At 36.8% G+C, this 72089-nt stretch overlaps 1 protein-coding gene across 1 annotated transcript; it reads right to left on the reverse strand.

Annotated features, from left to right (window-relative positions):
- Positions 1–27101: 27101 nt before the first annotated feature.
- On the reverse strand, positions 27102–29061 carry LOC112495863 (uncharacterized). Its single transcript, XM_025092694.2, has 2 exons — positions 28889–29061; positions 27102–28484 (listed from the first exon to the last, which is right to left on the reverse strand). The coding sequence occupies exon 2, from the start codon at positions 28473–28475 to the stop codon at positions 27126–27128; it is 1350 nt and encodes a 449-aa protein (XP_024948462.2). The 5' UTR covers positions 28476–28484; positions 28889–29061; the 3' UTR covers positions 27102–27125.
- Positions 29062–72089: the final 43028 nt, after the last annotated feature.

The raw sequence follows: 72089 nt of genomic DNA on the forward strand, positions 1-72089 counted from the left end.
GCCAACTTTGAAAAAAGCAAAAGATGCCAAATTGCATGAATCACGGAGATGAGAGATTCATGTAATCTTCATCTGATGAGCTGTCAGACACATCGTTATCTTTTGAAAATAAAACTTTGAGTGATGGATGTGGAGTTTCTGGTGGATGTTGATGATCTAGTCGACATGGTGGCCAAGGGCAAAATATTTTGCGCCAAGAACAAGAACGGTGTTCCTTGGATCCGATTGGTGTGCTAGAACTGGCTTTATTTGTTGGATCGTCTGGGGCAGGTGCTGGTGGCGTTTGTTGGAGGTTCTGAAGGTGTTGACTTAAGGGTAAAAATGCTTCCCATGGGTCTTGTGCATCTTGGTATAGAAAATCAGTAAAGTCTGGTTTTTCTTCCTTGATGATAATACCCATGGATTGAGGTTTTGAAATTGCTGAAGGAGTGGGAATCATGATGATATCATGTTGTGGACCTAGGGAGGTGTGAGAGATGTCTCAGTGTGGAGCAGGTTGGTGGTTCAGTTCACAAAGGAAGTTATAGAGTTCCTTTTGGACTCTATCGTCTTGTTCAAGAATGGATGGGTGAGGTGTGGTGAACCATTCAAAAACTTGGTCTTGAGTCCAGAAGAAGTTGGTGTCAGGGTGTTGGAAGTATGGTCGATGGATAATGAACACAGACGTCCACATTTTTGCTTCTGATGATGGCATACGTTCCAAATTATGAACTTGAGATAATTGTTGGAGTTTCATTCTCCACCATAGAATTGGAGAAAACCATTCAAGGAGTGTCCAGAAGAGCGAAGTGGATTTGTCGGGATTGAGCAAATGTTCTAAGGTGGTTGTGACTGGAACAATTAGTTTGGTGGCATAGAGGACAGTTAGGCACCAGATGTACCATAATTCGTCTTCGGAAATGTCTCTGGAAGGATCCAGGGTTAAACCTGTAAGAAACAGGTTTTCTGGATGGAAGGTTGAAAATGGAAAGGAGTCTGATAGGAGATAGGCTTTCATGAAAAACCAGAAAACAACTTTCTTTGCAAACTCTTGTATGGCAAAGACTGTGGTGAAAGTTTTGCCAAGGGGGAAGGTTTTTTTGGTAAGGGCTTGTGAGGGGAGTGAAGTGGCCATGAAGATAACAGGAAAATAGTAGTCGGAGGATATGAGGTAGCTTAGCAAGACATAAAAGCATATCGGGAATAAGGTTGTGATCTCCTTTTATATGCTTCACAGAAAAATCATATTTTGAAAACCAGTCTTTTAGTCTGAGCAACATCTTTTCTGGAACATTTTTTCCTTTGAAATTCATGATGTTGGGAAAAGCTGAGTTGTCCATTATGACAAGAAAGTGATAGCCGATAAGATGATACTCGAACTTTTGAATACCATGCTTGACACCTAAAATTTCTCTGAACACACTATGGTAATGGATTTGTGTGTCAGAAAAGTGTCCACTGGCATAGGCAATAAAGTGTTCTTTGCCATCTGGTTCTTTAAGGAGGATGGCCCCCCATGATTCGTTACTTGCATCAGTCTGTAATATTCGCCTGCCATCGGTGATGAGCTTTAATTATGGCGGATTTTGCGCAATTTGCTTTAAAGTTGTGACAACTAGTGTGTGGTTGTTGTTCCATAAAGGTGGATTCTTTTTCAGCAGGGCTGATAGCTAGCGGGTGTGATGATCAACATGAGGAAGAATGATATAATTAATAATACCAAGGAACTATTGGCTGATAGATCGGGAAAGTGGATGAGCTATTGAGCAATGTGCTTTCCTGGCTGATAGTGGCCATTTTTTATAGTCACTCCAAGGAATTCAATGCTATTTGTGGCAATTGTGCTTTTCTTAGCTGATAACATGATTCCATGAGATTGAATAATATCAAAGAATTGATTTAACAAATGGCGATGGTCATCTTGTGTACCTGAGAACAACAAAATATCGTCAATGTAAATCAATGCACTATATAGAATAGGTTGGAAGATTTGGACCATGGTTTTTTGGAAAATAGATGGGGCTGTTTTAAGACCAAAGGGTAAAACTGTCCATTGATAATGGGCATTGGGAATGCAAAAGGCAGTTTTGTAACGTTCTGAATGTTTAATTCCAAGTCGCCAAAATCCGGATTTAAGATTAAATTTTGAAAATAGTTGAGCATTTTTTAGATAGGTGAACATGCTTTGTCTTTTTGGCAAAGGAAATTTGTCATCTTGTAAAAACATGTTTAGAGGTTGATAGTCAATGACTAATCATTTTTTCCCTCTAACAATCTCAGAATGTTTTTCAACATAAAAAGCTTGACAAGCCCATTGAGAACTAGTGGGTTCAATAAGACCTTGGGCCAACAATTGAGAACATTCCTTTTGGGCTAGGATTAAGTTGGAAGGACTCATTCCTGGATGGGTGGCTTTGGTTGGATTGACATCTTCATTCAACTTGAAAGGCAATTGGACAAAGAAATGTGGATTTGTCCACAGAGGATTTGGATGGTGAAAGTCAGCATGAGACTCAGGACAATATTTTAAAAACTGTGTGGAAATGTCTTGGAAAGGCTGGGAGGTTTAAGACAAACCATAAAGTTTAAGAACATTAGTGAATGGTTTAAACATGGACTTGACTCCAATTCCAGTAGGAATGATTTGGAGGTATTTTATCTGGTGAATGATATCAAAACCTAACAAGATGTCCTTATTAGGCAGATGAGAATCGATGACTTTTGTCCAGATAACACAATTGGGAAAGATTTGAATACCGATGGGTTTTTTGGTAATCAACTTAGTGGTGAAGAATTTTCCATTGACGGCTTTGAAATTTCCTTCATAATGTTGCCAAGACTGAAATTTTCCATTGACGGAAAAATTTATGGGTTTAACATACTTCTTTGGGCTCTGGTATCAAGAAGTCCAATGGCGGGAATTAGTCTCTGAAATTTGGAAGGTAAGATTTGTAGTTTTATGGAAGGGATAGGTATGTTAGTGTCTAGAGACAAAAGTTGTTGATGAAAAACAGTTTGAAACTCATCATTTTCAGAATCATCGGATGAGTTTTGCAGTGCGAACACTGTTTCATCAGTAGGCTCCTCTTGTTCTGAGAAGTAGAACTCAATTTCATCTTTGTGAGAAGAATAATCAGTGGTGGCCTGTAAATGTTCAAAAGTCTGATTGCTTTTTCTTTTTTGTTGGGGCAATCCTTAGCATAATGGCCTTTCTTTTTGCAAATGAAGCATCAGCTTGACTTTCTCCTTTTTTGGTGTCTGAAAGAACTAGATTTTGATCTCGGAAATGAATTTGGAGTATTGAACTTTCGGAAATGCTTCTTCTTTTTGGTGTTGCAATCACAATCTTTCTTTTTCTTGCATTTGATCTGTAAGTAAGGCTTTTTGCAAGCACTCCGGAAAGGCTCTTTGTCTTGTAACAATTCTTTAAAGAATTGTTTCTGTTCACATAATTTTTCCAAACATCCTTTGGCGATCTGGAAAATCTTTCCTAAGGAAATGTTGTCAATGGTGAGATTGAGACTCGTAAGCTACCTCTGTATGTCTGGTTGCAATTCTTTAGGTAATGATGCCAGAAATACATGTTTAAAAGTCGGATCATTGAACCCATTGAGCTTATAAAACAGGATTGACATCCGTTTGTAATGGAAATCAAGATCTTTAGAGTTGAGGGAGCAACATTTCATATTGAGGTAGTCTCTTTTTACAGCTTCAAAGACTGCGGCTGATTCGCCAATGAATTGTTCGTGAATGACAGAAAGAGTAGTTGAGAAATTAGGTAGTTGCACAAACTGTAATTGTCTGTACTCTCCTAAAGTATCAAACCAATCTCTTAAAGATCCCGTAAAACGGGTAGCAAGTTCTCTAAGGACTGATGCTGGAGTAGCATTTGCTCTTAACATTTGGAGATCTGTCCAAGCAGCCATTTCGGATAATTTGTCTCTCCATTTAATTGCAGGGATATCATCAAAAGTGAACCATGGACCATTTGAATGTTTATGATCATTTTGGGGTTGAGCAGGCCGATTCGAAGTTGAGGATGTTTCTGGGGGATCTTCCTCAATATCTGAGGGTATTTCAAAGAATGTGTCAGTTCTTGAGGATTGAGCAGGCTCAGTTTCTTCAGGTTGGGCCATAAGGATTCTAGTGGTGTCAGCATAAGATTTTTCAGAATCACTAGATGAAATGGAAGATTATATTTCAGATTCAGATGGATCTTCTGAAACAGCTAGATTTGAATCAGAAGTTTGGTCTGTATCGGATGGATCTGGGATCATTTGGGCACTGTATTATTGCATTGGGGATTTATCTTTGGCCTGAGTTGGTGTTGGTTGAGGAGGAAGTGGTTGCTGTTCTGGGATTGACAAAGGTGGTTGAAACGGTGGGTTTTCTGGTCTTGGTTGAGGATGAGGTTTAGATCTAGTTAGTTTTGGCAGAGGATGATTTCTAAATAAAGTATGTGTCATGCCAAATAATTTGGACGGGTCTTATGGTTTTATGGGAGAAAGCATAGGTGCAAAAGGATGGAAGGCTGGGCTAATGGGAGGTAATAGTGGAGAGGTGGTAAATAATATGGGCCTTTGCCTTTCTGCCTCAATCTGTTCAAGTTCTGCTTTCAATTTTCTGATTTCCTTTTCTCTTTGATCAAATTCTGGGCCATAGTATCTATGACTCAGCATGGTTCGTAATTCTGAATCCAGTTGAGAGATTCTGGATTGAAGATTTTGGTAAATTTACTGTATCTGGGAAGTGATCGAGTCCATCTTAGACTCGATATGATCAGTTCGTAAACTGATATGATTAACCTTTTTATGGATATCAAACAAGGTTTCATTTTGAGCCCTGGCATTTTGGGTTTGCCAGTTGAGAATAGCCTCAAAAGGTTTGGGGTCTTCTAAATGACCTGTAGAAGTTATGGCTGAAGGAATAAAGGGTTTGGTTATGACCTTTCGTTGTGGATCAGTCTGGGTTTCGAGGACATGGAAATTGGAGGAATAATCTTGGGAGGTGGATGAAAACATCATACAAGCCATAGACTGTATGGGTGGGTTGGAATTCTGGATGTGTGGAAGAACTTCAGTCTTGCAATTTTTTGCAATCCATCTGAGTTCTTTTTGGTAGATGGGTAAAGGAGCTGGTGGTGATGGAGGATGATGAGGTGGTTTAGGTTGATTGTGTGACCACAGAGCTTTAGGTTTTTTCTTTTTTGGTTTTCTTCTTCGCTGCAGGTCAACATCATCGTCTTCCCAATCATCCCAACAGGGAGATTAATAGATTAGAAGAGGAGGAATTGATGAACATTAGCCTTTGTAGTTAGAGAAGTCAAGCCAAAATTTATTTGAAATAATAGAAGTTATGTGGAGACAAAAATCTAAGGCACTATGGGCTAAAGAAAGGGGACAACAACACCAGAATATTCCATAGCATTGTAAATGGAAGACAAAGCCAGAATTCTAACTAAAATGCTGGAATCTTGGGAAGGAAACATTATTGAAGATGACGCTGGCATAGAAGCTAAAATAATCAGATACTTTCCGGTTTTATACTCATATGGAGGATTTTCAAGGCCTTTTATTGAAGACTAAATTGGGTTCCTATTAAAGAAGAGCAGACAAGTTGGTTGGAGAGAAGATTTGATGAAGATAAAATTAAGAAGGTAGTGTTTGGATGCTTACCAAGATAAGGCTTTGGGTCCAGATGGTTTTTCATTGGCTTTTTTTTTTAGAGTTGTTGGAACACAACCAAAGGAGATGGGAAGAAAGCTTTAGATGATTTTTGTGACAAAGGGGTTATCAATAAGATCACTAATGCTAGTTTCATCTGCCTTATCTAAAAAAAAAAATTCCATCAAGATCTTTGATTTTCAATCTATCAATCTGGTGACAAGTCTGTATGTACCAAATAATAACTAAAGCTCTTTTTGAGATTGAAAGGAGTGCTATCCGAAACTATATCTTCATCCCAGTCACGTTTGTTAAAGCGCACCAGATTTTTATGTTGTTTTGTTTGCTAGCAAAGTTACAGAAGATTGTAGAAAGAAGAAAAAAGAGGGGATGGTTATCAAAATTGATTTTGAGAAATTTTACGATCACTTAAATAGGAATTTTTTTGATCCTGTTTTTAAGTGCTGGCAATAGATAAAGGGCTACCTACAATCAATTAACTTCTCAGTCTTAAATAAAAGGACTAAAGGAATGTTTGGTGCATCTAAAGGAATTAGACAACAAGATCCTCTCTCCCCATTTCTTTTAACTCTAGCGGTTAATGGTTTGAGCAGAATGGTGACTAAAGCTATTAAAGCCGGGTTATTTAAGGGAATATTGGTTGGCAAAGGCAAGGTTGAGGTCTCTCATCTCCAATTTGTAAATGATGCTCTAAATTTTCAACCTTTTAAAAGTTGTGAGCTTCAGCTTGATTTCTGGACTCAAAGTCAACATGGGCAAAAGTTTAATAGTAGGAATTACTTCAGTTGAGGATAAAGTCAAAATCATAGCTAATAACTTTGGGCTCATAGTGGGAAGTTGATCTTTGAAGCACTTAGGGTTACCTTTGGGTGATAATCCTAGAACTCAAAGTTTTTGGGACCCAATGGTTGAAAGACTTGAAAAGACATGGGCGTTAGAAAAAAGCCAATTTCTCCAAAAGTGGAACTCTAATTCACTCCATACTATATAGCTGATTCGGGACAGAAAAGAAAGAAAAAAGATTATTGAAAAAATCTACGCTTGTTGAAGGTGAAGTTATAGATAATTCCTTCTGTCATCTCTCCCCAATTAATGCATTCTCAGATGCTTCAATTGTCAGTTCTAGTATTGAGAAAAAGCTGGGTTCATTCTGCATCACGAGTAAGCCATTCTTATTTATTTTCTTTCTCTTTTCAAAATTTCATTTGGAATTGCAAAAGAATTGAGAAGATGATGGGAGACTTTTGTGGAAAGGTTACAAAAATGGCAATGGATCTCATCTCATGAAGTGGGTTAAGGTTGTAAGGCCTAAAACTAGAGGTGATTTAGGAATTGGCAATGTGGAAAAGAAAAATAGAACTCTCTTAGTAAAATGGCTTTGGAGGTTTCTCTTGGAGAAGACCTTTCTTTGGCACTCGGTTATTCGTAACAAGCATAGAATTCGTCCAAATGGATGGGATGCAAACATGGTTAGGAATGTAGAGGCCCCTAGAAAGCTAAATCTAAAGAGTACCCAACTTTTCTTAGTTTTGTTGCCTTAGAACTGGGTAATGGGAAGGCTATTTGTTTTTGGGAGGATAAATGGAGGGATGATGGTTTGTTATGTGAGAAATTTCCCTACTTGCATAGATTATTCCTTTCAAGGAATATCTCAATTTTCTTTAACGTGGCTTTCTCCCCACTCACTATGAATTGGAATTGGCAGTTTGATACCATAAATGTACGTGGCATTGTTCTACCCGATCTACGACAGCACAAGTCTGTCATTAGGGCTAGTAGCCCGCAAGTTCTGGTTTCCAGCCGATATACATATAGGTGCAGCAAAACCTAAAACGATTCTTTAGAGGTTATATAACCCAAAACAGACTTTCCTTAGTCTTAAAATAGGGTACCAAACTGTTTAAGAAATCATCATAAGTTTTCTGATGCACAGGATCCTTATTGGAAGGCAAATGCAGAGCATGCTTCCTTAAGTTTTCAAAATGAACAAATTCAATGCTTTGTTCTTTTCTTTCTTTAGATCTTCATTTGCAGAGAGAGAGAAGAGAGTTTAGAAATTCATGGTTTTATGAAAACACACGAGAGTTTATTTCTTGGAAAACTTCTATATCTTACAAGCGAGGGGAGAATCCTTTATATAGGAGAATTCTCGGGGAGATAGGACAGGACCCCTATCTTTTACAAAAGGAAAAGTAAAAGATACATCATGACACAACTTTAATTATTACAAAGTGACAAAGTGTGCTTTAATAATTAAAGCATGACTTTGACAAAAGCAAAAGCTTAAAGTAAAAGCAAACTTTAATAATTATGCAAGACAAAAGCATAAAGTGAATTACAAGACAAACTACTTTATGGAGAGTGGAGATTCATGTAGTCGTCTTCAGATGAGCTGTTGGTTTCATCGGGATCAGTGTCACGAGAGGTTGGTGGAAAAAAGGTTTTGGAGAGCTTTGGATACTTACAGTGGGGACCACGACAATGTGGATAAGGGCAATCTTTTCAGCATCCTGGTTTGGAGGGTGATGACTGGGACTTAGGACTGGCATTTGAGTGGCCTTGTCAACTTTGGAGGGTTGAGATGATGATCCTAGTTCATACATGGTTGGTTGTGGAAACTGTTGGAGATGTTGGCTGAGGGGAAGGAATTCTTCCCATGGGTCTTGGGAGTCTTGGTAAAGGAAGTCGGTGTAGTCTGGTTTTTCTTCTTTAATGATGATGCCTGTGGACTTTGGTTTAGATATGGCAGATGGAGTGGGGATCATGATGAGATCATGTTGTGGACCTAAGGAGGTGTGGAAGATGTCTTTGTGTGGCGGAGTTTGGTGGTTTAATTGACAAAGGTAGTTGTACAGGGTGGATTGAATTTCATTGTCAATGACAGCTGGGTGAGGGGTAGTAAACCATTCATATACCTGGTCTTGAGTCCAAAAGAGATTTTTGTCTGGATGTTGGAAGTATGGCCTGTGAATGATAAATACTGATGTGAACAGTTGTGCTTCAAAGGCAGGCATACGTTCAAGATTGTAAATCTCTGACAGTTGTTGTAGCTTCTTTCTCCACCATGGGATGAGGGAAAACCATTCAAGTAATGTCCAGGTAAGAGAGGTGGCTTTGTCGGGATTAAGAAGATGTTCCAAAGTGGGAGTAATTGGTAGGACTAACTTGGTTGCATAAAGGACAGTTAGGCACTAGATGTACGATAACACATCTTCAGTGATTTCTTTGGATGGATCAAGGGTTAAACCTGTAAGGAACATATTTTCTAGGTGGAAGGTGGAAAAGGGAAAGGAGTTTGTTACAAGGTAGGCTTTCATGAAGAAGCGAAAGAGAGCTTTCCTTGCAAACTCTTGGATGGCAAAGACAGAAGAGAAGTTTTTGGCAAAGGGAAAAGTTTTCTTGGTGAGAGCTTCTGGGGGTAGTGATGTAGCCATGGAGATGATCAGAAAGTGGTATGTAGTGGAAAACAGGGTGAGAGGGTTTTCTGGTTTTGAGAGTCTGGATAGCATATCAGGGATGAGGTTCTGGGATCCCTTTATATGCTTGACCGAAAAATCATATTTGGAAAACCAATCTTTTAATCTGAGTAACATTTTTTCGGGAACAGTTTTACCTTTGAAATTGAGAATATTGGGGAAGGCTGAACTGTCCATTCGGATGAGAAAATGGTGTCCAATCAGATGATACTCAAACTTTTTTATGCCATTCTTTACCGCTAAGATTTCTTTGAACACGCTATGGTAATGCTTCTGTGTGTCAGAAAATTGTCCACTAGCGTAAGCGATAAAGTGTTCTTTGCTATTGATTTCTTCGAGGAGGATGGCACCCCATGATTCATCACTTGCGTCTGTCTGTAGTATGCGCTTTCCATCAGTAATCAATTTTAAAGGAGGCAGATTTTGCGCAATTTGCTTGAGGGTAGTGACAGCAGTTGTGTGGTCAGCATTCCACTATGGGGGCTTCTTTTTCAATAAAGCCGAGAGGTGGCGAGTGTAATGGTCCACATGTGGGATGAAATCACGGATGTAATTGATAATGCCGAGAAACTATTGAACTTGCTTTTTAGAAAGTTGCTGATCTGGAAAGTGAAGCAATTCTTGGGCAATGTGTGTTCCAGGCTGATAATGGCCATCTTTTATGATCATGCCGAGGAATTCAATGTTATCTGTGGCAATGGTGCTTTTCTTGGTAGACAGCATGATTCCATGACTTTGGACAATATCATAGAATTGAGTTAACAGCTGGCGATGTTCATCATGTAATCCTGAAAAAAGCAAGATATCGTCAATGTAAATCAATGCATGATGCAGGATTGGCTGAAGATTTTGACCATGGATTTTTTAAAAATGGATGGGGCAGTTTTGAGGCCGAAGGGAAGGACTGTCCATTGGGGATACAAAAAGCAGTTTTGTAACGCTCAGAGGGTTCAATGCCTAATTGCCAGAAACCTGATTCTAAATCAAATTTTGAAAAGATTTGGGCATTTTTGAGAAAAGTAAACATGCTTTGTCTACAGGGCAAGGGAAACTTGTCATTTTGCAAAAACATGTTTAATGGTTGGTAGTCAATGACTAAGCGTTTCTTTCCTCGAACAATTTCAGAATGCTTTTCAACATAAAAGGCTTGGCAAGCCCATTGAGAATTTGTAGGCTCAATTAGACCTTGGGCTAACAATTAGGAACATTCCTATTGGGCTAGGAGTAAGTCAGACGGACTCATTCCTGGGTGAGTAGCTTTGGTTGGGTTAATGTCTTCATTGAGTTTGAAAGGTAACTTAATGAAGAAAGACTTATTTTTCCACAATGGGTTTGGATGGGTGAACTCAGAATGGGACTCTGGACAGAAACTCAAAAGCTTAGTGGAAATATCCTGGTAGGACTGGGGGGTTTCTGATAGATTGTAGAGTTTCAGAATGTTTGTGAATGGTTTGAACATGGACTTGACCCGAATTCCGGTGGGAATGATTTGGAGGTGTCTGATCTGGTGAAGGATGTCAAAACCTAACAAGAGATCCTTATTAGGAAGGGTTGAACCGATAACCTTGGTCCAAATGACACAATTGGGGAAAAGTTGAATACCAATGAGTTTTTTGGTAATCAGAGAGGTGGTGAATAGTTTGCCATTGACAGCTTTGAAATGTTCTTTATATTCTGTCCAGTATATTCTGGTGGAAGAATATGTGGGTTTAACATGCTGCGTTGGGCGCCAGTGTCGATGAGACCAATTACTAGAACGGGCCTTTGGAATTTTGAGGGCAAGATCTGAAGTTTAATGGATGGTATGGGAACAGTAGTGTTAAGGGACAGTAACTGTTGGTGGAAAATGACTTGGGACTGATCACTGGCAGAGTCATCTGAAGAATTCTGTAGTACGAACATTGTTTCATCATTGGGTTCATCTTGTTCAGAGAAGTAGGATTCCAGTTCATCCTTTTCTGGAGAATAATCGGTAGTGGCTTGAAGATGCTCAACTAACTAAATATATTTTTCTCTCTTGTTGGGACAATCTTTGGCAAAATGACCTTTTCTCTTGCAGATGAAACATATGCTTGATTTTCTCCGTTGAAAGTCTCTAGAAGAAGAGGACTTTTTTCGAAAGAATCGGTAAGGCTTTCTGGATCTGCGAGGTCTAGATGAAAATTCTGGAGTTTTGAATTTTCAAAAATGCCTTTTCTTTTTAGAACTGCAATCACAATCCTTTTTCTTCTGACATTTGATATGCAAATAAGGCTTTTTGCAAGCACTCCGAAATAGTTCTTTATCTTTCAACAGTTCTTTGAAAAACTGTTTCTGCTCGCAAAGTTTGTCGAGACAAGTTTTGGCAAGCTGAAAGATTTTACCAAGAGAGATGTTGTCAAGAACAAGATTGGATGCGGTGAGTTGCCGCTGTATGTCTGGTTGGAGTTCTTTTAGTAGGGAGGCCAGAAAGACATACTTTAATGTCGGCTCATTGAATCCATTAAGCTTATAGAACAGCAGGGACATTCGCTTGTAATGGAAGTCAAGATCCTTAGCATTGAGTGAACAACATTTCATATTGAGATAGTCTCGGCATGCAGCTTCAAAGACTGCAGCGGGGTCTCCAAGTAATTGATCATGGAGAACCGCAAGAGCACTTGAGACTTCTGGTAGATCAACAAACTGTAATTGGCGGTAACGCCCTAAAGAATCAAACCAATCTCTTAGAGCACCCGTAAAACGAGTAGCAAATTCTCTAAGGACTAATTGAGTTGTGGCTCCTGGCCGTAGCATTTAGAGGTGAATCTAGGCGAACATTTCATTAAGTCGGTCACGCCATTTATGAGATGGAAGATCATCAAATGTGAACCATGGACCATTTGCCGATTTCTGACTGGGTGGATTGGTCTGTGCCTGGGTTGGAGGAGGTTGGTTTGTTGCCGAAGATTCAGGCATTTCTTCTTCAACTTCGGAGGGAATATCAACATATGGTTCTGTATGAGAGGTTTGGCCTTGGGCAGGTTGATCAAGTTGGGCCATCAAGATTCTAGTGATATCAGCATAGGACTTTTCAGAGTCACTGGTGGATGCTGAAGATTCTGTGCCAGTTTCGGTATGGCTATTAGAAACAGATAGATTTGAATCAGAAGTTTGGTCATCTAAAGTAGGTGAATGATCAACTGTGTGGGCACTAAATTGGTGCATGGGTTCTATATCCTTGGATTGGGTAGGAGGTTGGGATAAAGGGGCTGATGGAGGAGCTGGCGGTGATGTCGGCGTATAACCAGGAGATGGTTGGCCAGGGATGGAAATGGATGAAGGATGAATTGTGACAGGTCGCGGTTGTGGTCTAGGCTTTGATTTTGGTTTAGGTGGTGGTTGTAATGGATTATCCCGAAAAAGAGTATGAGTCATACCAAATAACTTGGAAGGATCATACTGTTTGAGCGGGGAAAGCATAGAGGCAAATGGGTGATAAGTTGGACCGATGGAAGGGATAAGAGGTGATGTGGTAAAAAGGGTGGATCTTTGTTTTTCAGATTCAATCTGATCAAGTTCAGCTTTTAAGCATCTGATCTCTCTTTCCTTTTGGTCAAATTCTGGACCATAGTAGCGCTGGGCCAGCATAGTTCGTAACTCAGAATCGAGTTGAGCAATTCTGGACTGGAGATTGTGGTGGATCTGTTGCATCTGTGCAGCAATGGAGTCAACTTTTGTCTCAAGTTGTTCTGTTCGCAAATTGATTTTTTCAACTTTGGAATTGATATGCATCAAAGTATCATTCTGTGCTCTGGCATTTTGGGTTTGCCAGTTGAGGACTGATTCAAAAGGTTTGGGAGGTTCAAGGTGGCCTGATGAGGTAATTGGTGAAGGGACAAAGGGTTTGGACACAACATTTTGTTGGGAATCTGTATGAGTGTGTAAAGGAGGAAAAGAAAAAGAATAGTCTGAAGAAGTAGATGAAAACATCATACAAGTCAGTGGTGGTGTTGGAAGTGGGATTGGTGGAGTCTCAGATTTGCAATGCTTTGCAATCCAGTGGAGTTCCTTTTTGTAAAAGGGTAATGGAGCTGGTGGAGGTGGAGGATCTTGTGGTGGTTTGGGGTCACAGTGGTGACATGAGACTGGAGGTTTTTTCTTTTTGCCTTTCCTTTTGCTTGTGGTGGCATAAGCATCGTCTTTTTGCCAACCATCCCAGCAGGGACAATTTGGATCACACATGCCGGAGCCAGGGGCATCCGATAGAAAATAGCCATTTTGCTTGGCTGGATAAACTGGGTAACCTTCAGAATTGAACCTTGTAATAGGCAGATCTTCCTGGGCTATCTGAACAGCTGTGATCACTAAAGAATAGGTAAAGGAGAGCCGAGGAGGCTCTTGTGGAGCACTTGGAGGAGGTTTAAAAGTCATTCGGACTGTTCCATCTTCGTGTCTTTCAAACATGCTTTCAGATGTCTGAATTGGAGTTGTATTGTTATGGAACTGTTCATAGTTGGAGATCCATTCAAGAGGCATAAGCTTGATGAGTTCATGACGGGGAATTTGTCTTGGGATTTGGATTATGGTTGGGATCTGGTTAGATTCGACTAATACCATGAGGGTATCAGAATGGTGTTCTGGAGTGGGGAGATCTAAGGCATGATTTTGAAGCCTATAGACCAATTGGTGGTGTAAGGTGGCAATTTTGGCAGAAGAAGTTTGTTCAGCACCTTGGATCTGAACTTGGACTTTTAAGGTTGTGGGCAAATTGGGGTCTTGGAGAGAAAGGTTAAAGTTTGGATAAAAGGTGAGTAAAACACTGCCTGCATGGAGAGTTGTGAGGACAGTGCCAATAACAGCATCTTGGTACTGTTTAAACCGGGTATCAAGCATGGCAAGGCGAGCTGTAACCGGTAATCCTTTTCTTCCATGAAGGGTAAGGATTAATCGGATGCCTCCAAGATGAAGATGAGTACAACCTTCTTGTTTCCAATTGGAAAGCAGCTCGGAGGGAATTTCCAGAGTGACGTATTACTCAGCAGAGGTGGCTTGGAGAGCACACTGATCCAAGTGAGAAGACTGGATATATTCCTTAGGGTGAGGGCGTCGGGTAGAGATGAGGGTGCGTATACTACGGGTAAAGGAGCTAGGTCATTTATACAACTGATAAGGGCTGAGGAGAGGATAGGATAACTCACTAATTTGGGCAGATTCAGGGATATAGGAATATTCGACAAGGTTTTCGATTTTATTGGTGGTATGGGAAGTGCAAGATCTGGGCAAAGAAAGAGTAGAAGAAAGAGTAACAGGAGTGGAAGATGAAGTGGAAGCCATGAATGAGAAGTTCTCTCTCTGCACCTGAAGACTAAAGATCAAAAGAGAAAAAGACTTGAATCATACCATTTTGATCAAGAAAAGAAGAGATTTTGAAAACAGAAAGGTTGAAGAACTTGCAACGGTAATGTCAAGTATTGAAAATATCATCATTGATGAATTGGAGGAAGACTAGAAAATAGAAGCTGAAAGCCTCTGGACAATATAATTAGAAGTCATATTTTGAGAAGCTGTGCAATGATGATTTTACTGAAGAATTCACCCTAAGATTCAAGTCTTCTTGTAGGCTTTGGCATACGGAAAATTAAATTCTAGAGAAGTGTTGCAAAGAATATTTCTTCATTTTTGTCTCTCTCTTTCTTTGTGTATGATGTGTGAGAGAAGTGCAGATACTGAGCAACAGATGCTCAGAGAGTGTGGACCATGTCGATTATTTGGACCTGTTCTGAGTTAGAGGCAGAATCAGTATCTATCTCTTCGAGTGTTGGATCATTAAACCCATTTAGTTTATAGAACAGGGCCGACATGCGCTTGTAATGATAATCCAAATCTCTTTGTTGGAGCGAACAACACTTCATTTGTTCCTTCACTGTTTTGTGGCTTCAAAATTGTAGCATATGTTGTGTAAAGAAGTTAATTTTTTGTGGGTCTTTTCAAGTTCTTGTGATTCTCTTCTTATAAAGAATTCTTTTGCTTTTGGTAGAGGAACAAAGGCTAAAACTCTTTGGAAATGTGCAGTGGCAGCATTGTTTTAGGTAATATGAGAGGAAAGAAATGTTCGTATTTTCTAGGGGAAAAGTGTAGATAATGCTGTAGAACTATGGGATAGAGTACATTTTCTTACTTCATTTTGGGCTTCAGTTTCGAAGGAGTTTCAAGATTCATCCTTTCTCTTCATACATCTAAACAAGGATGGAGTTTGAGATAGGGAGTTATAACTGATTCTAACCTTGTATAGAGATGATGGGGTATACTTTCATATAAAACAGATAGTGTTTGTTTTCTAAGTGGACAATTAATCTACTATCTGTTTTAACATTTTCTTTATTAATACATTTATCAGTTTCTTAAAAAAAAAATCTTGACTTCCCAAGATTTAGGCTTTTTGGAGGAGTGCATGTTGCACTAGGATGGAATAAAGTAAGTGGCTGGTTAACTAGTAGGAAGAAATTAAATGCCGAGGATTTTTTCCAAGATTATTTTTTTAATTACATAATTTATAAAACTTGAATAATTAATTAATCTGTTCATGAAAGTAAAAATTAACAACACATGGTTTTGAATTTGTGCATTAAATTATTTCTTAGCATTATTACTTATTTGGGGAACAAATGGAAGAATTAATGATAGAACACAACGTGTTAATATAGTGTTTGTAAAGTTGCTAAGAGAAGATTGGCCTATGCTGGGTATATCAAACAATTAAAATGGTACACAGATTTTCCCTACATTAAAGGCAAAACAGTTGAAGAAAATGCCTCAAATATTAGGCACATGAGGTGTGAGTTTGATTTCTTAACTAATATTGAGGAATCAATAGGGAGATATTCAGTTGAAAAAGTGGAGGCAATAGCCTGCCACGGCTGCCAACTTAGTTTCAATCTCCAATAATTAAAAAATAGTCCCGAAACCAACTTGACTGTTGAAGTGTGGTCACCAACCATTGCCCACTCCAACTCTAACCTCCTTTTTTCCTTTTGCAGGATAAAAATAGCCTTTCAAGCCAACTCTCTTCAGATGTAAACTCCATATACCTCCTCACCTCTTCCAAAGTTTCTCAAGCTCCACACAAAGCTAGAAACAATCAACACATCCTAATCACGCGAGGCACCGCTTCACTTTAAAATAAATTCATTGTGTTTAGTTAGGATTTTTGTTCCTTTTTCTTTCACCCCAAAATCTAGTTAAAACATTATTTATTAGGCATCTTTAGCATATAAAAACATTTCTAGTTTTATTTTGAGAATTGGTTATTTAGAGGCTATAGTAGGACTATTTAGAAAAAGGATTTGGTCTAAGACACTTTATTTACAACTTATTAGCATTTTAAAATGGGTTACATATTGTCCTTTAAATGCTTATAACTTTATATCATATAACACTTTTTCCTTTATATTATTTCTATTATTTGTACATTACTTACGAAATACTTCCTATCGAAATCCATCAAAATTACAACACTACCCACATTGTTTTAAGTTGATTCTTCATTGTGTTTATTGCACGACAAGTGAAAATGGTGATACTTAGGATTTTTTGAGGCTCTAGATTTTTGCTTTTACTTTGGAAGCTAATTTCTTAAGCATTATCTTCAATTTGAATTTCTTAAGCTAATTCCTTAATTTCTTAAGCTAAAATAGGTTGCATGACAAGAATTGCTTAGCAAAGCATGCTATCTGTATGATTATAAGCATTAAGGATTCACTTTTTGAAGGGCAAGCTTGCTAACTGTGTATAAGATCTTATGTAAGCACAAAACATGGTCTCCATTTTGCTTTTCGATTTATACGTGCTTGGACTAGTTACATGATACAATATTTCAATTTTAGAATTCGCGTAGTACATTTTCCATTATTAGGAGTTAGTTTGATGTGTGTGTATTTGAGTATTTAGTTTATATGTAAATGATAGTTATGTCAACATGCAATGTAAATTGAAATTTGTAAATGTAGCTTCAATTTTGGATAGCGGATGATAAAAGATTTATTAATTTAACTACAGTGAAAATTTGTAGAATTTAGGAATTTCAAAAAAAATATTATTATTTTTTAAAACTTTCAATAAGTAGTAATAGACAATACCCATCATAAAAATATGTCAATTTCAATTAGGGATGGTAATTTTCTGGTCTGGATCCAGACACCAATTTTCTATACTGGACCCAGATTTAAACTCAGTTTTCTCTAATCCGGGACCAGTTTCGGTTCCCGGATTACAGGGTTTAAACCCGAATTATGAGATTGCTTATTAAGAGTTTCTGGAATGAAGTAAAAAAAACTTATTTATAGTTCAATCCAAATCAAATACAAAATACAAATTATATATAGCTTCTTAAAAAAAATCAAATATAGATACCGAATCCCAAAAAAAAATCAAATACAAAATTAAAATACTTTCGTTGCTCTTTTCAGACTTAGAGACATCCAGACATCCAGATCAATTCTTTTTCATTTTCCAATATGAATTTGTCACCCTACAAAAATTGTCAAAACATAATTAGTTTTATAATTGACAACTAATCTAGCAACTTCTTCCATTTTATATGCTATTTTAATTGTAACAGCTATACGTATTTTTGCATCAACAATAAAAAATAATTCAAAATTAAATACATAATAATAGAATGGAAGCATAACATAGCATAAATATTAAAATCAAAGCACAACAAAGCATAAATCACATAATCATAAAATGGAGGATATCAAATTACAAAGAGGGAAGCTGAAACTCAAGATTTAGTATTCACGACGGTAGCTGATGATGATGAACACAACCATGATCATGATTTATAGAGGTGGTGTTCAACCCGTAGCTTGTTACTGGTCGCGGCAGAGAAGGCTAGTGATGATGATGAGATTAACATAGCCACGCTGCAAAGATGGTGACTGGTGAGGCAATGAAGACGATAATTAATTTTATTTGAAGAAGACAAAAGCCAAAGAGAGATTGAGAGAGGAAATGTTTGGCTTTGAGCCTTTGGTGGCGACTGTGAAATGTGAGCAACTAAGGCATTTTTTTTTCCTCCTCACATTTATATTAAATAATTTTGAAAAAATTAATATTAATCCGGATCCGGGTTCTAGATTTGTGGGTTTACCTAAACCCAAACTCAGATACATCCAGGTTTACTAAATTGCATCCGAATTCCGGTTAAATTTAATCTGGTGCTGGTTGAGCCCAGACCAGATTTTTTGGGTTCATCTGAGTCCAGTCAGGGTCTAAGTTTAATCGCCATCCCTAATAATTCAAATTTTTGTCAAAATCAAAATAATTTAAATTTTCCTACTAAAAATTTAAAAAAAATAAATGTATCAAATTCAGAATTGCTTACTTCCTTAGAAAATATATTGTGATCATAATCATGTGACAGGTATTTTTTTCTCATCTTTTCTTGATGTTGGCTATAATAATGGTAAGGATAACTATCATCTGTCCTCTAAGATGATAGTTTTTAACTATCATAGTACGTCCTTTCTCTTGTAGTAGAAAGTAACAAAAACTAAAATCAAACTCTTATCAGTCTGAGAGTGCTGATATGTGTCTTATGGATGTGGTGACATATACATACATACATACATACAAACAAACAAATGAAAGCTCAATGTGTGAATGAATGAAATGAATACACAAATTTTAACTTCAAATTGTAGAGGAATGCTCAATGATAACAGTAGTTGTCAAACCCTCACTTGAATTTGATTGAACCATTTTATAGTTGGAGTAGAAAACTAGTCGTTATTGACTTTCTGGTGCTAACTGGCTTGCCATTTTATGATATCCTAGCCCAAAAGGAGGTCTCATTGAACCCACTAGTTCTCAATGGGCTTGTCAAGCTTTTTATGTTGAAAAACATTCTGAGATTGTTAGAGGGAAAAAACGATTAGTCATTGACTATCAACCTCTAAACATGTTTTTACAAGATGACAAATTTCCTTTGCCAAAATGACAAAGCATGTTCACCTATCTCAAAAATGCTCAACTCTTTTCAAAATTTGATCTTAAATCCGAATTTTGGCAACTTGGAATTAAACCTTCAGAATGTTACAAAACTGCCTTTTGCATTCCCAATGCCCACTATCAATGGACAGTTTTACCCTTTGGTCTTAAAACAACCCCATCTATTTTCCAAAAAACCATGGTCCAAATCTTCCAACCCATTCTGCATAGTGCATTGATTTACATTGACGATATTTTGTTGTTCTCAGGTACACAAGATGACCATCGCCATTTGTTAAATCAATTCTTCGCTCTTCTGGACACTCTTTGAATGGTTTTCTCCAATTCCATTTTGGAGAATGAAACTCCAATAATTGTCTCAAGTTCATAATTTGGAACGTATGCCATCATCAGAAGAAAAAATGTGGACGTCTGTGTTCATTATCCATCGGCCATACTTCCAACACCTTGACACCAACTTCTTCTGGACTCAAGACCAAGTTTTTGAATGGTTCACCACACCTCATCCATCCATTCTTGAACAAGACGATAGAGTCCAAAAGGAACTCTATAACTTCCTTTGTGAACTGAACCACCAACCTGCTCCACACCGAGACATCTCTCACACCTCCCTAGGTCCACAACATGATATCATCATGATTCCCACTCCTTCAGCAATTTCAAAACCTCAATCCACGAGTATTATCATCAAGGAAGAAAAATCAGAGTTCACTGATTTTCTATACCAAGATGCACAAGACCCATGGGAAGCATTTTTGCCCTTAAGTCAACACCTTCAGAACCTCCAACAAACACCACCAGCACCTGCCCCAGACAATCCAACAAATAAAGCCAGTTCTAGCACACCAATCGGATCCAAGGAACACCCGTCTTGTTCTTGGCGCAAAATATTTTGCCCTTGGCCACCATGTCGACTAGATCATCAACATCCACCAGAAACTCCACGTCCATCACTCAAAGTTTTGTTTTCAAAGGATAACGATGCGTCTGACAGCTCATCAGATGAAGATTACATGAATCTCTCATCTCCGTGATTCATGCAATTTGGCATCTTTTGCTTTTTTCAAAGTTGGTTTGTAATAATTAGAGCATGAGTCATGCTTGTCATGCTTTTCATGCTTTAGTTTGTCTTTATTACTTTTGCTTTTTTAAAGTTGGCTTGTAATAATTAAAGCATGAGTCATGCTTGTCATGCTTTAGTTTGTCTTTATTACTTTGCTTTTAAAACTTGTCGTTTGTAAAGTGATAGGGGCCCTGTCCTATCCTTTTCTATATAAGCTCATCTTCTCCTCGTTAGAAGTAGAGCGCAACATTAATAAAATCTCTAGCCTTCTATACTCATGAATTTCTAATTTCTCTTTTCTCTCTGTCAATGAAGCTCTACAGTATTTAAAATAAGAAGAAAACTTACATCTGTTCATTTTGAAACTTAAGGAAGTATGCTTTGCACTTGCCTCTTACAAGGATCCTGTGCATCAGAAAACTTTTGATAATTTCTTATCTGGTTTGGTACCCTGTTTTAGACTAAAGGAAAGTCTGTTTTGGGTTATATAACCCGAGATAAAAATGTTTTAAAGTTTTTTGATCTCAGAGGTATATCGGCTAAAAACCCGAACTTGCGGACTACTGGTCCAAAGAACAGTCTTAACTGTTATAATTTTGGTGTAACAACGCCACGTATTCTTGCTGTATTTATGGTATTAGAGCGTTTTGCCGCTTCTCATTATTTGGTTCGTTGTTTTTATTTTAGAGAGCTTCTGCCTGATAACTGGTTTGCCGCTTGGATTCCAGAAAGCATCTCCTTGATAACCGGTTTGCCACTTCTGAATGCGGTTAGCTGCTTTGATTCTAGAGAGCATCTCTCTGATAACTGATTCACCGCTTTTGAATCTAGTTAGCCGTTTTGATTCTAAAGAGTTGCTGTCTCTTAACCGTTTTGCCGTTTATTTTATCTGGTTATCCGATTAGTTCCAAAAATACATTTTTGTTTCAAACAAACTCATTTTCTTGTTTTATAAGACCATAACGTGTAATTCCTTGTTTATCCTAAACATGTGGTTTGTTATCATCAAAATCAACATTTTATAGCCATATAGGCTAACAATCTCCCTCATTTTGATGATGACAAAACACATCAAGTATTTTGAATTTTTTTTTAAATCACTTTCAAAAGAATTTTAAAAAATCTTTTTCAGTTTAAAAAAACCCCCTTGCATATATGCATTGTCTCATACGCATATCAATACTTTAAACACATAATATTAACACTTCAAAATATATCCATAGATATCTCCCCCTTCATCATAAAAAAGAAATCAATATGCTCCCCTTACCAATCTCAACATGACCATTGAACCAAAACAATTCATAGACAAAGCATATAAAGAGTCACAAAGTTAAAAAAAGGTTGGAAAATATTCATGTCATCCAAAAACATAAAACAAACATCCCAATATAATGAAATAAAATGTCATAACAGAAATGAATCTTGGTGTGCTAAACATATAAAGGCAGAAGCATAAAGACAACTACTGAGGCAGTGGAGGTGGTGGTGATGGAGCTACAAACGGATATGGAATGCCAAAGTGGTAGAAGAAGAGGCATTGTCCATGAAGGAGCTGCTGATGCTACTGTGAGAGACATTGGTACTCCTCGAGAATATGCTATTGTAAATTGGTCTGCTGCACAGAAAGTGTTCTCATCTCATCCATAAGCTATTGAAGAGTAACATCTACGGAGTCATGAGGCTTTAGAGGTGGTGCAACAGATGCTGATGCATTAGGATCATGTGCAAATACAAGAGGGTCCTGACGTCGACACTGACCCTGGAAAGGAAAAGAAAAATAAAAAAGCTGATTAGCAAGAACCACATAATTTAGAGGATGATCATCACTTAGAGCAATCATAGTGTACTTATTTTTTGTAAACTTTACCCACACTCCATTGCTCCACTCAAATCCTAAGGCACACATGGCTTCATCCTCTATACTCTTAGAGGGTTAACAAGATGGTTCATTGATGGGCACCCTAAAGTATTTAAGGATCTAAGTGATGAAATGATCAAGTTGGGTATGGAAAGCATGGTGAGTATAACAGTGTACCAAGTTTAAATGAGACGATGCCTAAGGAAAGAATCAATCAAAGCAACATCCATGTGGGAATTGGGAAAGCTCATCTAAGTGCCCCGACCTAGGAAGGACAATAGTCTGAATAAGATGAAGTAAAACCCAGGATTGGAGGCATAGACATTGAGTACGAAAATTGATGTTACAGACCTCATCAGAAAGATCAATGCGCCTACATATGTTTCTAATAGCATCAACATGAACAAAGTTATCAATGTCAAGGGCTTTCCTAGCATAAAAGATTTCTAAGCTAGTATCGGAGGTTCCTAGGATAGAATTCAACTTCGTATCATCAAATTCAATCAAAACTCCTTCAACAGTGGTGATTACTCGATTCTCTTTCTCCGTGGAAGCATCCATATTCAAGTAAAATACTCTCACCAAGTCAAGATACACATTCTCTTCAACTATAATGGCATTAATCCAACCAACTTCCTCTAACAATTGTAACAAATTTCTATTGCTAAGACTACGAAGCCAATAAGTTAAAATCTAAAAAGTAGGAAATACCATATGGGTCATGAATTTTTGGCAAAAACATTGGGCTAAACGCTTGTCTGGGAAGTGCCTTGATTCAAAATCTGCAGTGTCCCTTTCTAGGCATGGTTGTTTGGGTAGTGGAACAGGTTCTTTCCCTTTTCCTCTGTTTGGGCTTGAACTTGACATGATGATTTTGGAGCGACTTTAAGAGGAATGAACCGATTAAAACAAAGATAATGGTGTTTAGAAGGGATATATAAGTTCAATTTGGGTAAAAAAATTGACCACAGATTGAAAAAATTAGAAACAGAAAAAATGGGTGAAAACCTAGGTTAGATTTGGGATTTTGTGATTTTGATGGTGAAAATGAGTTTGTAAGATGATTTTGAGCACAAGGAATGATGGGAAAATGATGTTTATGGTTTAATTTGGTGGAAAGACGGATGAAAATGGTGGATTTTAGAGTGAGAACGAGAGAAAGAGAAAATAGTTTTTAGAGAGAGAGAGAAGCGGTAGACAGAATGAAGAAGAAGATGATGAACAGTGTTTAAAAAAGAAGTGAATCTAGCTTACCATTTTTCTGTAACCGGCTTACCGTTTTCACTAAACGATAGACCGGTTAGGTCCAGAGAGTAAGAGTCTAGGAAATGGCTTGCCAATTAGCCATATTTTGCCTTTTACTATATTTTGATTAACCGATTAACTTTATTTTGCACACCAATTTATTTTTGGCTTAAAACTTGATCAATTTTAAATCATTTTGTGATTAAAAACTTTTCAATATGTCATTTAATGCATGAAACATGAATGCATACATGAGCAAACATATCAAATATATCAATCATATCAATCAATAATGCCATACAAAGAAAAATCACAATTTAAGATACAGCATTCATCATTCCAAGCTGATGTCTTAGTTTTATGAATTGCTCTTCACTAAGGGGTTTTGTAAAGATATCTACAAGTTGATTTTCAGTAGAAACAAATTCAATCACAACATCTCCTTTTTCTCATCTCTATGCTTATCCTAGAATGCTGAATGAGATTCTTCGATAGCACTTGTATTGTCACATTTATTAGGAATATGATCCAGTTTAATGCCATAGTCTCTAATGGTTTGTTTCATCCATAATGCTTGTGCACAACTTCCAACTGCAATATATTCTGCCTCAATGGTAGACAGTGTAATCGAATTTTGTTTCTTGCTAAACTAAAAGACTAAATATTGACTTGGAAAATGACATGTTCTACTAGTGCTATTCTTATCAACCTTATAGCCAGCAAAATCGACATCTTAGTAACATGTTAAGTTTATGTGAGTCCCTCTAGGATACCAAAGGCCAAGATCAATGGTGTCAATCAAATACCGACAAATTCGTTTAATAGCAAATAAGTGTGGCTCTTTATGACAAGATTGAAATCTAGCAAACAAGCACACACTAAAAATAATATCAGGTCTCCTAGTAGTCAAATAGAGCAAGGATCCAATCATACCTGAATAGGCTTTGACATCAACCTCTTTACCTTTTTTCATTTTTATCAAGCTTGATTGTTGAGCTCATTGGAGTACTTTTAAAACTTTCCATCTTCAAGTCCAAATCTTTTGAGTAAATCTCTCAGATATTTGGCTTGATTGATGAAGATTTCTTCTTTAGTTTGTTTTATTTGTAGTCCGAGAAAGTACTTTGATTCTCCCATCATGCTCATCTCAAATTCTTTACTCATATAAGATGAAAATTCTTTACACAACAATTCATTTGTAGAACCAAAGATAATATCATCAACATAAATTTGAATAAACCTATACTTGATGAAGAGAGTTGTGTCAGCCTTACCCATTGAAAAATTGTTATCCAGTAAGAAATTTTTAAGCCTATCATACAATGCTCTAGGTGCTTGTTATAAACCATACAATGCTTTTGTTAACTTATAAACATGATTTCGAAATTTTTCATTTTCAAACCAGGAGGTTGTTTCACATAGGGGTGGGCAAAATACCCGACCCGACCCGAAAAATTTTGGGTTTAGATAGAATCAGGTTATAAAGGAAACCTGATCGGATGAAAATGCTGAAACCTGATTGGGTTGTGATCGGATCAGGTTATAAGTTCGGGTTGAGTTCGGATGAATTTTCATCCAATCCGATCAACCCAAAACCCAATTGGCTTGATCCGAACCCGATCCGAACTCGATTTTGCCCACCCCTAGTTTCACATACACTTCTTCTATAATATAACCATTTAAGAAAGCACTTTTGACATCCATTTGATGTAAAATGAAATCCTTATGACATGAAAATGCTAATAACATCCTAATGGACCCTATTCTAGCTACAGTTGAAAATGTCTCATCAAAATCAATTTCTTCTTGGTTGTAACATTGAGCTACTAATCTAACCTTGGTGTTCCGGTTTAGGAATTAATTCCCACACATTGTTTCTCTCAATTTGATTGAACTCCTCTTGAATTGTCATAATCCAAGATTCATTGTTTTTCGCATCCAAAAAGGATATTGGTTCGATTTAAGAAATGAATGCAGCATGCTCACAAGTATTTCTAAATGATAATCTAGTAGTTATTCCTCTAGAAGGATCACCTAAGATCAAATCTTCCGGGTGAGAAGAAACATACCTCTACTCCTTAGGGAGTGTTTGAGAAGTACCTTCATTTTGCTCCGCATTTGTTTCTTCATGTTGCTCCTCTTGATGTGCAGGTGGTGCATCCTCTTATTTGTCATCATCAATAACAACTTTCTCCATAGAGGAAGGGTTAGACTCATCAAACGTAACATGTATAGATTGTTCCACAACTAAGCATTGCTTGAGTTTGAATACCTAAGAAAGATGCCAACATCAAATTTTGGATCAAATTTACCAAAATTATCTTTTGGGTTTTCTATCTTTCCAAAGCTCATAGGGAGTTTTATTGAGAGTAGGTCTTATCAACACACAATTAAAACATAGCATGCGGTGTTGACGGCTTCGGCCCAAATGTATTTTGGTAAAGCATTATCATTTAACATGCCATTTCTTGAATAGACCTATTCTTTCTCTCAACAACCCCATTTTGTTGTAGTGTCCTAGGTGACGAGGATTGATGTTCAATGCCAAACTCATTACAAAAATATTCAAATGCATGATTTTCAATTTCTCCTCCATGATTACTTCTAATGCATGGAATACCATAACCTTTTTCATTTTCATTCTTTTTACAAAACAATTTAAAAGCATCAAAGGGCATCATCCTTATTGGCTAAGAATAATACCCATGTGCACTTAAGCTAGCATATCTAAAAGGTCCAAATAAGTCTATATGAAGTAGTTGAAGTGGTTTTGAAGTGGAAACATGATTTTTATTTATAAAAGAGGTTTTGATTTGTTTACCAAATTGGCATGCTTCACAAATTCTATCTTTTTGAAAACCAATTTTCGGAAGACCTTTAACCAAATCATTTTTGGAAATCTTTGAAATTAAATCCATGCTTGCATGTCCTAGTCTTCTATGTCGTAGCCAATCATCATCATGCAATACGAAAAAGCATTTATCATGGGTAGATGAACACTCTATCTCAATGGTATAAACATTACAACATCTATTTCCAACAAACAAAACTTTGTTGTCACATACATTCTCAATAACACATCTAGTTTTATCAAAAATAACTTTATAACCTTTATCACATAATTGACTAATACTAATCAAGTTGTGTTTTAAATTTTCAACCAAACATACATTTTCAATGAGAGTTGTGGAAAATTTACCGATATTACCAATTTTGAGAATCTTTCCCTTTGAATTGTCTCCAAAGGAAACATCTCTACCATTTTCGATCTTGGTAAAACTTAAGAACCATGTACAATTTCCAATCATATGCCTTAAGCAACCACTGTCAAGTACCATTTATTCTTCTTCTTCTTTAAACCTTGCAAAGGAAATCTCAAGTCTTAAGTACTCAAACCTTTGTGGGTCCTTGAGTGTTAGCAATGGTTCCTTTTGGAACCCAAACACATTTTATTCCATAATATGCATTTTTAACTGGACATCTATACTTTATGTGACCATCTCGGTTGCAATAGTGGCATACAACTTAATTGTTAATGGAGGTACTCTTCACAAAGTAATTTTTATAATATTTTTGTTTCAAATTTGATTTATAGCCAATGCCTCCCTTGTCAAACACACATTTTTGTGAATTAAGCAATTTATCCAACATCTTTTGCCCATTTGTAAACTTTAAGACTCACTAAGTTCAATATTCTTTTTTCTTAAGCATCTCATTTTCCTTTTTCAAATCATCTACATGTGATTCTATATGTTCATATGAAGTGCTAGGTTTCTCATTTGATAATGCAACTCTTGATACGAATCCCACAATGAAACTTTCAATCCTACACTTAATTTGTAGTTTCAACTTCCCAAGAAAGTTCTAAACAGATTTATGGCAAACAAAAACCTTGTGCTAGCTACATTAGTACAACTTCCTCCATCAATTATCATACTACATACCTTATCTTTGATGTGGCATCTAGTATGAAAGATGTTATCACGTTGTACCTCCGCATCCTCTTTAACTTGCATGTTGAGAGCACGCCTAGCAACCATCAACTTACCATCAACTAGATATTCTACACCATCATTAGCATCCTCCAAAGGTGGCATAGGATCATCATCTGATTCACTCTCGGTTTCAACATCACCATCATCCCTCAAGATCATTACTCTTTTATTTGGGCATTGAGATGCAATATGACTTGTCCCCAAACATTTAAAACACTTAATATCTCTATTTCTAGAGTGTTGGGAATCAGATTTACCTTTACTTTGGTTGCCTCCCTCTTTATGATCCTTGATTGGCTCAATCTTAGGCTTTGAAACAACCTTTTCATCTTTGCTCCATTTTGACTTCCGTGAGGAAGATGAACCCAAATTGGTTCTAGTGGAACCTTTCTTTTTCAATTGTCGTTCCACTTTCATGGCCATGTGAACCATGTCTTCCAACTCAACATAGTGCTGCAAGTCAACCACATTAGCAATATCTTGATTTAACCCATGTAAAAATCTTGCCATAGTGGCCTCTCGTTCTTCTTCAATGTTGGCTCGAATCATGATTATTTCCATCTCCTTGAGGTAATCTTCCACACTTCTAGAACCTTGTGTAAGACTTTGAAGCCTTTGGTGCAGCTCCCTATAATAATGACTAGGAACAAATCTCCTCCTCATAATGGCCTTCATCTCCTCCCAAGTGTTTATAGGCCTTTCACGATTTCGTCTCCTACTCAAAACAAGTTGATCCCACCAAATAATAGCATAATCAGTAAATTCAACAGCAGCTAGTTTTACCTTTTTCTCCTCAGAGTAGTTGTGGCAATCAAATACTAGCTCCACCTTTTTTTCCCACTCTAAATAAGCTTCCGGATCATGTTTACCTTGAAAAGAAGGAATTTTCAGTTTTATACTCCCCAAATCACGATCTATACGTCTTGCCCTTCTATTATCTCTTCCACGCATGTCAACGGTGGCCTGGTCATCAAAATCATCTACGTCATCGCCATCTTCTTCTCCCATGACAGCACGCCCTTGATTACCTCTTACATTAGGAGCTATTGGTTGTTGCCCCCTTTGTAGATTGGCTATGGCAGTGTCTTGCCTCTCCAATTTGTCACAGATCTCTCCAAACATCAGATTCATGTGCTCAAATTGTTGTTGCTTGGCTTTGAGCATGATTGATTGGTCTATAGCTTCTTGATCTTTTGACATATTTGTGATCTGAAAAAAAAAATTGTTAGCAAAAAGACCTCACAACACTCCCTCACGTATTTCACTCAATTTTGATGTCACTTAACTCTCGTGTTTAACACACAAATTGCCTTTTACCACACTTAATTCTCTCTTTCAGTTCTTTATTGAACTAAATAAACAAAATCAAGAAAAAAAAAACCCAAGTGGCACACCAAATATGACAATCCAGCACACTAACAAAGAAAAGAAATTAAGAGGACACAAAGAATGAAAAGGAAATTGAAGAAAGGAAAGCAAGCAAGCAAAGCAACACAATTGATATGTGTAAACTATGAAAGTAGAAATACTTGACTCTTTTTTTGTAATCCTTTTTTTTTGTACGTTTTTTTTTCTTTTTTTTTTGAAAATCAAAATAAATAAGACATTCAAACCTGATTAGAAACTAGCTCTGATACCAAATGATACGAATCCCACAATGAAACTTTCAATCCTACACTTAATTTGTAGTTTCAACTTCCCAAGAAAGTTCTAAACAGATTTATGGCAAACAAAAACCTTGACCCAATGCTTAAGAAAACATGAACCAAAGGTATAGAGAAGGGTATTGACGCCACACAAGAAAAAGATGAGAGGGTGAGTGATAAGTCTAAATTTGGAACACCACAAGAATGTAAATTCTTGATAAGTTCACTAGTTCTCAAAAGAACCAAAGAAAGAATAATCTTTCAAATTCAAAATAACATTAATCTCCTTACATACCAAGGTTGCTGAATTTAAATAGGCTAAAAGGAACCCAAGATCCTAAAAATACAAATGGAAACATTGGAACAACCCTCCAAGTAAGTTTGTCAAAAGATGTTTCAAAAGTCTTCACCAACCCACCATGATCAATGCTATCTTTGACAAACTTAATGCTAGCCTACCATAATTAATGCTATCATTGACAAACTTAATGTTAGCCCACCATCATTGATGGTAGACTTACCTTACACATTGACAAGCTTGAAACAAAACAAACAAATAAGTTGAAAAACAAAGGATTCGTTGAAAATCCCAAGTCTGAACAAGCTGTAAAGAATTGGTCATAACTCCTTCTAGAGAACTCCAAATCCAGCTCTGTAAAATTTATTGGAAAGCTAACTTAATTATCTTTCCAACGGTATATAGCTTGCATTTTAATTCTGGCTCAATCAATACATTTTTTATTCCGAATTTGACCTTTCTGCATTTGATACAACTTGTGTATTTGGCTGCCCAATGACTTGAATAATGCCCACAATGCCTTGTCTTCTCTTCAAGCCCAATTCATGATGTCTTGCATCTTGAATTGCATTTTCAATCCATATTTTCTCAATTAATCCATTTAAAGCAGCTTGCATCTTTTTGGCTCTTGCTCTTGTAATTGGGCCTCCATGAATGTGCAAAGGATCACTTGAAGTTTTAATGGTCCCTTGATGGTTCTCATCAACTCTATCATGCAATGTTTTATTCTCTAATTCTAGGCATGTAATCTTTGCACTCAGAGATTCATTTTTATTTGTGAGCTCTACCATTTTCTTTTTAAGACATCCAATCATCATGCAATTCCTTAAAAGCAATCATATAATTCATCATAGGTAGGATCACTTACTTCCTCATGTTCATCAAACGATTCATCTCCAATCGCTATGAGAACTAGATTTAACATCTCTTGTTGCTCTTCATCATCATTTGTTTCTTCATCACTGTCATCCCACGTTACTACCATTGCCTTCTTCTTGAGCTTGTTGAGAAGAGGACACTCCAATTGTATGTGTCCAGGCTTTTTACACTCATAACAAGTGATTGGCTCCTTCTTCTCCTTTTGGTTCTTGTAGTTTCTGAATCTTCTTTGCTGAACCTCCTGGCCATCATAACCATGTCTTCATTATCAAACTCGCTTTCCTCATCACTCTCATGTTTCAATGCTTTTCTTCTTCTTTTCCTCATAAAAAATAAGAGAACTACTCATCAATAGATAAGGTGTTTAAATCCTTAGCTTTCTCTATGGCAGTTCTCTTAGGTCTCCATTCAGTTGGTAAAGACCTAATGATCTTCTTAACCTTTTTGCTATTTGAAAAGGTTTTTCTTAGGGCTCCTAATGTATTTACAATATCCATAAACCTAGTATACATGAATTAAAGACTTTCATTTTGTTCCATTTAGAACAATTCATATTGTCTGGTGTATCTATTAATCTTAGACTCTTTGACCTGGTTTGTGCCCTCATATACAACTTCAAGTTTGTTCCAAATTTCTTGAGCACTTTCACAACTAGACACTCTATGGAACTCTTTCTTATCAAGTGGACAAACAAAGCATTCATAGCCTTGGAGTTTAGAGACAACTTTTTTCTTTTATGTCTCACTCCATTGACTTGATGATTTGGGGATATCTTCCCTTTTTCATTTTTGGTAACAGGCACAAATGGGCAATCATTAAAAATTTCCCAAATTTCGTAATCTAAATTCTGCAAATAAATTCTCATCCTAGTTTTCCAGTAAGGGCAGTCATTTTAATAAAAAAATAAAGGTCTAATGGTTGATTAACCTTCCCTAAATGTGGAATCAAGTCAAGAGGGGGTGAATTAGGATTTAAGCAACTAAAACTTAATGCAATTTAAACAAAACAATCAAATTCAAAATAGACAAATTAATGTACAATGAAAAATAAAGAGATAAGGTAAGAGAGAGCAAACACGCGATTTTTATGTGGTTCGGCCAACCGTGCTAACGTTCATGCCTCCAAGCTCACCGAGCTTGAGAATTTCACTAAGCTAGCCTCCAAGGCTTCAACAACGCTTACAACTAACTTCCACATATGAAACGTGATGTTGTCCAGTGGTATCAGAGCCAAACGAACATTTTCAAGAGGTGGTATCATGGTTTAAGTTCTCAAGTATTATTATTCAACACCTACAAGAAACTCTATCAAAAATGGCATCTTCCTCTTCTTCATCAAAAATAGCTTCAACAAAATCCTCTCCTATTTCTCTCTCTTCTACTCTTTCTTTACCTCGTTCTTGTTCAAAACATGTAGCCTCAAAAATAGAAAATCTTGTTGAATACTCTTATATCCCTGAATCTGCTCAGATTAATGAATCTTAGTTCCCTGTTATGAGTCCATATCATCTTTACAAACAAAAAACTTCCTTCACTCGGAGTATCCAAACCCTGATCTTCACAAAAGACCTCTTCATAAAGAATACATCCAGTCTTCACGACTAGATCAGTGTGCTCTTTAAGCCTCTCAAAGTGAGCAATATGTCACTATGGATATACCAACAGATCTCGTAACCAACTGGAAACGAGAAGGGTATACACACCTCCATTTAGGTGGTGTCAGGCTTATCCTCACCTTACATGGCAGAAAAGGCTTACCCGTCACAGCCAGAATTGCCCTCCTTGACACAAGGTTCAAACAGTATCAACATGCTGTCATTGGCACTGTTTTGACCACACTCCATGCTGGAAGTGTCTTGTTAACCTTCTACCCAAATTTCAACATGTCCCTAGAAGATCCCAACCTTCCAACAACATTGAAAGTCCAAATCCAGCTCCAAGGAGCAGAACAAACATCCACTTCTAAAATAGCCACTATCCATCACCAGATAGTGAATCGATTGCAAAATCATGCGCTAGATCTCCCAACTGTACAAACAACCAGTGATGCACTGATGATTCTTGTAGACATAGATACAATTCCAACCATTATCCAAATCCCCAAACAAATTCAAAAGCAAGAGTTACTCCAACTCATGCCTTTGGAATGGCTTACCAACTATGAACAGTTCCACCAAAATTCAAAACCTATTCAGACGTCCCAGGCTGTTTTTGAAAAAAGACCAGACGGTCAGGTCAAAATGTCTTTTCAGCCTGTAGACAAGCCAAATCTAGATCCTCCACGGCTCTCCTATACTGCTATGATTGCAGCAGTTTCCACTGGACAAGAGTCAAGCCTTCCAATCTATGGGTTTTCCTCAGAAGGCTATCCAGTATACCCTGACAAAGTCAACGGTCATTTCTTATGGGATGTTCCAGAAGCCCATATGTGTAATCCAGATTGTCCCTGTTTGGATGACATAGATGATGATGAAGACGTTGAAATCATGAGATGAAGGCGACAGAGAAAAAAAAGCCTTCTACTCCTAAAACTCCGTGTCGACCCTATTCTTCAAGACCACCAGATGATCCAGAGTCAGATCAACCTTTACCCATCTACAAAAAAGCACTCAGGCAACTCCAATGAGAGTCCTCATCTAAGCCTGTCCCAGTCCAACCAAAAATCAAGTCATGCTTGATGTTTTCATCCTCTAGCTAATCTTACCAAGAACCCTCAAACTAAAGTTGTTTCTCAACCCTATGTCCAATCACCAATCACAACCTCTGGAGCACCAGAAGCACCAAAGCAGTATGAAGTAGTTTTAAATTGGCAAACTCAAAATGCCAGTGCTCAAAACTAAGCTCGTCTCCATCTTGGTAAAAAGATTGACAAAGTGGCATCCCAGGTGTCACAAACAGAAACAAAGGTGGACACAATTACTTCCCGGCTTGAACAGATTTATTCAAATCTACATAACAAAATCTCTGAATTGGATATTGATCTCAGAACGATGATCAACAATCGTATTTGGGGTCCCGAATTTAACAAGAAAGAAGCAGAGATCAGACAGCTGAAAGTGAAACTAGCTAGAATTGATGCTGACAAAACATAACCTTCCCCTTTCACCAAAACCCAGTCCATACCTATACCAGCACCATTATGCACATCATATCAGCCATTTTACACTCCTTCTAAATAGTCAACCTATGATCAGTTCTTTGGTCTTTCCCATCTCCATTCCACCAACCCAAATCTTCCTCCAGTTTCACCACCAAAACCTACTCCACCAAGAAAGCCCAAATCAAAAGTCAAAATATCAAAACCTCCACCAAGGGAAGATCTTCAAATTCCAGAAGACTCTCCTAAAGCAACTCCTGAACCTCCAAAGAAAGATAAAGCCCCAACTTATCAATACCATTATCAGCAGATTAACTCTCAACATACTGACTCAGATGCAACCTCAGAAGAAAGTCTACCCTCCACAGAGACACTCAGTTCTTCTTAACAAACTTCTTCAGATTTCGAGTCTCAATATGCAGATATTTCTGGCCTTCTCATGGCCACAAAAATAGAAGATCCTAGTACATCCAGCCTGTTGTCGACACTCCTATTCCTGAGGCATCTTCTGATGATAATAATGATGACCAAGGCTCACACACAAAACCGGCTTCCTCTGACCCTCCGGTTTCTGCAAAGCCTTCCAAACCATCTTCTTCTCCATGGTTTACATTTGATGACATCCCTCGTCACAAATGGCAAACTCGGCATCAAGAATTTACTGCATGGATTCATGATGTACAAATGACAAGTCCTAATGCACAATCACAAAGTGTTCTCCGAGAGTTTTGTTCCAGATTCACCGGATCTCTATGAGATTGGTTTGAAAGTCTAGGTGAATACCGACAACTCCAATTGATTCAACTGAAGCATCTCGCAAAGAATATCACCAGATGAAATGTTGTTCTCTTAAACGACATCACCTGGAAATGCATTACAAAAGGATGAGCATGCTTTATTACAAACTGAATGGATTCAATGATCCATCTCTACAACATGTCTTTAGTGCATCTTTACCAACAGAGCTTCAGCCAGAGCTTCAAAGGCAACTAACAGCCTCTAATCTTGACATAGCAAATGTCTCCCTAGGAAAAATCTTTCAATTAACCTTGCTATGCCTTGATAAGATCTGTAAGCAAAAATATTTCTTCAAAGACCTGATCAAACACAAAGAACCCTTTGGCTCAGCCTATAAAAAACCCTACCTCAAAATCCAATGCAAAGATGATAAAAAATGCACTTGTTCAACCACCAAGAAGAAGCACTTCCAGAAACATTTCCACAAATCCTCCTGCAAAAAACCAAAGAAGCCTTACAGATTCTTTCGCAAAAAGGATCCTTCTCAGTTCAGAAAGAAGAAACACCATCACTACTTTATTTGCAAGAAGCACGGACATTTTGCCCGCAATTGCCCCAATAAGTCAACAAAAGCTGTTCGTCTCATTCAGCACCTACAGCAATCTTCTATCCTTTCTGACAACGACAAAGTTGAATCCATCTTCTCAGAACAATCCGAGAAAGATGATCAAATAGCCTTCATCCTTGCTGATTCAACAGATTCCGACCCAGATGACATTTCTGTGATCTCCACTATTCAAGAGATAAATCACATTCGTCCCAAACTTCCAAGTCCTTCAGTAAAAATTTTAGTCATCCCTTCTAAATTTCATAAACCTATCTCAGTCATTGGTTTCCTTGATATTGGCGCACAACGCAGTATGCTCCATCCTCGAATCCTTCCTCCAGATTATTGGGAACACCATACTGAATACATCAGAGCCGCCAATGGCAAGATTTTTGAAACTTCTCTCATTACCAAAAAACCCATTGTTATCCAGTTCTTCCCCAACTGTAGTATTTGGCAAAAAATTGTTGGTTCAGAGTTACCAGACAAAGATCTCCTTCTAGGATTTGATATCCTCCAACTGGTAAAAAACCTCTTCATTACACCAACATGCATTAGATTCAAGCAAATGTTTATGCCATATACAGATGTTCTCCATCTGTATACATTGTCAGATACAACTCCTCCTTATACCTCCATTTCCCAAAAGTTCCTTGAACTTTGTCTTGAAAATCACTCTTAATTTACTCATCCATCCCCACTTTGGAAAAATAACCATTTTTTCATTCATCTTCCTTTCAAACTTAATGAAGATGTTAATCCCACCAAAGCTACCCATCCAAGTATGCCTCCTTCTGATCTCTCTCTCGCCAAGCAAGAATGTACTCAATTAATTCGGCAAGGTCTCATAGAACCTACTATTTCAAATTGGGCTTGTCAAGCCTTCTATGTTGAAAAATGATCTGAATTAGTTCGTGGCAAAAAGAGATTAGTCATTGATTACCAGCCACTTAATGATTTCCTTAAAGATGATAAATTTCCTCTTCCAAAGATCCAGTCCCTATTCATTCATCTTCAAGGTGCAAAAGCATTTTCAAAGTTTGATCTCAAAGTTGGTTTTTGGCAACTTGGTATTTCTCTAGAAGACCGTCCCAAAATAGCCTTCTGTATCCCTGATGCTCATTATCAGTAGACAGTTCTACATTTCGATCTGAAAGTTGCTCAATCCTTATTTCAAAAAGCAATGGTTAAGATCTTCTTTCCGATCCTCCATCATGCTTTGATCTACATTGATGACATCCTGTTGTTTTCCCATGACCACCAAACACATCAATAACTCCTTTCAGATTTCCTAGAAATCATGCAGACACATGGCATCATGCTTTCTGAAAAGAAAAGCAGCATAGGAAAGGAATCTATTGACTTTCTTGGCATGGTCTTAAAAGATGGCCACTACCATCCAGGACCACACATTGCAGCAGAATTATTAAAGTTTCCAGACATTGATTTTACTAGAAAGCAAATTCAACAGTTCCTTGGAATTGTTAATTATGTTAGAGACTTTATTCCTAAAGTTGCGGTCCACACTAGTCAGTTATCAGGCATGCTCAAAAAGACGGCTCCACCATGGGGTCCAGATCAGACAGAAGCTATAAAGTAGCTTAAAAAGATAGCCCAGTCACCTCCTCCACTGAAAATTCCCACTACCAGCCAACGTATTCTCTAGACAGATGCTAGTGATGACTTTTGGAGTGCTATCCTCCTAGAAAAGATTGGTGACTCAGAGTTCTATTGCACTCATGCAAGTGGACAGTTCAAAGACTCAGAAAAGAATTACCACGTCATTTACAAGGAAATTCTTGCAGTCAAATATGGAATCAAGAAGTTTGAATTCCGCCTTATCAGCCACAATTTCCTCATCAGAATGGACAACAGTTCTTATCCAAGGATCTTTGACTTCAAGAACAAATTGCTTCCTGAAAAGCAATTGCTCAACTTAAAGACATGGTTTGCAAAGTATGACTACATGGTCCAACACATTAAAGGTAATAAAAATCTTAACCTTGATTTCCTCACCCGACCATCTATAAAAAGCCCTGTTCTCATCTCTTCCATCAAAAGCATCCCAATTATAGCCATGTATCGATCACTCCCCTTCAAAGCTCTTACCCAAAAAGCTTTTCCTTTAAACCTCACTTTAAACATGTTAAGTCTAGAGTTTTACCCCATGGATTGTATAACCCTCTACCCGTACCTAGTAAACCTTGGGTTGATATTTCTATGGACTTTGTTTTGGGTTTACCTAGGTCAAAAAGGGGAAAGGATTCTGTTTTTGTTGTTGTTGATAAGTTTTCAAAGAAGGCACATTTCATTCCATGTTACAAAACTGATGATGCAACAAATATAGCTAATTTATTTTTCAAGGAAATAGTCACTTTTGGAAAACTTTGTGGGGTAAGTTGGGTACTAAACTTTTGTTTTCTACTACTTCTCATCCACAAACTGAGGTTGTAAATAGAACTCTGTCTACTTTGTTGCGTGCCATAATTCAAAAGAACTTGAAAACTTGGGAAGAATGTTTGCCACATGTTGAATTTGCTTACAATAGAACTGTCCATTCAGCTACTAAATTTTTACCATTTGAGATTGTATATGGTTTTAATCCATTAACTCCTTTAGATTTATTACCTTTACCTATTGATGAGCGTGTTAGTATGGATGGTAAAAAGAAAGCTGAATTTGTCAAGCAATTGCATGAGAGAACGCGACAACACATAGAAAAGAGAACTGAACAATATGCTACTCAAGCCAACAAAGGACGTAAGCAAGTGGTTTTTCAGCCTGGAGATTGGGTGTGGGTGCATATGAGAAAGGAGAGGTTCCCAGCACAAAGGTGTTCCAAGTTGCTTCCAAGGGCAGATGGTCCATTTCAAGTGGTTGCACGGATCAATGATAATGCCTACAAATTGGATCTACCTGGTGAGTATAATGTAATTGTTACTTTTAATGTTTCTGATCTTTCTCCTTTCGATGTAGGTGAAGATTCGAGGACGAATCCTTTTGAAGAGAGGGGGAATGATGAGAACCATCAAGGGAATACCATTAAAGCTTCAAGTGATCCTTTGCACATTCATGGAGGCCCAATTACAAGAGCTAAAGCCAAAAAGATGCAAGCTGCATTAAATGGATTAATTGAGAAAATATGGATTGAAAATGCAATTCAAGATGTAAGACATCATGAATTGGGCTTGGAGAGAAGACAAGGCATTGTGGGCATTATTCAAGCTATTGGGCAGCCAAATACACAATTTGGATCAAATACAGAAAGGGAAAAATTCAGAATAAATCTGGTATTGATTGAGCTAGAATTAATGTGCAAGCTATATACCGTTGGAAAGCTAATTAAGTTAGCTTTCCAATGCATTTTATAGAGCTGGACTTGGAGTTCTCTAGAAGGAGTTATGATCAATTTATTACAGCTTGTTCAGGCTTGGGAATTCAAACAACTCCTTTGATTATTCAACTTCATTTATTTTTTTTGTGTCAAGTTTATCGATGTGTTAGGTAAGTCTACCATTGATGATGGTGGGCTAGCATTATGTTTGTCAATGCTAACATTAATAATGGTGGGTTGGTGAAGGCTTTTAAAGCACCCTTTGACAAACCTATACTTGGAGGGTTGTTCCAATTTTTCCATTTGTATTTTTAGGATCTTGGGTTTCTTTTAGCCTATTTAAACTCAGCAACCTTACTATGTATGACAATTAAGAGATTAATGTTATTTGAATTTGAAAGATTATTCTTTCTTTGGTTCTTTTGAGAACTAGTGAACTTATCAAGAATTTGCATTCTTGTGGCGTTCCAAATTTAGACTTATCAGTCACCTTCTCATCTATTTCTTGAGTGTGGCGTCAATATCATTCTCTATACCTTTGGTTCATGCTTTTCTTGAGCATGGGTCAAGGTTTTGTTTGTCATAAATCTGTTTAGAACTTTCTTGGGAAGTTGAAACTACAATTTAAGTGTGAGTCTCAAAGTTTCATTACGGGATTTCGTATCACCCATGATTTTACCAATTTGGACCTTTGAAGATCTTATTAACCACCTGCTAGTAGGTTTCCCACGTAATCTTCAATCCAAAGGGCATCGTTTTATAGCAGTGCAGCCCCCTATTGGTGATAAAAGAGGTTTTTTCTTGCCTACATCATACATATTACTTTAGTTATAGTCTGAAAAGGCATCCATGAAGCTCAACATTTCATGTCAGAAGGTTACTTTAACTAGCTAATCTACCCTAAAGAGAGGGAAATTATCTTTCAAGCCGACTTTGTTTGAATTTGGGAAATCAACACGCATGCACCATTTTCATTGGATTTCTTGACCAGAACAATGTTGGAAACTCAATCTCAATAGGTGGCCTCCCATATAAATTTGGCCCACAATAAAAGCTCTACATATGCCTCAATAGCTTCGTACCTCGCCTCGTTGAAGACTTTTTTCTTTTACTTTACTAGTTTGTTATACGGATCCATATTAAGTTTATGGCAGGATACCTCTATCTCAATGCCTAACACATCTTCAAGTGACAATGCGAATACATCACTTAATTCTTACAAAAAAGTGATAATTTGCTCCTTAATATCCTCTGCCAGATGGGAGCAATCTTGACAACTTTGAAGAGGTCATTCTTTCTTGTTGGAATTAAAAGGTAGTCTATTACTGGCATTCCCCCCTTTTTTTTTTCTTGTAGATCCGTAGATCTAATGGTAGCTCAATCAATTATGTAGTCTCATGGCGATTATCGTTAACCAGAATATGTGAGAGAGTGGTAGAGTTTACCTCTATGTAGGTAACCTCACTTGGAATTGGCTTGAAACTCAATATTATAACCTTTTTTTTGGGCTTCTTTCTGGCATTCATGTTTTGCCTAATTACAACATGCTCGTCATTTTAAAAGCTAGATCGACAGATTCCAGGTGCTTCTTGGAGAGAAAAATGGTGATTTGCTCATTGGATACTATCTGGTAGTTAACCTTTGTTGTTGCGGCGTAATACTGGTAGGCAATCTACTGGTTTCCCTTAATGGTGATCACAAATTTCGAGTTGGTATTTCATAGCAAGGTAACGTATAGAAACAACTGCCTTAGTAGTCACTAAGAATTGTCAATCCAAAATGATGTTCGTGGGTGGTCTATCACCAAGAAATTAACCATATAGGCCACCTTGTGAGGGGTTTTACACAGTGAAATAGGTAGGGTAACTATCCCCTTGGGCACAATAATGTCACTAACATGGACTCAAGTGTGAGATAATTTAGTATGTCCTTAAAGATGATATACACTTAACTTCCCATGTCTACTAAAGTCCAAGCTACTCTATTTGCTCTAATCTTTAAGGTGATCACCAAAGCATCATCATCGGGATAGACAATATCCTCTGTATCTTGCTTAGTAAACACAATGGGTACTAGGTGTTGAGATGCTGAAGGTAAGCTCCAACTAGTGGTGTTAACCTCTTTCACAACAACAATGTTCTTCCCATGAGTTTTGATTGATCGTCTGAGACTCCCAACAAGAGTAGCTCCCTAGATATCTTACCAACATAAGTACAATTTTTTAGCACACAAGGTTCACTTTCATCAGAACTCCTCTCTTGGTGCTTTTTCCCCTTAACTTTATCTATAGATTTTTTATCATCTCTCATCCCAACCATAAAATTTTTCAAATACCCGTTAATAATTAATGCCTTTTTTTTCCGCAACTGAAAACATTCGACAATGTTGTGGCCAAAGGGATTTAACAGACCATTATCGCAAATATGAGAAGGCTTCAACAGACCATTATCGCAAATATGTTAGAAGACTTGCCCCAGGGATTTATTTAATAAGTGATAAGAGTCATACTGCAATTTCTCAAGTAGCTTTTCTCTCCCACAATGCTCCATCCGAGAAGGTAGAGGAATTCTAGGCATATGCTAGTGGTGAACTCCTCGACCTGACCCCTAGGCTGTTGGGTTTAGTGCACAAGAGGTATTTTGTTTGGGTTTAGCTCTGGTCCCTTAGAGCTATCCTTACCCTTACTGCTACTGAGCTTATCCTTTTAGAGCTTAAGTTGACCCTTGTCTTCATACTCAATTTGTTGTGGGGCACTGGTTGGCTTTTAAAAAGACCACCAGAGCTTCTCTCTACAGAGATGTTTTGTAAAATGTGCCGGATTTCTCTTATGACTAAAGGCTCTAGTGAGAAGGACTTCTTAGAGGAAGCAATTGAAAAAAGAGACTAGCGATTCTGTCTTGCTTACTTGATAAAAGCCAACTTAAAAGAGGATTTCTCCTTATGAGAGGCATAACTAAACTCCTAAATGAACATGGAGAGTAACTTGTCGATGCTAGTTATGCTTCTTGATTTGAGAGATCAAACCAAGACTTGGTTCAATCTCGTGAGAGTATGTGTAAACATTTGGCAAATAGCCTGCTCCCCGACTCATTTAATAAGCACTTGATCCCAGTATAACTCAGCATATTTAGTGGGGTCGAAGGGACCTTATATTGTAAATCCTCAAGTATTTTTAGGTCAATAAGACAGAAAGCCTGGAGAATTTCTATGTTGAATGGCGACTGAAGAACGATTGGCATTTGATCTGTGGCAATAGAGCTATCCTTCTGAAGGAGTTTACATACTTGTTCCTTCAAAGAAGACATTTTGTCAAGATTTCTTGATGTATCCTCTTGTTTCCAGAGTATCCTTATGATTAGAAGATCTTTTAGTGTTGAGCTTATCTCGTAAATCTGGAGCTGGCAATTTGCCATGTTTTCAAATTCTACTGTTGCTAGATTGGTTGTTATCAATGGATATTTCATCATCAGAATAAACCAACTACGTCTATGATCTGGTGGTGGCAGGGTTGAACTGCTTGCTTACAACAAGTGCCTTTTGTTGTTGCGCAGCTAGCTTTTCACCTAAGGTCTATATTAGGGCTTGTTTATTGGGGCCATCATCTAGGCTTTGAACTTGCAAACCTATGACATGATAAATCTTGTCGGCAAACTCATCAAAGTGCATTTTAATGATAAACGTATCATCATAGTGGACACCGATCGAGGTTTTTATAAACTTTTCCTTATTTGTTCTCATCATCTTCTTAACAAGTTCAACAATGGGCTCATTGTCGTATCCTTCATTTCGCTCCATGATAGCTTGATTGTTGTCGGAGGAATGATCATCATCCATGTTGCTTCAAACACTAAACAAAATAACTTGGCAACTGTTGTGGAACTTTTTGTCGCACTTGCCACCGAGATAACGCCAATTGTTTGTGTTGTTTTTAGCTTGACCTACCAACCAATAAAAAAAAAGAATAAATGTTGGAGGTTGCCTAGCTATGTTTGAGAGTATAAATAAAGAGGGGGAGCAATCTGAGGAGAAAATAAGGTTCAGTGCCACTAAGTTCGAAACAAAAAACTACTGCAAAATAGAGCTAGAGGCTAAGGACAAAAGGGACCTCAAAGCTATAAACAATGGAGGATAAATTGAGAAAAGGAAAAAGATGACTAGAGTGTGAGGTAATGGAATGTTGTTGTCACCGTTAGAATGAACCTTGATGTTTTATGGAGTGTGCTTAAGGGTAATTTGGTAATTTTGTACATGTGGCACCTAATTAATGGCTACCCTCCCTCAGGTGAGGGCATTTGCATAACTGCATTTGCATAAGGAAACCGCCAAAAAACCCTTTTGTCCCCATGCTTTATACATGTGGCATTCCTTTCAGCTTGTGGTCCTACTCATTGGACCACTGTAGAGGGTAGCTAACATGGCGCTTGTTCATTGGCATAACTATGGAATCTCTGTCACTATTGGTTCCTTGTATTTAGCCAAAGGTGATATATTTTTTATTTTACAAATGACGGCGTGCATTGTTCACGTGTGCTCTTAACAATAGAAATTTCGAGTACCAATTATGCCCTTCGAAATCACGTCTTTGTGGAATTTCACTTTCTGTGAAGAGCTTAACTCATAGCCTTCCTTTGACTATCTTATTACTCTGTTCAAATTGTTGTGGTTTCTGTTGTTTGACTCCCTTTTGCCATGTGTCATCACACATTGGTCCATATTTGCTTCCATAATTCCCCCAAACAATTTCAATTATGTTTAATTAAAAACTAATAGTTTGAATAAGGTGAAACTCTCAGTAGAAAAATATGATTCAATTAAATTCTATTTTTATTTATATGAATTAAATTATTTTCTATTTAATTTATTCATATTTTATACTTTGAAATTTTGATTTGTTAAGAGAGTTTGGTACTATAAATTCTTAATATTTTAGTATAAAGTATGGTAAAATAATATTTTAACTTATTGTAGACAAACTGAATTTTGATACACTAAGCACTTAACCCATAATAAAACTAATGGGCAAATAATGATAATTTATACAATTAATCTTTTGGGCAATAAAAAATAAAAGAATTTATTAAATTATATATACTACTAAGAGTGGATCCATAACTCAAACTAATTTATTTTCATAATTTCACTGAAATTAAATAGTATTTATTTAAATTATATTTTTAGTTTATAGATAACTAAAGGAAATTATCAAATTAAATTTTTTCCCTGTGGAACAACCTCATACTCATCGAGTTATATTATAACAAGACATTTTTATACTTAGAAATTATAAATCACTTTTGAGTCGTATCAATATTTATTAGTATTTAGAAAAATACTAAATATAAAATTTTTAAATTTTAGAAATTTAACATTATATTTTAGTATAAATGTTAAAAAACATCATAATTCTTCGTAAAGATCAAAGCTTATGGCCATAACTTTTCAGCAATACAATATTTATTTTTCAACATTTTTTTAATATATAACATGTGAAATAAAGACCAAATCAAATCATTTAATCAAATAATTTGTGTATCAAATTTCACAGAGAAAACCTCCCATCAGCTTCAGCCACACACTTCTCAAACACAGAAAGTTTTACATCATTTACAACACAATGATTCTTTACATGTAGATAAGGTTCACATCAATGAATTTGTATATGACAAAGATCTAACTACTATACACAACTATTTCAATAGCAAGCAAATCTAAATTAGAGGACCTCGATTAGAAAATTATAACGGTTTCCAAATCATGAGAACCTCCTGAAACATCTCCAGCATCAATTGGGTCTGCTTGCTTGAAAAAGTTATTGATTTCATCTCTAACACCATATATCTTGCCAAAATCGAACAAACACATCAAGCATCCTTTTTTCAACTTGTTCAATTGATATAGGTATATAGCCTTGTAAGGACATTCCCCAAATTGATATTTTTGAAAAGGCTATCCTCCCAAGCATCTTTTAAGTCTGCAATGTTGCATAACAAAAGTAAATCCTTTATTGCATCATTATGAATATTAACACCGAGGATCATTACACAATTGCCACAGCTTGAACCGCATTAAATGCCAACTATCTGCATCATTTAATGTAGATGAAGTAAATATAGAGAAAAAAAAAATCACAATGAACATGAACCTCAATTCCATTTGCCACATGACGAAAAAATTTCTCATTCTCACGTCCATATCTAAAACAACAAGTAAAATGGAAAAAAAATCAATTATTCAAGCATGCATTTTCAAATAAAAGTATTGATTACTTCAATCATTTCATGATACTAAAAAAAAAGAACTTTTTTGTCAAATACTCTCGCATCCAATTTCAGACAGATCCTTATATAGAGATCTCGAGGAGGAAAGAGATAAGGTGGGACCCTTATCTTTTACAAAAGGAGAAACATAATTATGAAAGCAATAAAGCAGAAAAGCACACCACGCCAAACTGAAAAAGCAAAAGCAAACTTTAGACAAGACAGGACCCTTGTCTAATTATTAAAGCAAACTTTAAAAAAGCAAAAGCTAAAGATTCCCACATGTGTCAACAATCATGGAGTGGATGGGTAGCGTGATGGAGACCTATCACCAGTTTCTTTCTCATATTGGCGCTTGGCACGACGAAACTGTCTCTGATCAAGGGATGCTTCAGCTTGCAGATATTTTTCTTCATCTGCATCAATCATTTTTAGTGTGGAAGAAGCCGGAGAGTCTGGATTGGTGATGGTGTACGGGGTATTTTCAGTATGGAGAAGAGACTTAAAATCTTCCCAAGGATCTTGAGCGTCTTGGAATAAGACATTAGTGTAATCAAGACGTTGTTCCATAACAAGGATTCCATGTGGACTTGAGCTCGAACCTGGAGTACATCTTTGTGTCTTTGGAACTATTTCTAAGCTGTGTGGTGGTCCGACAGAGGTGTGGTGGATGTTTGTGGCAGGTGGCTAAACATTGTTGAGTTCCATGAGATAAGCTCGAAGAACAGATGTGACTGATGTATCATGGATGAGAGGATAAGAATGGGGATAAGTTTTCCATTCATAAGCCATGTCTTGAGTCCAGAAGTCTCTTGTTTCTGGGTGTTGGAAATATGGCCGGTGAACAATGAAAGCTGTGGTGAACATGTTTGCTTCGTGTTCTGGCATCCTATTTAATCCGTGAAAAGAACACAAATTTTGGAGCTGTTTACGCCACCATGTGAGGGGTGAATACCATTTTAGGAGTGTCCAGAGAAGGTTCTAGGAAAAGAGGAATTGTCCATGTTGATGAGGAATTTGTGGTTGATTAGATGGAATTCAAACTTTTTGATTCCATACTTTACCGCCAAAATCTCTTTGTAGATCACATGGTTGTTCTTTTCAGAGTCTTTGAATTGTCCACTTGCATGTGCATAGAAGTGGTCCAAACCATCTATTCTTTCGAGGAGAATGGCACTCCAGTAATCATCACTGGCATCTGTTTGTAGAATGTGTTGTCCAGTTGTAGGAATTCTGAGAGGAGGAGGTGACTGGGCTATCACCTTTAGTTGTTGGACGGCTTTTGTCTGTGTTGGTCCCTATGGAGGGCACTATTTTTTTAGCATGCGGGACAGCTGGCTTGTGTGGGTTGCAACCTTAGGGATGAAATTACAGACATAATTAACAATTCTGAGGAATTGTTGGATCTGCTTTTTGTTGAGATGTGTGTCCGGAAACTTTAATAATTCAGTTGCAATGTGTGGACCAGGTTGATAATGGCCATCTTTAATCACCATGCCAAGAAAGTCAATTGATTCTTTCGCTATGCTGCTTTTCTTTTCAGAAAGCATGATTTCGTGTTCCTGCACAATATGAAAGAAATCCAAAAGGAGCTTCTGGTAGCTGTCATGGTCAGAGGAAAATAATAAGATATCATCAATGTAAACCAAAGCATGATGAAGGAAATAATGAAGGAGCAACCTTAAGACCAAAAGGCATAACAGTCCACTGATAATGGGCATCAGGGATGTAGAAGGCAGTTTTGTGACGGTCAACTGGTGAAATACCAAGTTGGACAAACAGGGTTTGGATTTTTGGAAGGGGGAACTTATCATCTATAAGGAAAGAGTTGAGTGGCTGGTAATCAATAACTAACCTCTTTTTACCACGAATTAAGTCAAATCTTTTTTTAACATAGAAGGCTTGACAAGCCCAATCTGAATCAGTAGGTTCAATAAGACCTTGCTGAAGCAACTGAGAACATTCTTGCTTAGCAAGTAAGAGGTTTGAAGGAGACATACCCGGGTGTGATGCTTTTGTGGGGTTTATGTCTTCGTTGAGTTTGAAAGGAAGGTGAATGAAGAATTGTTCATTTTTCCAAAGAGGTGAAGGATGGTGGAACTGTGAATGATTTTCTGAACAAAACTCTAGGAACTTCTGTGAAATATGACTGTATGGAGATGGTGTTTCGGAGAGTGCATACAGACGTAGTGTATCTGTATATGGTAAGAACATTTGTTTGTAGCGAACTCCAGAACTGGTAATGAATAGATTTTTAACTAAATGAAGAATGTCAAAACCTATAAGTAAATCTTTATCTGGGAGTTTGGAAGCTACAATCTTTTTCCAAATAATGCAGTTTGGAAAGAACTGAATACCAATGGGTTTTTTGGTAATCAAAGTGGTTTCAAATGTTTCGCCATTAACTACTCTGAATAGTTTGGAATGGTTTTCCTAACAATCTAAGGGAAGGACAGAAGGATCAATCATACTGGTATCTGCACCAGTGTCAATAAACCCGATAACAGAAACAGGTTTATAAAACTTTGAGGGAAGGATCGACATTTTGAGAGAAGGTCTAGGAATGGCTAAAACATGGTTGACAGTTTGAACTGTATAAATGACTAAAATATCATCAGAATCAGAAGATTCTGCGATAATGAAAGCAGTCTGATCATTTTGTTTTGACTATTCTGAGAAGTTGGATTCAACATCTTCATTTTCAAATAACAATGAAGAATGTTGGAGATGTTGGATGAGCCGAATAGCTTTGGCAGTTTTATGAGGACAATGTCGAGCAAAGTGACCGCATTTCTTGCAAATGAAACAACAGTTATGCTTCTTTTTTTTGTACTGAGAAACATCTTTTTGCTTGAAATACCGGAAGGGCTTTTTGGAGGATGATTTTTTGTGGAAGTGTTTTGAAAGTGCTTTTTCTTCTTGGTTGGACAAAAACATTTATTTTCATCTTTGCACTCAATTTGGAGATAAGGTTTTTTGCAAGCTTCAAAAAAAGGGTTTCTTATCTGCCATGAGATCTTTGAAGAACTCTTTCTGTTCACAGATTTTTTCAAGGCATAACATTGCTGTTTGAAAAATCTTTCTAAGAGAAATGTCAGCTATGCTGAGATTAGTGGCAGTGAGTTGTCTTTGAAGATCAGGTTGAAGTTCTGAAGGAAATGAAGCTATGAAGACATGCTTGAGGGACGGTTCATTAAAACCATTCAACTTGTAAAATAGAATACTCATTCTTTTGTAATGAGATTCTAAAAGATGTCTTTTGAGAGAACAACATCTCATCTGGTGGTATTCTTTTCGGTCTGCTTCTTTGGAAGCTGTACGTTCACCTATGAACTGTTCATGGATGATGTTGAGTGCTGTGCCAATTGAGGATTGCATGAACTGGAGCTGTCTGTATTCTCCCAAGCTCTCTAACCAATCTCATAAAAAACCCGTTGAGCGGGCCATAAATTCACGAAGAACACTTTCTGGATGTGCATTTGGTTTAGTTCCTTGGAGATCAATCCATGCAGCAAATTCCTGAAGGCGAGCAGGCCATTTGTGACGGGGAATGTCATCAAATGTAAACCAGGATGCCGAAGATGGTTTGGTTGAGTGATTAGGAACTGGTGGAGCTGGTGGAGGCATTGATGGCTTTGGTTTTGTTGGAGATGCTTGATTTTCAGCATCAGAAGAACTGTCTTCAACAATAGGTGTGGCAGTTGAAGTGCTTGGATTTTCAGTTTTGGTAGCCATTAATATGCTTGTAATGTCAGCATATTCGGATTCAGAGTCAGTGGAAGTACCAACTGAACTTGTGGATGAGGAAGAGGAAGATGGGTTGGACTCTGATGGGTTTGACTCGTACACTGTTTCTGGCTCAGAGGAGTCAGAAGATGTGTTTTGGACAGTATGATAATGATACTGATCCATTGGGCCTTTGTCTTTTTTGGGAGGTTCAGGAGTGGCTTTTGGGGAATCTTCTGGTGGTACCAAAGGAACAGATGAAGATGAAGCGGCCTTTGACTTTGATTCTGAGATTTTGACTTTGGACTTTGATTTTTTGGGTGAAGATGGCTTTGGTTGAGGAGTTGGTTGAAGGTGTAAGAATCCAAAGAACTGGTTGTAAACATGTTGTTGAGGTCTGGATGGTGTGTAGAAAGGTGCATAAGTTTCAAACACTGGATGAGGTACTGGTGTGGTTTGTGTTTGAGTAAAAAGTGATGGTCGAGCCTTTTCAGTATCAATTTTGGCCAATTCAGCTTTGAGCTTTCTGATTTTGGCTTCTTTTTTATTAAACTCGGGACCCCAGATGTGGTTGTTGATCATTCGTCTAAGATCGGTGTCTAGCTCAGAGATACGATCTTGTAGATGGATATACATCTGATCAAGACGATTGCTGATTGGATCAACTTTAGTTTCAATCTGAGAGACTTGACTAGCAACTTGATCAATTTTCTTTCCGAGTTGTTGAAGAGTTTGATTTTGAGCATTGGCATTTTTGGTTTGCCAATTTAAAACAGCTTCATACTGTTTTGGTTCTTCAGGTTGCCCAGAGGCCGTAACTGGGGATTGAACAAAAGGTTTTGCATTCGGTAGTTGTGCATGGCATTGTTACACCAGATCTATAACAGAACAAAGTCTATCCTTAGGGCCAATAGCCCGCAAGTTATGGTTTCCAGCCGATATACACTTATCCGTCAAATGCCAAATCCGAAAATCATATTTGAAAACAGTTTTTCACGATACCACCTGAAAACACGGCACTCTTGGCCTTTAAAGAGGGTGAACGTTGTGAGAAAATAGTTTCATTTTACAAAAATCAGTTTTAGAGGATAAAACAGGACCTTTCTGATGCACATGATCCTTAGGCTTAAGGCAAGTGCAGAGTATACTCAGTTTAGAAAATTAGAGGTGAGCGTATCATTATTAACCCAAATAATTTCCTTGATTCGTAGAAGAAAGAAGAAGTTTAGAGAAACATGATGTAAAGAAAACTTGATTTTATTTTTGATTTTTTCTTCTCTGCCTTTACAAAGGGGAAGAGAGATCCTTATATAGAGATCTCGAAGAGGAAAGAGATAAGGTGGGACCCTTATCTTTTACAAAAAGAGAAACATAATTACGAAAGCAATAAAGCAGAAAAGCACACCACGCCAAATTGAAAAAGCAAAAGTAAACTTTAGACAAGACAGGACCCTTGTCTAATTATTAAAGCAAACTTTAAAAAGCAAAAGCTAAAGATTCCCACGTGTGTCGACAATCATGGAGTGGATGGGTAGCGTGATGGAGACATATCACCAGTTTCTTTCTCATATTGGCGCTTGGCACGACAAAGCTGTCTCTAATCAAGGGATGCTTCAGCTTGCAGATATTTTTCTTCATCTGCATCAGTCACTTTTGGTGTGGAAGAAGCCGGAGAGTCTAGATTAGTGATGGTGTACGGGGTATTTTCAGTATGGAGAAGAGACTTAAAATCTTCCCAAGGATCCTGAGCGTCTTGGAATAAGACATTAGTGTAATCAGGACGTTGTTCCATGACAAGGATTCCATGTGGACTTGAGCTCGAACCTGGAGTACAGCTTTGTGCTTTCTGAAAAGAAAAGCAGCATCGCAAAGGAATCAATTGACTTTCTGGTCTTTGAAGAGCTTTGAAAGCTGAATTTGCCAGAATTGACTCAGAAAGGGTCCAGCCTACCCTGTTTACAAGTTCTGCTCCATTACTAGTAATTAATCCTACCTATCATCCCTTCTTGCCATCTTTTTCCTCCCGAACATATGAACCTTCTAAACGTTTTGGTATGACCCATACTTTGTTTCCTCCACATCCACGACCTCAACCAAAACCAGCTCCAGTTCAAAAACCCATTCCTCAGCAAAATCCTCAGACATCTAGATTTGAACCATCACCCTCTCCATCACCAACTTCTTTACGTGAATCTACTCAACCACCACTAATCCAACTACTGTTTCTCTAGAAAAATAGCCCATGTACCAGTATTATGCTCAACAACTTTCCCATTCACCATCTCTAGATTCCTCTACTGAAAATTCCCCTTCACAATCGGCTTCATCATCCATTGAATCATTTGATTTTTCTGACTCAGACACTTTTGATTCACATCTAGCTGATATTTCCAAACTTCTCATGGCAGAACCTACTGAACAGTCTGGTGCCACTAACCTTGGCCCAAGAACTGAACCTGTTGACAATGATGAAGAAAATCATGAAACTGGTGAATCTTCTCAGTTAATTCCACCTCAGCCAAAAGTTTCCAAACCTTTCAATGGTCCATGGTTTACTTTTGATGATATCCCTCCAACAAAATGGAGAGAAAGACTACAAGAGTTGCTGCTTGGATTGATCTCCAGATGTTAGCTCCAGATGCAACAACCCAATCTGTTATAAGAGAATTCAGTACTCGGTTTACAGGTTCTCTTCGAGATTGGTTTGACAGTCTTGGACAGTATAGACAACTTCAGTTCATCCAGATTTCTAATGTCTCTCAGGCTTTAGCCGTTCTCCATGATCAATTTATTGGAGAACCAAGTGCTACTTTTGAAGCAGCAAGACATGATTATCTCAACATGAAATGTTGTTCTCTCAACACAAAAGATCTTCATTATCACTACAAGCGAATGTCTTTTCTCTATTATAAGCTGAATGGATTCAATGATCCCACACTTAGGCATGTATTTCTGGCATCTCTTCCAGAAGAATTACAACCAAAAATTCAGCGTCAGTTAGCTACTCACAGGCTCAACATTGACACATTATCATTGGGAAAATTATTCCAAATTGCTCTGGGATGTCTTGACAAATTGTGTGAACAAAAGAAGTTCTTCTAGGAACTCATCAAAGACAAAGAACCTTTCAGATCTACTTGCAAAAAGCCTTACTTCAAGAAATCCAGATTCACATTTCCATCCAGGAAACAGCGTACCAAACAGTTTTGATTTTTCAGAAAAAGGCAATCCCATTCCAAACGATTTCCTACTACAGAATTTTCCCCAACCACAGACCAAGTTGAACACTTGTTTTCTGAACAAGAAGAACCAAATGATGATACAGTTTTTGCCTTACCAACAGAATCCAGTGATTCAGACAGTTCTGATTTTGAACCCATTTACACAGTCCAACCTTCCTCTATTCTTATTCATGACCGTTCAATACCCATACCTTCTGTCAAAATCCAACTATCCCTTCCAAATATCACAAACCTATCACAACCATTGGTTTTATCGACACTGGTGATCATCGAAGTATGCTTGATCCTGCTATTCTTCCTATTGAGTATTGGAAAACTCAAGAGGAACATTTCAAAGCAGCAGACGGAAAGATCTTTACAACTAAATTAGTTACTAAACATCCAATAGGAATCCAGTTATTTCCTAATTGTGTTGTTTGGATCAAACTAATTGGTTCATCTTTGCCAAACAAAGATCTCCTTCTAGGGTTTGATATCCTACAACAAGCAAAAAATGTCCAGATCACTTCCTCTGGTCTCCGTTACAAATCCATGATTAAACCCTTCACCAGCACTCTAAAGATTTATTCTTTAGCCAATTCACCACCCTCATACCAGGCCATTACAGATCAAATTCTCAAAATTTGCCCTGAAAACCATAGCCTTTTTACCCAACCAAACCCATTGTGGAAAAACCCAAAGTTCTTCATATCCTTACCTTTCAAACTAAATGAAGACAGCAACCCAACCAAAGCTACCCATACAGGAATGACCCCACAAGACCTTATTTTGCCCCAACAAGAATGTGCCCAATTGCTAAAACGAGGCCTCATTGAGCCCACAAATTCTCAATGGGCTTGTCAAGACTTTTATGTTGAAAAAAGGTCTAAAATTCTTCGTGGCAAAAAATGATTGGTCATAGACTATCAGCCACTCAATAATTTTCTCCAAGATAAAAAATTTCCACTACCCAACAAACACACCCTTTTTGTCCACTTGAAAAATGCTCGAATCTTTTCAAAATTCGACTTGAAGTTCGGTTTTTGGCAACTTGGCATTCACCCCTCAGAACGATACAAAACTGGTTTTTGTATTCCAAATGCCCATTACCAATGGACAGTCCTTCCTTTTGGCCTCAAAACTACCCCTTCCATTTTTCAAAAGACCAATCTTCCAACCAATCCTCCACCATACCCTTGTTTACATTGATGATTTGCTTCTTTTTTCAGGTACTCATGATGAGCATCACAAGTTACTTCAACAGTTTTTCCAGATCATTCAAGAACATGGAATCATGATCTCTGACAAGAAGAGCACGATGGTGACAACCTCTGTTGATTTTCTTGGCATGAAAATCCAAGATGGCCATTATCGGCCTGGACCCCACAAGAGTTACTCCACTTTCCTGAAAGTAACTTTACCAAAAAGCAAGTTCAACAATTCCTTGGAATCATCAATTACATCCGTGATTTCTTGCCACATGTCAATCACCACACAATCAAGTTGTCTGCCCTTCTAAAAAAGAATCCACCATCCTGGTCAGAAATCCACTCAGATGTTGTAAAGCAATTAAAGCAGATTGTCCAGAATCCTCCACCTTTAAAGCTGATTACAGACGGCAAACGAATCCTGCAAACAGACGCCAGTGATGAATCATGGGGGGCCATCCTCCTTGAAGAAAGCAATGGAAAAGAACACTTTATTGCTTCTGCAAGTGGACAATTTCCTGATGCACAAAAGCATTATTACACAGTCTACAAAGAAATCTTCGCCGTGAAAAATGGTATCAAAAAATTTGAATTCCATTTGATTGGTCATAGATTCTTGATCAGACTAGATAATTCAGGTTTTCCCAATATCTTGAACTTTAAGCAGAAAGCTGTCCCAGAAAAAACCCTACTTCGACTTAAAAAATGGTTTTCAAGATATGATCACCATGTCCAGCATATAAAAGGAGATCATAACCTCATTCCAGACTTACTATACAGACCTCCAAAATCAAGACCTCCAAAATCAAAACCTCCCTAGTTTTTCTGTCTCACTTCTCAGATTTCCTTCCCGATCATTGCCATGGCTAGTTCACTCCCTAAAACAGCTCTCACCCAGAAGTCTTTCCTACTCAACATGACTTTTCAGCCACCTCATGCAATTCAAGACTTTGCTAGAAAATTCCTCTTTAGGTTTTTTATGAACATCTATCAGATGAGTAAATAACCTCTGTTCCTTCCCAGTTTTCATCCTGATCATCTTTTTCTCATAGGATTAGTAATTACACCTCTGTTCTGTATGCCACAAAAATGGTTTTCCCTGTTTTACCCCTTCTCAACAGACTCAATAATCCAGAGTTATCTACCTCCCTTACCTGGACTCTTTTTGAATGGTTTTCACCATTACCATGGTGGTGCAGGAAGCTGCAACAGATTGCTGAGACACACCACCTTCTCGACCTTCCAGAGCAAGAAGGACAACAGTTCACTTTTGTTTTTATCATTCACCATCCATATATTTCCAACATCCTCATACCAGAGATTTTTGTTGGACCCAAAATCAGAGTTATGAATGGATGACAGTCCCTCACATTGCCTGTCTCGAACAAGATTTTTAGATCAAGACTTCCTTGAAGAACTTCCTTATAGAACTCAACCATATTCCTCCAGACCAGCCAGAAATCCTCCACACATCTCTTGGACCAAAACATGAAATATTTATGATCCCTACTCCATCCTTACATTCCCAACCTCCGAACTGTAGAATCATCATAAAAGAAGAAAAGCCAGATTACACTGACTTTTTATTCCAGTTTCCCAGGATCCTTATGAAGATTTTACCCCGGTACCTTCACCATCACCATATGATTTCCCTAATTTCCCTGGATTATCCTCCTCTCAATATCCGTCGTTTTCCTCTCAACCTAAGTCTTTTCCTCCTCAGCTAGCCCCTCTATCACCAAGAGCTTGGCCATGTGTTCTAGGATGTTCTCATCCAGAAAAAATCTTCAAAAAAGACAAAGACCCTGATCGTGACCCTGACGAGACAAATTCCTTCTCATCTGAAGACGCGTCAATATCTCCTTAAGAGATTTGTCACTTTGTAATAATGTAAAATAAAGTACTTTATGCTTTAGCTTTTTAAAGTTGTTTGTCCTTATGTAATCATGCCCTTTACTTTTGTCGGCCACTACTGTACCAGTGAGCCCTACCTACTTTTATAAACTAAGTGTACTTGTATGCCAGCTGGAATGATCTTGATCTAGCTTTTGTCTTATCTCATATAAAGAAAAGGAGAAGAAGCACTTCGCACACACAAACACGTTGCAATTAAAGATAAAATTGAAATGGATTTGCAACAACAACAACCACCACCACAGGAGAGGCCATTTAAGGACTACTTTAGTCCCTTAGCTAACTTGAGCACATCATGCATAAGATACCCAAATGTAGCTGTTAGGAGTTTTGAACTAAAACCTGGTGCGCTAAATTGTCTCCCAACATTCTATGGCCTAGAAAATGAGGACCCATATAATCATTTGAATGACTTTCATGCTGTTTGTCAAACATTTAAGTATGAGAATTTTTTAGATGATGATGTTAAACTTAGACTATTCCCATTTTCTTTAAAGGATAGAGCTCGTTTATGGCTCAATACATTGCCCGCTAATAGCATTACATCATAGGAATAAATGGTAACAAATGTTTTTAATAAATACTTCCCAGTGCATAAAACCAATGCTATTCGCAGGAAAATTTCAAAGTTTACCTAGAGAGAAGACGAGCAGTTTTTCGAAACATGGGAGCGATTCAATGGGCTACTCTTGAAGTGTCCACATCATGGGTACGAGAAATGGCACAAATGTCAATACTTTTTGGAGGGATTATTGCCGCATGTGCAAGAATTAAAGGAGATAATTTGGGAATTCTTCCAACGACAAGTAGATAATTCCCAACAATGGAGTCGATCACTCAGGAATACTAAAAGAATTAAAGGAGTAAATGAGGTTCACATTGGTAAGTCAAGTTCAGGAATTAAAGAAGTCAAAGAAATGGTTGAAGGTCTTTCTCGACAAATAGCATCGTTAACGATTGCTAAATCAACATAACCACATGACCATGACTCATACTCAAATCAAGCCAATGCCATAGGTGTAATGAGAAAATCATCTAATTACAACCCATACTCCAACACATATAACCCTGGATGGAGAGACCACCCCAATTTTTCATGGTCTCAAGGATTCCAACATAATGGACCAACAGCTCTAGCTCCACCAATGCAACCAATTCCTCAAGTTCCTCAAGCCTCTCAGCCACTATTTAGACCATACAATCAGAACCAAAACTACTCTCAACCCAGACCATGGGAGGATGCATTCTAGAATTTCAAGAATGTTACTCACTCCACGATCGAGCAATAGAACCGCAGCATTGATGAACTCACAAGCCCAATCAGTTTCAAGTCTTGAGAAGATGGTGGGACAGCTTGCTTCTTCAGTTCAAACTTTGGCAATGACTGTTGAGAAAGGTAAATTTCCAAGTCAACCAGTGTCTAATCCTAAAGGGTGCATGAAGCAAGTACCAGTTCACCACAGCAGCATGGAGAGCTCAAAGCAGTCATGACATTTCGAAAAGGAAAAGAAGTTGACAACAAAGTGGAGATGCCGGTGACAAAAGAAAATCAAATTGTACCTGTGAATGTTGATGACTCACCATCGGAAGAGAAAGAAGAAACCAACCCACGAGAATATGTTCCCAAAGCCCCATTTCCTCAGAGGTTAGCTAAAGGAAAGAAGGAAAAATCCACAGGTGAGATTCATGAAATCTTCAAACAGGTAAGTGTTAACATTCCTTTGCTTGATGCTATAAAACAAGTGTCATCTTATGCCAAGTTTCTTAAAGATCTTTGTACTAAAAAGAGAAACATTCACGTTCAAAAGAAGACATTTTTAACAGAAAATGTTAGTTCTATACTCCAACATAAAATTCCTCTAAAATGCAAAGACCCAGATTCCCCCACTATCTCATGTAGTATAGGGAACCACACAATTGAGAATGCTTTGTTGGATTTAGGAGCTAATGTAAATATGTTGCCTTATTCAGTTTTCGTGAAACTTGGATTGGGAGAATTACACCCAACTCCAGTGGTGTTACAGCTTGCAGATCGATCCACGAAAATATCTCGTGGTATTGTGGAGGACGTGCTTATCCAGGTAGACAAGTTTTATTTTCCTGTTGATTTCATTGTAATTGACACCCAACCAATCCAGGATTCAAGGAGGCACATCCCCATTATCCTAGGCTGACCTTTCTTGGCAACCGCTGATGCTCATATTCAATGCAGAACTAGAAATATGCAGTTGTCCTTTGGCAACATGACTATGGAGCTAAACATTTTCAACATTGCCAAACAACCTCACAATGCAGATGATGGAATTGTTGATGTGGATTTAATAGAAACAATAGTTGATAATACTTTTCTTTCAAACCTTAGTGATGATCCTTTACAAAAATGTTTAACTCACTTTGGTTTCGATTTTGATATTAACATATCAGTCGATGAGGTCAACGCTCTACTTGACTCAGTACCATCCATGGACACTAATAAATGGAAGTCAAGAGTTGAACAACTAGCACCATCAGAGAAGAAACTCATCCCATCATCAGAATCACCACCGAAACTCGAGCTCAAACCATTACCCAACACTTTGGAATATGCATTTTTTAGAGAAGAAAGTACTGTGCCAGTAATCATCTCATCATCCCTAAATGACGAATAAAAAGGTAAGTTGTTAGATGTTTTAAAAGAGCATAAAGGAGCATTAGGATGGACTATAGCAGACATAAAAGGAATAAACCCAGCAGACTGCATGCATTACATTCACCTTGATGAAAATGCTAAACCTACTAGGGAAATGCAACGTCAGTTAAATCCTAACATGAAAGAAGTTGTTAGAACTGAAGTCCTTAAGCTAGTAGACTCAGGTATCATTTACCTAATTTCTAATAGTTCATGGGTCAGTCCTGTACAAGTTGTCCCCAAAAAGTCAGGAGTCACAGTAGTTACCAATGCTGATAATGAATTGATACCCACTAGAGTGACTACAGGATGGCGTGTATGCATTGATTATAGAAAGTTGAATTCTGCCACACGTAAAGACCATTTTCCTTTACCATTTATCGATCAAATGTTTGATAGATTAGCAGGCCATGAATTTTATTGCTTTCTAGATGGCTACTCAGGATATAATCAGATTCCCATAGCACCAAAAGATCAAGAGAAAACCACTTTCACTTGCCCTTTTGGCACTTTTGCATATAAGAGGATGCCATTTGGATTATGTAATGCACCTGCTACATTTCAACGATACATGTTGAGCATTTTTTCTAATATAGTTGAACGATTCCTTGAAGTCTTTGTGGATGACTTTTCTGTCTTGGTGATTCATTTGATCAATGTTTACATCATCTAACACTAGTTCTGCAGAGATGTATCGAGAAGAACTTAATCTTAAATTGGGAGAAGTGTCATTTTATGGTAAAACAAGGTATTGTTCTCGGTCACATAATTTCAAGCAAAGGTATTGAGGTTTATAAAGCCAAGGTGGATCTCATTTCTAATCTTCCTCTACCTAAAACAGTTAGAGAAGTAAGATCTTTCCTTGGGCATGCTGGTTTTTACAGACGTTTCATTAAAGATTTTAGCAAAGTTTCTAGACCCTTATGCAATATACTTGCTAAGGATGTATCTTTTGTCTTTAATGATTCATGTCTTGTGGCATTTGAAAAACTAAAGCAATTGTTGATAGCATCACCCATCATTCAGCCCTCAAACTGGAGCTTATCATTTGAGCTCATGTGTGATGCATCTAATTATGCAGTAGGAGCAGTAATAGGACAACGAGTTGATCGAATTCCCTATGTTATTTACTATGCTAGTATGACATTGAATGATGCACAGTTGAACTATTCAACCACTAAAAAAGAAATGCTAGCAGTAGTGTTTGCATTAGAAAATTTTCGATCTTATCTCATTGGTTGTAAAATAATTGTATTCACAGATCATGCTACTCTTAAATATCTTCTCACAAAGAAAGATGCAAAAGCTAGACTAATTCGTTGGGTGTTACTTTTGTAGGAATTTGACTTGGAATTCAAAGATAAGAAAGGCACGGAAAATGTTGTGGGTGACCATGTTGACACAATTACAGAACCATTAACATTGAATGAGTCATTTCCAGATGAACAATTAATGAGTGTAGAAGTATTACTGTAGTATGCTGATATCGTTAATTATCTTGTTACATGTCAACTTCTAGAGCATTGGACCAAGCAAGACAAGGCCAAATTTTTTGCAGAAATAAAGAATTTCTTTTGGGATGACCCTTATCTTTTCAAGTATTGTGATGATCAAATTGTTAGACGATGTGTCCCAAAAAGTGAAATTCATAATATCCTTTCAATCTGCCATGAACAAGCTTGTGGAGGCCATTTCAGCACTAAGAAAATAGCTACTAAAGTTTTACAAGGTGGTTTCTATTGGCCAACTATATTTCGAGATGCTTACACTTTCTGTTCTTCATGTGATAGGTGTCAATGAATGGGGAGCATTACACGAAGGAATATGATGCCACTAAATCCAATCTTAGTGGTTGAAAATTTTTTATGTATGGGGTATTGATTTCATGGGACCCTTTCCCCCTTCTTTTGGCCATCAATACATATTGGTTGCTGTTGACTACGTATCGAAATGGGTAGAAGCAATTCCATGTAGAACCAATGATCACAAGGTGGTGATAGGATTTTTGAAAAGTAACATTGTTTCACGCTTTGGATTCCCTCGAGCAATAATCAGTGATGGTGTTGCTCACTTTTGTAACAAAGCGTTCAAAGCTCTTTTGACAAAGTATTCCATCACTCACAAAGTGGGACCCCATATCATCCGCAAACCAGTGGCCAAGTTGAGATCTCCAATCGAGAAATAAAGCACATATTAGAAAAGACGGTGAGGCCAGACAGAAAATATTGGTCATTAAGACTCGATGATGCATTATGGGCATATAGAACGGCTTTTAAGACCCCAATTGGAATGTCACCCTATAGGCTAGTGTATGGAAAAGCTTGCCACCTACCTGTGGAACTCAAGCATCGTGCATACTGGGCCATCAAGAAATTCAACTTTGACATGCAGCAAGCAAACTTAGAAAGAAGATTACAGCTGGCAAAACTTGAAGAAATTTGCAATGCATACGAAAATGCCAAGATATACAAGCAGCGAATGAAAGTCTTCCATGACAAGCAAATTATGAGAAAATCTTTCACTCCAGGTTAGAAAGTGCTTTTATTTAATTCTCACTTGCCCCTATTCCCAGGTAAGTTACGCTCTCGATGGTCTGGCCCTTTTATTATTCACACTGTTTTTCCACATGGGGCAATTGAAATTAAGGACCCAAAGAACGATGTCACGTTTAAAGTTAATGGTCAAAGATTAAAGCCATATCTAGAGTACCAACCACATGGAGAGGACACCGAAATAAATTTGAGTGACCCACCAGATTTGAATGTTTCTTTCTTTTCGGTGATTTGATTTTTTTTCTTTCTTTTTACTATTCTTTTGCTAATTGAAATTATTTTTGCATAAGTGTGTTTGTTTAACCATTAAGTTTTCTCTTATCATTGTTAATCATGAGTGCCATAGCTAAACAGTTCCTCCTAGACATTCTTAGACCACTTCAACGTGTAAAATCTCATCTCAAAAGGCAGATTCAATTTTGTAAAACACATCATATTTGGGCTCTGCAACCACCAGAGTTAGTATCCCATGTTGAGGAGAGGTGTCTACAAATTCAATAAAAGGACGATTGTAATTTTCTTTATGTGTTTTAGTTTGTTTTTCTTTGTTTGTGTGCTTTAGTTTGTTACCCCGGTGAAGTGGTGGATAACGGTACTCCGTGACAATCAAGTCGGTTACTTCAGTTTTCCATAATAACTGATATTCTGAGGCGAAGGTATGGACATAACTGAGATTTTAGCGAAGCTTCACAATCGATTCCCTTCAATTCCTCAGAATGCCCTCCTTATAATCTATAAAGCTCAGTCCAAACGCATGCGATTGCTCATGAGGAATAACATACCTGCTAACATCCGCTGGTTAATTAAGGCCAAAGTGCGTAAAATTTATTGCATACATGCCTGGTTGTGGTAAAGGAAATTATGCAAGGAAATGCCGAGCTCGAAGACTTTATGTTGCTTGTCATAAGTGTGCCAGAATGAGATGCAATAAAAAAACCATGTTCTTTAGGAATGGTGTCTAATAACAGGGAAGATAAGATTCAATTCATTAGGGATGGCTTGAATAAGGAGTCATTGGATGATATCTTTTTGTCTCTTGAAACGCATCCTAGTGGATATGTACAAGGAGCGATTCTCCAGTTATGGCCATTATTCCATAAAGAGCATGCACGATATAGTCTCGGGAATCTGACTATAAACGACCATGTTTGCCACTTTATAAGAAAACTGGATGGGAAGCCCATCCTCGACCCATAGAGGGCGTTTAAGCCGTTTCTGGACGTAAAACCAGAGGAAGATGTGAGCCACAGTCGCAACTACTTGTAAATATCCTGACTTCACTGTTGTTTTATTTCACTGTTGTTTTATCATTTGCATTATTGTCTTTAATAATTTTATTTTATCACTATTTACTATTTCCTTTTTGACTCTCGAGCCATGTGCTTTACGCATTAATTGGCACTGACATGCTACCTCATACACAGCTGTGACCCACTGTCACTAAGATTCTTAAATATGACTTTTTTGTTCAGCACTTACAAATTGTTTTTGAGAAATATCTCATTGGCAGCTACTCCTAATAAACAATTCAAGAACATTTGTGTGCTTTCTGGATTTAACTATGGCAAACATAAAGAGTTCGTTGAAGCAGCCATAGATATTGGTCGAAATATAGCAGAGAGGAAATTACACTTGGTGTATGGAGGATGTAACCGAGGGTTATCAAAATTGGTCTCAGAAGCTGCTTTGGTCAAAGGAAGCCAAGTGTTAGGCATCATCCCAAGAGCTCTAAAACATTTGGGCAGTTTGTCTGACTCACCGACTGGAGAAGAGTTAGTCGTCTCGGGTATGCAAGAAAGAATAACTGAAATGCTTAATCATGCTGATACTTTTATTTTCTTACTAGGAGATCTTGCAACTCTAGAGGCACTTATCACATTAGCATCTTGGGCCCATCTGCACATTCACCAGAAACCCATCGGTTTGCTAAATGTCAATAACTTTTATGATGGCTTCATCGCATTTCTTAACCATGCAATAAAAAACTATTTCATTCCTTCCATAGCGAAAAAAATTTTTATTTGTGCTCATACTCCTAATGAGCTACTTGATCTGTTACAAGCTTATAGACCGGAGCCAAACCCCTAGACCTTTGTGTTAAAGCGTCCAAATAATGATGGTACAAATTAGATTTAACTCTCCGCTTGTAAATATTTTCTTCTGTGTTATACCACCCAGGTGATGTCTTCTAAACTCTACTTCTTTACTTTAAAACATTGAGGACAATATTTCGTTCTGGTTGGGGGGAGGGAATAGTTGACAATTGTGGAATCTTGGTTAAGTTTTTACTAATTTTTTATTGTAGAGACTAACCGTGGCTAACTTTTTGTGTTGAAGATGGCTGAATATGGAGTATAGTTACTCTAGAAACGCATATTCTTCGTTTAAAAAAAAAAATTCCAAACATTTTCTTTTTCTTTATTAAGCTTTGATAATCATTTTTTTTTAACTTCTTTTTAACTTCTCCTTTATAAAAATACACTTTCAAATTTTCGAGTCGAAGATGGCTGAATATGGAGTGTAGTGCCTCTAAAAACGCATCTTCTTAGTTAAAAAAAAAATCATTTTCTTTTTCTATCATTTTAATTGTAACTTTTCTAATTAGTTTTTTTGCATCATTTTTCACCTTTCTGCATGCATATTTTCCTTTCATGTTTGGGGGGTAGAATGTTGTTTGAACCAAAAAAAAAATTTGTGTGATTTGTTTTAACATTGGATGAGATGATGAATTTCAAATTTTAGTATTTGTATTATATTTGGTCTTAAGTGATGTTAAACCATGTTTGCTACTCTACATGTTGATGTTGGAGACAAATATGAGTTGCTTGAAGGAATGCACATGTCATAATGAATACCAAGTGAGTTTTTGAGCCTGTCATTTTTCTTGGAGAGTAACCCTTTGATACGAATCCCACAATGAAACTTTCAATCCTACACTTAATTTGTAGTTTCAACTTCCCAAAAAAGTTCTAAACAGATTTATGGCAAACAAAAACCTTGACCCAATGCTTAAGAAAACATGAACCAAATGTATAGAGAAGGGTATTGACGCCACACTCAAGAAAAAGATGAGAAGGTGAGTGATAAGTCTAAATTTGGAACACCACAAGAATGTAAATTCTTGATAAGTTCACTAGTTCTCAAAAGAACCAAAGAAAGAATAATCTTTCAAATTCAAAATAACATGCCTCCTTACATACCAAGGTTGCTGAATTTAAATAGGCTAAAAGGAACCCAAGATCCTAAAAATACAAATGGAAACATTGGAACAACCCTCCAAGTAAGTTTGTCAAAAGATGTTTCAAAAGTCTTCACCAACCCACCATGATCAATGCTATCTTTGACAAACTTAATGCTAGCCTACTATAATTAATGCTATCATTGACAAACTTAATGTTAGCCCACCATCATTGATGGTAGACTTACCTTACACATTGACAAGCTTGAAACAAAACAAACAAATAAGTTGAAAAACAAAGGATTCGTTGAAAATCCCAAGTCTGAACAAGCTGTAAAGAATTGGTCATAACTCCTTCTAGAGAACTCCAAATCCAGCTCTGTAAAATTTATTGGAAAGCTAACTTAATTATCTTTCCAACAGTATATAGCTTGCATTTTAATTCTGGCTCAATCAATACAGTTTTTATTCCGAATTTGACCTTTCTGCATTTGATACAACTTGTGTATTTGGCTGCCCAATGACTTGAATAATGCCCACAATACCTTTGTCTTCTCTTCAAGCCCAATTCATGATGTCTTGCATCTTGAATTGCATTTTCAATCCATATTTTCTCAATTAATCCATTTAAAGCAGCTTGCATCTTTTTGGTTCTTGCTCTTGTAATTGGGCCTCCATGAATGTGCAAAGGATCACTTGAAGTTTTAATGGTCCCTTGATGGTTCTCATCACCCTTTTTGCCCATTCTTCATACAACTTAGTAGTTTATTATTTTATACATGATCTCTAGATTTCTTTTAAGTCAACCCTTTAAAAAAAGAAAAAAATGTGTGTTGCTACATCTGGAGGCCCATCTAACTAGTAGATATAGAAGATTATTTAGAGCCCTAAAAGATGATGGAAAGGCCATCTTTGACCTGTTTGAGCCTTTCTAGCCATCTGATGAGAACCATCAAGGGAATACCATTGAAACTTCAAGTGATCCTTCGCACATTCATGGAGGCCCAATTACAATATCTAGAGCCAAAAAGATGCAAGCTGCTTTAAATGGATTAATTGAGAAAATATGGATTGAAAATGCAATTCAAGATGCAAGACATCATGAATTGGGCTTGAAGAGAAGACAAGGCATTGTGGGCATTATTCAAGTTATTGGGCAGCCAAATACACAATTTGTATCAAATGCAGAAATGTCAAATTCGGAATAAAATCTGTATTGATTGAGCCAAAATTAATCTGCAAGCTATATACCGTTGGAAAGATAATTAAGTTAGCTTTCCTATAAATTTTACAGAGCTGGATTTGGAGTTCTCTAGAAGGAGTTATGACCAATTCATTACAGCTTGTTTAGACTTGGGATTTTCAACGACTCCTTTGTTTTTCAACTTCATTTGTTGTTTTGTTTCAAGTTTGTCAATGTGTAAGGTAAGTCTACCATCAATGATGGTGGGCTAACATTAAGTTTGTCAATGATAGCATCAATTATAGTAGGCTAGCATTAAGTTTGTCAAAGATAGCATTAATTATGGTGGGTTGGTGAAGTCTTTTGAAGCATCCTTTGACAAACCTACTTGGAGGGTTGTTCCAATGTTTCCATTTGTATTTTTAGGATCTTGGGTTTCTTTTAGCATATTAGAGATTAATGTTATTTGAATTTGAAAGATTATTCTTTCTTTGGTTCTTTTGAGAACTAGTGAACTTGTCAAGAATTTGCATTCTTGTAGCATTCTAAATTTAGACTTATCACTCACCTTCTCATCTATTTCTTGAGTGTGGCGTCAATATCATTCTTTGGTTCATGTTTTCTTAAGCATTGGGTCAAGGTTTTGTTTGTCATAAATCTATTTAGAACTTTCTTGGGAAGTTGAAACTACAAATTAAGTGTGGGTTTCAAAATTTCATTGTGGGATTCGCATCACCATTCCTTTTGTGAAATATCTATAGTTAACCCTTTTGAGCCTTTAAAAAAAAAAAACTTTTCTTTGTCAACTTATCATCTTGACCCACTCCGATTTAGAGTATTACTCGATGTCTTACAAGTTCCATCACCTATTTATGTTTGAGAAAAAGGTAAATAATTATCTTGTTCAGTAAAGTTGTAAGCAAAAAAAAAAGAGAAGAAAAAAAAGAGCAAAAAAAAATTGTTGTTTCAAAGAAAAAAAAAGGAAAGAAAAAAATAACAATAATAGTAAATAAGCAAAATGCACCTTGTAATTTCCAAAATATCTCTACTTTTTCTCAAACATATATTTTGTTTTTCCTATTGTCCTTTATTTGTTAGCCTACGTTACGTCCTAATAAAAGTCCTTCTTGATTTTAAGGATCTATAGTCTGAAGTAGAAGCTAATTTTATGGGCTAAAAAGATGTAGTGATGCATAAAAAAAAATAATAAATAAATAAAATAAATTGGGTTGACTAGCATTTTGTTTGACTTAAAGATCATGTTATTCTAAGATGTGGGCATATTTCTTTCATCTTGGTGAGAGCACGTGATATTACTTCCTTATTGTCTTTCTCTCAATTTACTATTCATTGGAGTAACTATTTTTATTGGATTTAATTTCTTTGTGAGAGTGTCACTCTACCAGTGAGCTTTTGGGGTTTGACATGTCATTCTTGAAAGTGGCTTGATTACTATAATTACGACAAATTCTGCTGGACTGATACATGTGGATAGTTGATGTGGGTGTGATATTTCTTTAGACTGGAGCTAATGCTTATACTTTTATTTGATTACTATCATTAGTCTGATTGAATAAACATGAGTGTTTAAAAAAAAAACATTTTGGATTTGAATTTTGTTTTTGCTTTATTTGCTAGGGACTAGCAATAAGCTGGTTGGCGGGTGTGTTGAGTGTTAGAAAGTGTATATTTATAAAGGAGAAAATCGTCATTTTACATTTCAAGTCTTACTAACACTTCTACTTTTATGTATTTTAGTCTCTTGTAATTTAATTATATGTGTTTTATTTTAATTAAGTATTTTATGTATTTTAGGGGCATCATGGTCATTTTATAATGAACGAGAGTTTAGACAGCAAAACGGACATCACTTTTGAACTCAGGACAGTCGAAAACCTTATGAGGAGCATAAAAAGAAAAATGGCACTGTTCACATGTACGGTACTGTCTATGTTACTGTTCATAGATGGATCGATGACGTGGCATTGATCGATGATGTGACATTGACTGATGGGGTGTCACGATCATGTTGGATTAAAATTCTTATGTACTGTTGAACGGTGACGTGGCAGCATGTTAGTGGACCAAAAATCGCGAGTACGGTACATGCATATACACAAGATTATTTTCAACTAAACCGTATTACTATTCAAACCATGTACTGTTGATTGATGATGTGGGGCAATTCTGAGCGTCCAAAATATTTTTAATCCGATGGTCATGATTTACTCAGTGTATCTATAAAAAGGGGGCTCACCCCCCCTAATTTGGCATCTCTGAATTCATTTTTGAGCTCTATTTTCTGTAATTCCTTTTCCATCTTGTATTTTCTACGTATTTTAATAAATTCCTATTTTACCCCTAGTTCAATTATGAGTAGCTAATTTTCTTTCAAGCTTGGATTGAAGGTGAAGTCTCAACATGTGCCATGAGCTTTATTTGATAAATTTATTTTCTCTTCCCCTCTAATTTTTGTGGATGTTTTGACTTTTTGTCGACAAATAATAATAATCTTGTCTAGATACCGCCCAGGTTTCACCGGCTCCCTAGTACAAGGTTATTATTATTTGGCACAATAAGCCCTTAGCACCATATTGATTAGAGTGTGATTCATGAGGTGTGGATTATAAGGAATATTTAGCCCATGGTGCATGTTGATGTGATCTAGATACCCAAGCGCTTCAATTATAATATTTTCCACTTTAATTTAATTCCGCCATTCCAAGTTAAATTCTAAGATAGTCTATGTTACTTTCACCACAAATCCAACCACCCTCATAGAAAATTAATTCTTTATATAATTAAAATCCACCTCCTCGTGGGATCGACACTCGTCACCATTGATCTTTTTTACAATAGATTCATGCACTTGTGAGTTCAATAAAATTTGCACAACATGCCTAACCAAAAATTGGGCAATTGATCAGCTAGACAGATGTCATTTAGCATCCTAATATCCTCGGGGGCAATTAGGGTATCTTAGTTCTTAACACTCGTTGTCTTTACCCACTCTTGGTTTTTTTTTTTTAAAGAACCCAAAACTAGTAATAATCTCTCTTACCAATCTCTTGGTATCTACAAATAGTAGCTCAGCAATAGGAACTCGGAAATGCCTAAAAGTCCTGGTAATTATACTACCATATGGGAGTAACCTGTTATTCACCCTAGGAGTACTCAACATATGTCAAGGAACCACATATCCTCTGTTAATTGGCCTCCTCCGAATAATGCTATCTAATAAACCAACTTTCATCCTAGTCATCTCTTTCGAATAGGTTTTCCTAAGAGTGATAACATGTTGTAATATGCTGTCGAGAACCCTAATATGTAGACGTAATAATTGAGAATATAAGGGAGAGAGCATGTATCATCTGAAAAGTCTTTATGCCTATAAATGTTCTTAACAGCATGAAAATGAATGAAATGATCAAACATGAGGGCTTTCCTAGATTTATGTCTCTAAACCCGTATTTACAGTGCCTATGATCTGGTTTAAGTCCTCTACATCAAATTTTATCCACCTACATTAGTGATAATCCTACCTTGTCTAGAGGCAGAGAGCTCCGTGTTGGAGTAAAGCACCTTTACTAAGTTCAGGTACACCATCCCCTTAATGCTCAATATATTATCCCATCTAACCAACTCTAACAATCTCCTAATGCGTCTACCATAAATAGATAACTCATTAAAGGCTTTTAGTTCGGCAAAGTAAGAGCTTATTATCGTTCGTCCCATAAAGCGAGAATGAAACCTCCTGGCTAATGAGGTATGAGAAAATGAATGCTACCAAACTCAGTGCATTGCTAAATATAGTGGATTCCCCCCTAGTGTGGGCTTTTGCCTCTTGCTTGCTTGAGATGACTCACCACTAGCCGTTGATCTCAATTTTGGATTTAAGAAGTTTAGGTGTTTTGAAGGAAAATGAATTGATTAGAATGAAGTTGGAGGGTAAATAAAGTGATATGAGTGATCAGTTTGGCAAAAAATTGGTGAAAATTTGATTTTTAAGGGAGGGGTTCGTCTAACAGTAGGGTCTTAATTTGGGAATTTTTTGATTTTAAGTTTGAAATGTTGTTTTGATCAATTAAAAACATTCCTAGAGTGATTAAAAATGATTGTATGGCTCGAATTTGGCAAGAAAAAACAAGAAAATTGAGGTTTTTAAAGAGAGAAAGCTTAAATGTCATAGTTTAGAGAGATATCGACAGAGGGCTAAGTTAGAAATGAAGATGAAAACCTAGGAACAATGACTTATTGCACAATAATGGTGACCCAATTTAAGTTATCGGCAAACTGACAATGTCTGGAGACTAACAATTCGCAAACGGTTTACATTTTAGAGCGGTTAACCATTATCGGTTAATCACCCTAACATCTTTTTTTTTTTAAATGGTAAGCCGATAAATATAATCGGTGATTCGTTAATTTACAGAACATATCCCTTAAGTCTCTATCTCAAAACGGTTATCCGTTTATTTTAAACTATGATTTCCTACATTCCAAGATCATTTTAATAATCTGTTAATGAATGATTCATGAATGCATACATAGGTATACAACTCAAACATAGCAACCAATTCAACAATAACACATTCTTAAGCCAATAATCATATCATGAAAAGCAAGATAATTTTAATATCATATAGAGCTGTGCTAATGTGCAGCCTTCATCATCCTAAGCTCATGTCTAATTTTAATAAATTGTTCTTTGGTAAGGGGTTTTGTGAAGATATCCACAAGTTGTTTTTCGGTTGATGCAAATTTTAATGCAATGTCCTCTTTTTTAGCATTATCTCTCGAGAAATAATGTCTTATCTCAATATGCTTGGTTCTAGAGTGTTGAATGAGATTCTTTGATAGGTTTATAGCATTAGTATTGTTACACATGATAGGTATATGATCAAGCTTAATACCATAGTCTATAAGGTTTCTTTTTTCATTCAAATGACTTATATACTTAACAGCTTCTTGCGGTAATATATTCAGCCTAAGTGGTTGAAAGTGAAACCGAATTTTGTTTCTTACTAAACCAAGAGACAAAATTATGACCTAAAAGTTGACATGTTCAACTCAACCTTATAACTGACAAAGTCCACATTTAAATAATAGGTTAAATCTATGTGAGTTCCTCTAGAATACCAAAGGCCAAGATCTATGGTTCCACTCAAATAATGAAAAATTCTTTTAATAGCAAACAAATAAGATTCATTGGGACATGATTGAAATCTCGCAGTAAAATAATATCAGGCCTACTAGCAGTAAAATAAAACAAGGATCCGATTATACCTCGATATGCTTTGACATCAACTTCTTTACCTTTTTCATCCTTATCAAGCTTGATTTTTGAGCTCATTGGAGTGTTCTTAGTCTTTCCATTTTCAATGCCAAAATTTTTTAGCAAATATTTCACATATTTGGCTTGATTAATAAAAATTCCTTCCTTGCTTTGTAGTCCAACGAAGTATTTTAGCTTTCCCATCATGCTCATTTCATATTCTTTGCTCATATAAAATGAAAACTTGTTACACAATGACTCCATAGTAGAACAAAAAATGATATCATCAATATATATTTGAACAATGAGTATGTCAAGATCCTTATTCTTAAAGAAATCTACTAATTCTTTAATACCAAGATCTAGGGGCTTGTTTTAAACAATATAAAGCTTTTGACAATTTGTAAACATAATTTGAAAACTTTTTATTTTTAGAACCAGGGATTATTTCACATAAACTTCCTCCATAACATAACCATTCAAGAAAGCACTTTTAACATCCATTTGATACAAAATGAAATCCTTATGACATGCAAATGCTAAGAGCATCCTAATTGACTCTAATCTAGCTACAGGTGCAAAATTTTTATCAAAATCAATTCCTTCTTCTTGATTGTGACCTTGAGCCACCAATCTAGCTTTATTCCTTACAGCCACCCCAGATTCATTTATTTCCACAAATCCCGTTTAGTACTATTATAGACTGATGTTATGGTTTAGGAACTAATTTCCACACCTTGTTTCTTCCAAATTGATTTCACTCTTCTTGAATTGCCTTAATCCAAGATTCATTATTTGTCACATTCGAAAAGGATTTTGGTTTAATTTGAGATATGAATGTAGTATGCTCACAAGTATTCATAAGTGATAATGTAGTAGTTATACCTCCTGAAAGATCACCTAAGATTAAGTCTTTAGGGTGAGAGGAAACATAACTCCCTGGGAAGTGTTTGAGAAGTACTGTCATTTCACTCTATATTTGTTTGTTCTTCTTGTTCCTCCTCTTGATCTTTATATAGTGCAGCATCTTATTTGTCTTATGAAAACTTTTCTCTTTATAATTCTTCATCTCCATCATCATCAACAACAACTTTCTCTATAGAGGGATGGTTAGATTTATCAAATGTGACATGCACAGATTCTTGAACAACTAAGGTCCTTTTATTATATACTGCGTAAGTTTTACATATATTTGAATATCCAAGAAGAGATACCAACACCAGATTGGATCAAATTTACCAAGATTATCTTTTGTATTCAATATAAAATATTTGCATCCAAAAACTTTGAAATAATCATTGTTGGGTTTTCTATCTTTTTGTAGCTCATAAGGAGTTTTCTTGAGGTAGGGTTTAGTCAAAACACTATTTTAAAAATAGCATGTGGTATTAACAGCTTTAGCCTAAAAATATTTTGGTAATACATTTTCATTCAACATGGCCCTAACCATTGCTTGAGTACTCATATTATTTTTCTCAACAACTACATTTTGTTGTAGGGTCCTTGGTGATGAAAATTAATGTTCTATGCCAAACTTATTGAATTTTTTTTTTCAAAATCATGATTTTCAATTAAAGATTCATTCTCATTTGAAAGTTTTACATTTTTCATTCTAATCTTTCTTAAACCATTATTCAATCCAGTGAATGCTTCAAACAACTCGTCATAAGAAGGGAGATCATTTACCTCATCAAGTTCTTCTCCAATTGCTATAAGTGCCAGGTTTAACACTTCATTTAGTTCTTCCTCATTTGAGTTCTCCTCGTCACTATCATCCTTCCATTTCGTTTTTGTAGTTCCTAAACTTTCTTTGCTCATTGGATTTCTTGAAGAATTTCTTGAATTTTCTGGCAATCATCGCCATATATTCATCTTCTAATTTGCTTTAAAAGCAATGCTCTTATTCCTTTTATCTTTATCACCTTTTTCAGTTACCACATCTTCCTCATAAGAAATAAGTAAGCCAACTAAATAATCAATTGATAAAGTATTTAAATGATTGGCTTCCTTAATGATAGTTCCATGAGGTCTCCATGCTTTTGGAAGAGATCTAATAATTTTCTTTACCTTCTCGCTATTTGAAAATGTCTTTCCTACAGCTCCTAAAATGCTCACAATATCTGTAAATCTAGTGTACATGGAATGAACACTCTCATTTTGTTCTATTTCGAACAATTCGTATTGCCTATATATTTACTGATTTTAAACTCTTCAACTTGATTTGTACCTTCATTAACAACTTCAAGTTTCTTTCAAATTTCAAAAATTGGAACAATATGAAACTCTATGAAACTCTTTTGCATCTATGGAACAAAACAAATCATTCATGGCTTTGCAATTGAGAGAAGCTTTTCTCTTTTTTAACTCATTTTATTCTCATCAAGGTTTTGGAATTTCTTGACCATCATAAACAACTTCCCATATTTCATAATCTAATGTTTATAAATGAATTCTCATCATAGTTTCCCAATATGGATGATCATTCTCATCAAAGAATGGTGGTCTAGTAGTGGACTAACCTTCTCTAAAGGCATAATCGTTTTGGGTTACCATGGATCTATTACTCTAGATGGTTAAGCCTAACAAGAGAACCTTGCTCTGATACCAAATGAAATTCCAGCTAAGCAACCCAAAAGGGGACTGAATTGGGTTTTAAAAACTTAAGCAAATAAAATCACAAAACAATTCAAACTAATATCTTAGAGAATTCAATATGAGCAAGCATAGTATTTTGACGTGGTTCGACCTACATCCATGCTTTCAACCCAACAGAGCCTGAAGATTTCCACTATCCAAGCCTTTACCACTAAAGGCTTCAAGATCCTTATAATTGACTTCAAATGCGTTAATAAACCTTTACAAATAGAGATGATCGTGCACCTCTTTTCCAAAGTGTTTCCCACACTTACAACCATTCAATTTAATGTATGTGTTTATAAATGAAAGCACAAAGTATAATTTGATGCAAGAATAACAACTTAAAATCACAAGAGATATTGAATACTCAATAATAACCTGAATGAGCCTTTTTATA

The sequence above is a fragment of the Citrus sinensis genome, chromosome 6 (assembly GCF_022201045.2).
Source record: "Citrus sinensis cultivar Valencia sweet orange chromosome 6, DVS_A1.0, whole genome shotgun sequence".
In the NCBI taxonomy this organism is placed as follows: Eukaryota; Viridiplantae; Streptophyta; class Magnoliopsida; order Sapindales; family Rutaceae; genus Citrus; species Citrus sinensis.

Coding starts and splice junctions, on each gene's coding strand:
- LOC112495863 (XM_025092694.2), bottom strand. CDS start 28,475: ATGTCAAAAGATCAAGAAGCTATAGACCAATCAATCATGCTCAAAGCC.